This window comes from the organism of the source record quoted next, unplaced genomic scaffold (genome assembly GCF_019419815.1).
Source record: "Pyrus x bretschneideri cultivar Hongxiangsu unplaced genomic scaffold, Pyrus_bretschneideri_v1 Contig42, whole genome shotgun sequence".
Taxonomy (NCBI): Eukaryota; Viridiplantae; Streptophyta; class Magnoliopsida; order Rosales; family Rosaceae; genus Pyrus; species Pyrus x bretschneideri.
The window spans coordinates 2251624-2319710 of NW_025999746.1; the positions used below are offsets into that span (position 1 = coordinate 2251624).

Here is a 68087-nt window from a genome sequence, read left to right on the forward strand (position 1 = left end):
GAAATTAAGGCTGGGCACGGGCTGGACGGGCCCAATTTTAAAAGGACTGGACCGGATCCGGGTTTAAAAGAAACGGGCTGAGCTAGGTCTGTTTGGGCTGGGTAAATGGGTCCTCCCCCTTTTTTTTTTTTTTTTTTGGTGCACTGATTGAACAAGTTCTCCTCCAACTTCCTCGCCGGTCCATCCCCTCCGACCTCCAGTACCTCGTCAACCTCGTCGTCCTCAACCTCTCCTTCAACCAATTACCTGGTCCCATTCCGCCGCAGCTCATCAACTTCTCCGAGCCTGAGCCGTGCGTCGCCAAATTTGCCTAGAGATTGACATCTTCCACGATGTCGATAACCCTAACGTCGGCAACTGCGACACAGTTGGGGATCTTGACCAGAATGTTACCGACTCGCAGTTGTATGATCTGTTCAACCAGGTTGGTCAGGTTGTGTTGGTGAGGGTCTGCAGGGACTTTAGCACTCGCCGATCTCGCTGATTTCTCGGTTATGGTTACGTCAACCATAGTGGTCCTCAGGATACTGCGAGGGCACTGGAAGTTCTGAACTTCACTCCAATGAATAACAAATCAATCAGGATTATGTATTCACACCGGGACTCTAATATTATAAAGAGAGGAACTGGAAACATATTTATCAAGAATCTAGACAAAGTAATTGACCACAAAGCATTGCAGCTTTTTGGTTCTAGTAGGTTACAGCGGAGGCTTTTTTTTAAGGTAGAAGCTTTGAGAGCAGAGGTCCCTTTATTTGTGGATGGGAGAGAGAGAGAGAGAGAGAGATTGTGGTCTTGAAGCTGTGGAAAACCCATATGGGATTAATAACTTGAAGAAGAGAAGAAGAACAAAAAGAAGAAGAAGAAGGAGGTTCGGGGAGAAAGAGGGAGAGAGACTATGGGAGAGAAAGATCGAAATGGAGGAGATTGAGAATCACAAATCCGAAGGGGAGGAATGAGGAGGAGAGGAGAGTCTTCGAGAAGGTGCCAGAAAATAGGAATGGCAAAATGTTACAAACGGGCCGGTCCAGGCATCCATTTTTCTACACTTATGGAATTAGCTCGAACCTAAAATTTCAAAGACCCGGCCCGTCCCGCCCCATTTCTCTTTTTAAAAACTAGGAACCAGCCCATACCCACATTACCCGTCCCGACTCGCGATTCCTATACCCGTTTACCCACCCTATTTGAAATAATACTTCAACATAGAGCCAGTTATTTTGGGTGGTTTAAGCTTGAAGACACAATGTCTGTGTATTAGAATTTCATAGCTTTCCGTATCTTAAGATAAATTTCAATTATGTTATAAAAACGTTTGGAATTTCAAATGTCAAATTTGATTTGAGTGCTCCAAAATTTAAAACTATTGAGTCGAAATAGGTCAAAATTAGTTTCATATTTAACCCTTACCAAAATGAGTCAACTGACTACACTATTTACGTGGAAAATGATATTCTTGTGCAAGGAAATGAGTGATGTTCACTTGAAAGGTAATTGGACACGTGAATTATAAGAAAAAGAATGGTAGTGTCACTTGTGTTTGTGTGTGATAGCGTAGAGCTTGTAGCATCCCTCTTCAAACATTGGGCCTTACTTGGGCTTGGTCTATTCATTTGGCCACCTTACTTGGGCGTAGTCTATTCATTTGGGCCTCTCCATATAATCCAAGCAAAAGTAAATGAATGTTCGAGTCTAACGGTCCCTTCTCTCTCACTTCGTCAGTCTCTCCAAAGCTGAGCGTTTTCAGAAAAGAAACTAAACCACTCAAGACCTTTACCATAGTATTGCAAGAGAGAGAGAGAGAGAGAGAGAGAGAGAGATTCCTGGAAATGGCATTCATTAGGAATCCAAGTTTTGTACCGATAATACTATGAAACTCCAAGGAATATTGTGACAATGTGGGGAACGAAACAAGGAATGGTGTTGTTTGCAGCCCTTGCGGGTTGTGCTGGTGTACTTCGCAGAGTAAGAGGAGGAGCAGAACGGAGTCGAGGTCTCTTTGTCTGGGGCATGGCAGTTGTGGAATTATGGTAGGGATGGAAGAGTGCGAGGTGGTGGTTGTCGATGATGAGAGTTTTCTGAGGGAGGGGGAGGGAGTTGAGGCTGGGGAGGGTGAGAGAGAAGAGGATGGGGGAGAGACGGTGGTGGTGGTGGGTGTTGGAGAGGATGGTGCGGGTGAGATCTTGAGCATTTTGGTCAACAATGAGGAGAAGAGGGAGAGAGAGAGAGAGAGAGAGAAAGAGAGAAAGCAAGTAAATTTTATTTTGGTTTACTTTACTTTATGTTGATATTCTTAATAAGGTTTAGGGGGATTAAGGGTCTTCTTTATCATATAGAAGCAAATAAAAAAATAAGTATTATAAGTGAAGAAGAATACTATTAGATCATAGTGTTACGTGACAATAAAAGATAATTTTTAATATATTAAATCCGTACTAATCTATGTGAGTAAGATAGTCTTCTACATAAATGTACTTAAGGGTGAATAAGAGTCTTTCTTAACAACCATTTAGTAATACGATTTAGTGATAATCCTCTTCACTTATAAGTGAGAGGTCTTAAAATCTTTTTTCGCCAAAGACGAATTTGAACCACATTATTACTAGCCTATTGTAAGTTTAAGCTCATCCCTCCTTATTTTTTTTGTTAAAAAAAAAGTATTTTCTAACAAAAAGAATAAAAGTTTTAATACTAAATAAATAAATAAAATATTCTCTCTGCTAAAAAAGTAAAAAGGAAAAGAAAAAGGAAGCCTTAATGAAAAGGGCTTAGGCCAACAAATATTTAACCAAAAACCATCCCAAAATGTTATTTAACTGAAATGACTCAAAGTTTAATAAAAAAATCATCCAAACTATTATCCACGGATCAAACTTACAAGCCCAACTAGTTACAAATCTACACTTCCGTAAATACCCCTAAATGATTCGATATTGTCCTCACTCTTCACCAATCTCAACCCAGCACGAAACCGCCATAATAACTCCATGTCTTCCTATCAAATCGAATTCTCCCATTTCAAAACAATCAAATTAAAGTTCAAATTAAAGTTGAAAAAGGAAGCATTCATTAGAACAAAGCCCTTGAAACAAGTTCAAAGAAGTTTAATGGTAGAAACCGGCAAAAATTGTCTGGAAAAAAAATACAAAAAAACAAAAACATAAAACTATTTTTGGAGAACCCAAAACATAACACTGTTTCTGAAGAAAAAACAATCATATAGTGTTTGTTTTGTCTGTGCACAAACAAACATTGTATCTGAAAAGAAAAGAACCAAAATCCAGAAACAGTTACTTGAATTCCAGAAACAGTGACTTAGATTCCAAAAATAGTGGCTTAGATTTCAGAAATAGTGACTTAGATTCTAGAAACATTGACTTAGATTCTAGAAACAATCTATATTTTAATTTTTGACTGTTTCTTTTCTTTTATGCATCAATTGATTATATTTAACAAACATGGTGCTTATTTTGCTTTGAATCCAAATACAGTGAATTTCACTATTTATTTTCTAGCTTACATTTAAGAAACAATGTGTCTATTTCATTTGAATCCAGAAACAGTGACTTAGATTTCAGAAACAATGTTGCTTAAAATCCAGAAACAGTTTATTTTTACTGTCTAAAAACAGTGACCCATCATTATTATTGAATAGTATGCAGATCTCAAATTTATTTTCTGAAGAAACAAATGATGAACTCCACTGACGAAAAAAAATTGAAAAACAATACCTCGAATATACTATGAATAATAATGACGATCACATTTCAACGAAATAATAAAAAATATAAATTAAATAGCATAAGGATCTATATTTTTTTTTCAAAGAGAAAGAAGAAGGTTTGCAAAACAACGATGAATTCTATTAACGATGAAAATCTGGAACTCAACTTAAAAAAGTTAGGGTTAAAATTGATAAATCATAATTTATTATAGTTGGGTCATTTTTAGTTGTACTACTTTAATATGGGCCTTTTAGTAATTATTAAACAAAACTTATAACATGATATTTTATTAAAACTAAAACTTTTCAAGCCATTTTCATTAGTTTTCCTAAAAAAAAATGAAAAATAAAATAAAAGTTTTACTAAAAATAATTAACATATAAAATAGTTTAGTTATTGTCACGCCTGGGACCTGGAGTCGGTGGAAAAATTAACCCTACGTCTGGAGTGTGATTAAAAAATAAAACGAAAAGCAAACTTCTCTTAGAAAAATAACTCCAAAAACCCTTAAACGGTGTACAAAAAATAATAAAATAAAAAATCTTAAATCCCTTGTTTAACACAACCTCATCTCATTTAGTTCCTCTCTGGCCAAGTAACTCATCTGTAAAATAAAAGGGTCATTCACACTATAAAAATATGATGTAATATCAAAGTTTTAACCATGTAATGTCATATCACATCGTCCCTTTACGTGTTCATTACATCTTTCATCAAATGTAACTCATTACGTGACTTCTAATGACCTTCCTACTCTAATATCTCCGTGTGCATTTTACATTCATCCCTCGGATTAATGCAACACTAAAGTTATCATGCTCCATGAACATTTCCAATAATTTAGATTTCACTAAATTAATAATTCCAAAAGCATTTCAACAAATTCAACATGCTTGACTTGAAATAGAGATATATTTGTAAATAGATAAATCTCATAATAACTCATAATTTTCGTTTACCAAAAAAAAAAAAATTACAACGCATTACATAAATCACACACCTTAATAATCTAAACTTCGGCAAGACAAGCCAACTAACATTTCCACACACAAACCCTGGCGCTCTCTCTTTTTCTCCGCGTTGTATGCACTGCATGCTTCCTCAAGCTTTGCAGGAACTCACCTATTTATGGTGGTGATACGGCGGCTGAAAGAGTCATCTAATTGGTTCCAAATGGATGACACGTCATAACTTTGGCTCCAATTGGATAACCAAAGGCCTGATCTCAACAGCTCATGCTTAAAATTCATGAGTCACATAGATACATGTACTTGGTCATCATGTGTTGACCAATATACAACCCTAGTCGACACATATATATGTATTTTATATATAAGACAACACAAAATATAATTATAAAATACTGATTTTCACAGTTATTCCGGTCATTAGATTTTATTTTGATTCATATGAATTAGGAAATAATTTATATAAATCAATATTTTTTCTATTCTGATTTCTGACAATTTTATTGAAGAACTTCAACAAAAATCTAATTCTTATTTCATATCATTTTAAATTCTCTCAAACGAGTGCATGCGAGGGTTGAACACTGTCGTGACCTACCCAACGCAAAAAACAAAAAGCGCATTGGCCGATAGCTGCTGACATTACTATGGTGGGCGGGAATGTCTATGTAAAATAATAATATTAATATTGGAAGGTGGACGGGAACGCCCGACTGGAAATTGCATTGGATCGTATAAGTCAATGTGCAGAACTATTGCGGTCATTCCCGTATAAGTCAATGTGCAGAACTATTGCGGTCATTCCCTTGTAATATATATATACTTCAACACTCGCTCCGCTTTCCTCACCAACAATCCTCTCATCTACGTGACCCTCTGTCGTACAGTTCTGCTCGTCTAATCCTCTATTTTCCTCGTTATTTTCGTTTTTTTTAAAATGGCTCAGGAGAAGGAAGCGATTGGCGCAATGGAGTGGAAGATAAAAATGGCTGGCGGGTCATCTGAAAGTTTGGCTCCCACCAAGGCACGATGGTGCCCCCGCATAGCCTGGCTTGCATTAAAGGGTCTGGTTGTAGGATTGGTTATGAAAGTATGGAACTTTCTGAAGAAAGCTTGGGACATGGGACACAATGAGCCTAGAAAGGTGATCCATTGCCTCAAAGTTGGGGTGGCCCTCACAGTTGTCTCACTCTTTTACGCCATGAGACCTCTATATGAAGATGCGGGAGGAAATGCCATATGGGCAGTTATGACAGTTGTGGTTGTCTTTGAAAATACCGTTGGTAAGTTACGACTATTTTTCTCATTTGTTTTTTACCACGATTTAAAGGATGAGTGGGATATTAGCTCCTCAATGAAGGTCGCAAAGCGAAAAGCACCCATTAGTAACTTGTTATGTGCATGCAGGTGCAACATTAAGTAAAAGTATAAATAGAATTTTTGGAACTTTTCTTGCTGGATTTCTTGCCATCGGCATCCATTGTATTGCGCGTAAATCCGGGAAAGATGTTGAGCATTTCATCACTGGATTTTCAATTTTCTTATTAGGTATGTAGTAGTCTTATTAATCTCATTTTACTTTGTAGTAGCTATAAATAGAACACATAAGTTTAATGTGTTACTGTTACTGTTATTCTTTTTTCTTCAGCTTCTGCAGCAACCTTCTCTAGATTTATAGCGTCGGTGAAAGCCCGATTTGATTACGGTGCCATGATCTTCATCCTCACATTCAGCTTAATTTCGGTGTCGGGTTACCGAGTGGATCAGTTATTCGACCTGGCCAAACACAGAATGTCGACCATCATCATTGGAACTTCCTTGTGCATTGTCATAACCATGATCATTTGCCCCATTTGGGCTGGGGAGGAACTCTACATGCTCATCACTCGGAACATGGACACGCTTGCCAATTCCTTAGACGGTACAAAATTTAATCCAATGCCAACAAGTTTAGGACAATTTAATCCCAACTTGTGTAGTTGTCCTAGGACAATTTTGCTGACAGTATAAAATTACCCACTATATTCTTCAGGTTGTGTGGCAGATTATTTCAATAATAGTGGAGGCTTTGCTGGTGACAAAGAATCTGACAATAAATTGCTTGGCTACAAATGTGTTTTGGGTTCAAAGGCAACAGAAGAATCCATGGTATTGCAACAGAAACATATATAATTTCATGGTGTAATTTTCATTTTTGATTCAATAAATTCTCTTGTATCATCGAGATTTTTTTTCTTTAAAAAAAGAAGGAATATGTATATATCTCTAATAGTGCCATTAATTGTCCATTTTATAGGCCAATTTTGCTATATGGGAGCCGGCACACGGCCGATTCAACTTCCGGCATCCGTGGAATCAATACCTTAAAATCGGGGCATTAATGCGTGACTGCGCTTATTGCATTGAGGCGTTCAACGGTTGTGTCAGTTCCAAAAATGAGGTAAATTATGTAGTCTACTAAAAGCGCTTTTATCCTAAACGAATCGAATTTTCTCATTAAATTTCAAGTGCTTTCTAGAAAGATACTTGAACTGCTTCATGCTTCATGAAGAAGAATCTACTAAGTGTTTCTCCACTATGGGACTTCTAAGTGCTCTTATAACCCATAAACGAGTTTTTCTGACTTGTTTGGTTGGACGCTATCAAAAACGTTTTCAATTATTTAAAAATGCTTTTATTAGCGCAAGAATGACGTAAATTGAACCACTTTCATATGAATTAAGCACTTTCAGTTATCTAAAAACGTTTTTATTAGAACAAGAATGACTCAAATCCACTTTCATATGAATTTACAGGTATCTGAGCTCACAAAGACGCATATCAGCAACACTGCCATAAAAGTAAGCTCAGACTCCTCAATGGTGATAAAAGAACTAGCAAGGACTATGAAAACAATGAAGAAATCATCTGCAATAGATCTCCTCGTTGGAGAAATGAACAATTCAGTTTTGAAGCTCCAAGAGGACTTGAAATCTCTGCCTAAATTATTCATTAATCCACAGCCGCCTCTGCAAGAACCCGAAAGTCCTGGAAACAACAACAAAACAAAAGCAGAAGCAGCAGCAGTTGCTCTCATGGACATAATTCCACTTGTGACTTTAACTTCTCTGCTGGTTGAGATTGTTGCCAGGATTGAAGGCATGGTTAGTGCAGTTCAAGAGCTGGCAAAGCTGGCCGAATTCAAGGCAGTGGGCGATCGGAAGGCGAATCAGAATCAGACTACTAACAAAGTTATACCAGATCAAAGTGCCCTCCAAAGGGTTTGAGATAGTTTTGTACATTGATTATTTTTCTTCGCAGATTGCGTTGCCAAAAAGGGAGCAAGAAATATATAGTAATGAGGTGGTGCTGTAAATTATACCAATCTAACAACTCGGAACATTATTCAAAATATTTCAATTAATCAAACTTAAATTTGATCACCGCGTATACATTGATCTGAGATTTTAAAATCCAAATGGCATTTTATTTTAGGAAAATTTTATTTGAACTCAATATCTTTACACCAAAATAATAATTTTTTATAACAAATTAGCAAATTAGCCTTTCGATGAATGAAAAAGAAAAGAAATGAATAGGGTACTTTTATACGCAACTCCACAAGCTACTAAGGTCTAGTTTGGTATTGAGATGATTCTAAAAAAAGTTGGAAACTGTTTTTGTGTTTGGTAAACATTCAGCTTCAGCTTTTTTTCACAATTTTGGGTGAAAAAAAGCCAAAAACAAGAAGCTGCAAAACTCAGTTTTGAAAAACTGGTTTTTTTTCACATCTATTTTACATAAAAGTTTACCAAACACTATAATACTACTTTTTTTTTTTTCAAAAGCACTTTTACAAAAAAGTTTACCAAACACTCTGCTACTTTATTTCACAGCTGCTTATTCTCACAACACTGCAGAAGTAGTTTTTTTTCAAAGTACAGCAATACCAACACCCCACATTTGATGTTTTGCTCCTAAACTTCCAATACTGCCCTTAGTTAAACTCCCAAAAAACTAAAAACCCCAGCAGGTTAGCCACCCCACCTACCCACCAGGGGCCACTCAACGTCGACCACCCACCCCAAATCTTCTAGTGGCCGGTAACATCTCCTCCTTTCTATCTCTTTCATTCGCTCTTTCTATCTGTATTTGGCCAAGCGGAAGGAAGCCATGAACTTTTACCTAGCGTAGCCATCTCAATTCCAAAGCTAAGTCAATAAACTACAAACATGACAATGAAACATTATAAATTGGGGTGAAGATTGGGGACAAAATGACCAGTGGTGACGCATGCACTGGCAAGGCAGATGACAGCCTGATTGGGTGGTGTTTGTAGCGCAGTGAGAGGGTGGTCGTGGTGGAGAGATTTTTCAATGTAACCGGTATACGGGATGGTACACCACGTGTTATTGTACAAATGGTGGGATATATGTGCTAAAAAGTTAAAAACTTAAAAAATGAAATTTCCCACCACTTCGATTAAAACAAGTGGTGTACCACTTGTATTCCCGTCATAATTAAAAATTTCTCGTCATAATGGTTGCCAGCAGTGTGGTGGCTCATTGCTGGGTTTCTGATTTTTTTTTTTTTTTAATGGCTAAAAGTGGGATTTTAAAAGGAAAGATTAGATGCGTGGTGTTTGGAGTAGTTTGGGGTGCCAATAGAATTGCCTAATGAATATGAATAATGCTTGACTGTAAAAGAAAAACAGTAAGTCCTGCATGGTATTCAATCAGAAATGAACATGTGCCCAAACAATTGAAGAAGGCCTAAACAGATAAACGGCCCTTCTTGAATTTCTTCAATATGGGTCATAAACAAGGATGAGTCTTGGGCTTGCATCTTGGACGAATTTGGAAAAAAAAAAAAGCATCTGTTTTCTCTCGGGCACGAACCTTTTCCTCATGGAAAGCTTGAGAACAACTTGATTCGATTTCACAGCAAAGAGGAAAATATTAGGGTTCATACCCTCCTGGAAATGAGGATCTACATGGGTTAGCTTTAAAAATTGACCGACCAATCCAACACCTACCTCTTGCCATAAGTAACTGCAGTTGCTGCAAGATCACAGCTTGGCGTGCCTTGAATTTGTGTTGAGCGGCCTTGAGTTTATTTCAAAAATTTGCAAACGAGGCCTCTAGGTTCGAGACGCAAGTTTCCATAGATTTACTCAAAGCTAGACGCAGCATACAACGAGGAAATGATTGAGATGGACAAACGACTGGCTCGATACTAATGTTAAAACCCAACTCCACTTCTTTATCAATTGCAAAATACCTTCTTGTGTTACACAAAGACTATTACAATCATCAACATAACTCTCTAATTATTACAGCTGCTGCTATTTATAATAACTTCCTAGCTTACTCCTTAAGCTACCCTTTAATAACTTTTAACCACCTTTAACAACCTCAACAATCCAATCTTATCCATTTGGCATCCTAACAATATCCCCCTTAAAAACCTACTAATACAGAAAACAGAAACAAGTACAATTGAATCAAAAGCATATCAGAAATTGACAACTTCTGAAAATTTAAGGTAATTGGAAGATGGTCCATGTGGTAAAAGAATTAGGATTTAGGGCCTGTTTGGGATTGAGGTGCTTAAAAAAAAAGCTACTATGAAAAAAAGCTATGAAAATTTTTGGTGTTTGGTAAACTTTAAAAAGCAGCTTTTTTTCAAAGTTGAGGGTGAAAAAAAGCCCAAAACAGAGAGATGACAAGAAGCTACAATTTGCAGCTTCCAAAAGCAGCTTATTTTCACCCACACACAGGTGAACAGTGTCCAGGTTTAATGAAATAACCATAACCCAAAACTGCCCTCGACTTTCCCTTCACCGACGCTCTCGCCTTTCTCCAGAACTCTCTCACACGCTCTTCACCTCAGAGCTCTCTCTCATAACCCGAACCTCAGGCTCTCTCTCGTTCTCTCGTTCTCTCGTTCTGTCGTTCCAAAAACTAGCGAACTCGTTCTCTCGTTCTCCAGATTTCTCCAGGTAAGCTTCTCATTTATTTGTTTGGATTTTTCAAATTAGGGATGGGGAGATTAGGGAAAGAGGGGTGGGAAGAGCAAAGGGATGAGGGAATGGGTGTCGGGAAAAACAATTGGGGATGGAGGGTGGGGAAAAATTAATTGGGGAAGGGTGATATGGTTTGTGGAAAAAATTAATTGGATATGCCTAATTACTCGTTCAATAAGCAAGTGAAGATTGTCATTGCTACAATGGCTCTTCATAACTACATACGGAGGTATTCTGAACGTGATCGTCATTTGGATGACCACAGGGACTTTTGTGAAGAAAGCGATAGTAGTGATGATGATGATGATGAATATCAAAATTATCAAGTTGAAAGATCACATGAGATAGAGGCATTAAGAAATAGAATAGCAACAAGTTTGATGAATGCATCTAATTAGACTACTTTCAAGTACATTAACAATATTGTACTAATGAATCCTAGCTATTCACTCTAAAATATTTCTATTAAAGTAGTTTGTCATACTAATTAATATTTAAGATAAAGTTTATAAATATTTTTCTTCTAAAAATAAAATATATTTAGTAATTCACTTTTATTTGTTAATAAAATTAAATTAATAGCACATCTAGTAATATACCCTTTTTGGTCATTTCACACAGTCACAGCTGTTTTACAAAAAAGTTTACCAAACACTATGATACTGCTTTTTGTTTCCAAAAGCACTTTTACAAAAAAGTTTACCAAACACTTTACTGGCTTTATTTCACAGTCGCTTATTCTCACAACACAGCCACTTATTCTCACAGCAGCTTTTTTTCAAAGCACAGCAATACCAAACCAGCCCTTAATCCCTTGTGGTATAGTCCATTAATAAATTTAGTCGAAAAGTGATTTTTTTTCGTTAAATGCCTATTAAATGCAGAGATAAAAATGTACTTTGATGTGTGCACCTTCTTCTTCCTTCTTCCTCGTCTTTCTTCTCTGCCTAATCAAGGAAAGTTTAGGCCTTTTTATCAGAGGAAGTCATATGCAGTTTCTAGAGAGAGATGTAGAGACTAACATTATCAGAGTCAGAATCAAGGGACACAAATCCTCTCCGGATCTGAGCCTAGAGTTCAATAGATCCGGGCTATTGAAATTTGGTCCAACGGTTACAATTATTATAACTTTTAGGGAGGTCCCCAGTTTATAGCCGTTTGATCAAATTTCAATGGCCCGAATTTATTAATCCCTAGGCTTAGATTTGGAGAAGATTTGTGTCCAGAATCAAGTGCTTGGGTCCAGAGCTTGACTTGTCAAAGAACATGGAAAAAGTGACTAGAACTTCCCTCTCTTGGGCTACCAAAACAACACCAGATTCCTGCAAAGGACTAAGATCCTCTCTTGATCTTACTCTACTGATCCGATAGATCCTTGAATCTTAGCTGTTCAGGCAAATCGAACGACTACAAATAAAATCCTCTTTTTCACACAAAATGAGGTTGCCTCTTCCCTTTCTAGTTTCTTCTAATCAATTTCGTCTCCACTTTCTCTTTCTGTTCATAGCACTACCGCCATAGTCCCATAACTCTTTTTTTTTTTCTCTCTCTCTCTTTCTAATCTCTTTGTTGTTCCTCTTTGATTGCATTTGACCACCGATAAGTGATTAGAAATATTTTTTTTTCTTAGTTTCAGTGATATGAGACCCAAAAATTTTCCTTGCCTTTCTCCATGTCAATGTTCTGAAAAAAAGGGTAAATTATATTTTACCCTCTTAGGTCTCGGTGCAATTGCAACCTCGTACAACATCTTTAAAATATTTCAATCTCATACATTTACTATTATTTTATTTCAATTTCATACAACCGTTACAAAGTCTATTAAATTAACTGTTAAGTGATGATATGACAAATATGAAATTCTCATTTGTGCTGACATAGCTGCCACTTTTGTGCCACGTGGTTTTAAACACTTAATAAAAAATTTAGAATATTAAAATAATTTAATTAAAGAAAACTATAAAAATAAAAATAAAAAATAAAAAAAACCAATCTTCATCTTCCCCACTTGAGCTCACCCCCTTCTTTCATCTCCCATCACCCTTCCTTTCCTCATTAATTCTGCACCTTCATCTCTAACCCAAAATTCCAAATTCCTTGCTAGGGTTCTCATGGATGCCCTTGTCGATAAGAACTGGGACCCCGATGAACGAATGTGCATCAGTCGAACTAATCGGGACAACGACGAGAGCGCCTCCGTGCATAGAACTCTCGGCTGCCTTCAAGATTTTGATGGAGGTGGATTGTAGAAGTCGCACATCGCCATCATGGTAAAACCTCGAAGTCGTCGTTGCCTGATTGGGACCCACCAGCCCGATTCGCAACTCGAAGGAAAACTCAAATCTGAACCCAGTTCCATCTGCTGCTTGACCAACCTAGATCTGAACTCGCTGCTAACCCATATGTTAGAGACTTGCTTGTTGCGCGAATTGAAGAAAGTCTTCATTGTGTGAGTAATTTATTGCAAATTTTGGGTTAGAGATGTAGGTGTAGAATTAATGGGGAAGGGTTGGGTGATGGGAGATGGAAGAAGGAGTAGGCTCGGTTGAGGAAGATGAAGATTGGGATTTTTGGTTTTTTTTTTTTTTTTTTTCTAGATTTTTTCGTTTTTTCTTTTTACTTTTCTTTAATTAATTATTTTAATATTCTAAATTTGTTATTAAGCGTTTAGCCACGTGATACAAATGTAGCAGTTATGACAGCACAAACGAAGATCTCATATTTTTTATGTCATCACTTAACGGTTGATTTAACAGACCTTGTAACAGTTGTATAAAATTGAAATAAAATAATAGTAAATATATGAGATTGAAATGTTTAAAGATATTGTATGATGTTATAATTGTACCGATACCTTAAGGGGTATAATGTAATTTATCCAAAAAAAATAAATAAATAAAAAACCACAATAATTGTTTTATGTTTTTCCTATTAAGGACTCACTAGAACTAATGATAACAAAATCGAAGAAGAAGGTTGGAGATGGAGGCAATGAACAGAGATAGAAACAAGAGAGAGCATTTAGTGAACAGAAGAAAAAGGTGGTGCTGCATCGTTTTGTGTGTTTTTATGGACGATCAAGATTTGATGGTCCGTTGGATCCGCAAGGAGAGATACGAAGAAATAGAAACAAGGCATACTTCTCAGACCTAGTTTTGCGAAAAGGAGATGGATTGTCGGTTCTTCTATTTTAACATTCTCTTCATGTTCTTTTGTGATGTGCGGTTACGGTTAAGTTATGTCAATATTTTATATTAATTTTTTTATAGAAATAATAAAACAAAAAGTAATAGGAATATAAAATGTTGAAGTGGTTTAACCGTGACCACACAAATTGAAGGGCATGAGAAAAGTTTGGAAATGAGACGGCAAACAATCCACCTCCTTGTGAAAATACAAACTACAGAGAGTAGAGAGATGAGGAAGAAGAAGATACACATGTTAATGTACATTTTTACCTTTGTATTTAAGATACATTTAACGAATAATTACTTTTGAACTAAATTTGTTAATGGACTACACTACAAGAGTTTAAATCATAATTTTTTTAACCATTGGAGCCATTTTTCGATTACCTTATTACCACAATGACTGTTTATTAGATTTAAGCCATTGAAGAATTGAAAACTTGAACTAACGTAACCATAATTGAAAGAAAAAAGAAAAAAATCGACGACCAGCAAAAGAATTTGCACACAATTCTCACAGATCGGTCCTCCCTAAGCAACCACCCTTCTCCAGCTTCCTCACATCAATGCTCTTCTTCGACTTCCTAACACCTTCCCGAATCCGGATAGAGCCTTAGACATCGAGCTTTGGCTCTTGGACCGGTTTGTTGGGTTAGTGGTGTTTCTGCTCATAGTTTCTAATTCAATTGTTCAAACGTATGTCCCGTTTCAATTAGATTTTCAAAATGACGTGCTACTTTTTTTCAGCCACGGAGCATTATTCAAGGAATAGTAGAACTCAAAACCAATTGAAAATCAACACTCACTCCCCCATTTTTCCCCTTGAATCATAACATTTCTCCTTGATGTCATCGACGACCACCATCCACCCCCACTTTTTCTGTCTATTTCTCTTCCCTCTTTTCTCTTTCCCCTTAATTCGAAGAGGAATTGCAATACTTCGTCGGCTTTGCTGTCGATGATGACTTTGCTCGTTCTTCTGTCAACTCCCTTCCATACTAACTTTCTCTCTTTCCTCGTCCGCCCGCCGGTTGGAACCCATATTTTCCATTTTCATACCTTCATTAGTCCTTGTTTATTCCCCAAGCTTCTAACTTTTGACGTTTTCTAAAAGAGTGATGCTAGACCCACCCCAATGTTCTATTTTCCCACCTCATCCACTATAAAAATAAAAATAAATTAAAATTCTATTTTCCCACCCGCTATTATTTCTAAAATAACCTTTATCACACCACCACCCCATCATTATCCTGCTTCCACCCCTAGTCTCTCTGGAACTTCTAGCAAAATGCATTACTTTGGCAACCCAAAACACCAAAATCCAATACCTTAATTAAACTTGTGAAAATCAAGAATTTTAATAGACTAAGATTACCTTCAACTCAACAATGCCCATAGAGAAATCAGTATTAGTGGACGTAAAGTATTCCATGATTCTTTAACATTAACAACTGACAGATACACACTTGCCTCGAGAAAATCAATCAACGGAGGTCCAAGTAGAAAAGAAGATGAGTAACCTTGCAGTTCTTCTCAAATTCCATTTTCTCAATCTTGTTCCACAAGCTATGAATCTCTAGATTATATATTACTGCAACAAATCATTTGCTCTTGTAGCAACTATCAACCAATGAAGTTCGAGGTCAAAAGAAAGAAATTAAAAAATTGATTACCATTGTGATGACGCTTCAATCTCCATGATACCATTCAAAATCAATAGAAAATTGAAATTTAAGCTCCAAACGAGAGACGTGATGTGATGTGGCCGAGAGGAGAGGACAAGTCCTCTTGCCCTTCCTCCATCACAACAACTCTGTTGTGCTCCCCTTGATAGTCCATGCTTCCGGCTGTGGCAGTCGGTGCAGAAGCCAATAAGAGAAATGAAATTGAAGATAGAGAAGAATTGGGGAGCGAGAAATGAGGACGTAGAGAGAGGGGGAGAGAAATGGGGTAGGGGATTAGTAGTCTTTTGATAAAATGATAAACATGTTAATAATACTTTTAAGATTTTTATTAAAATGTGGGTGGGAAAATAGGACAATGGGGTGGGATTATCAGCACTCTTTCTAAAAAAACAAATAATAAGAGTGAAATGCTAATTTAGTCTCTCAACTATCACCTCAGTGAAAATTAGGTACTTAAATTATTGTTTTGGTAAAATATGTCCCTAAATTCATTAAAAATTGCTAATTTCATCCCTACTAATATATTTAAAGCTATTTTATCCAAATTTTCGTCAACTAAAATCAATTGACACACTTTAGAGTGCAATACCGTTATTTCTTCGCCTATAAGCCCTTGACATTTCATATAAGTTGAAAATTTAACGTCTAATTTACCCTCCAAAATTAACTCCATACACAATTTCTTTATGAAAAATTACCCGTCTACCCTCCAATGTGTATCACTTGCAAGTAACGTGACTTAAATTGACGGAAAATTGAATATAGTAGCTTTGAATATAATATTTGTGACATCCCGTCCTGGAATTATCGAAACGTACATGTGATTTGACCGTTTTACCCCTAGTTTGTCTTGTTATGTTATTTGGTTATTTTGTGTGTGTGTGTGGCATGTGTTGGACCACACCCACACCTGCACACACACTGTCTCATTCTCCCTCTTCCTCTGTCACTTTCCCTGTCTCTCTCTCTCCCCCGAGTCCTTATTCTTCTTCTTCCTCTTCCTTAAACTGGTACGGACACACACACACCTGCCATATTTCACACAGATCGAGGAAACCAAGGCTGTAGTTGTGATCGTGAGGTCGAGGGGAGCATTGACGTACCATTTTCAGGTAGGGGAAACCACCATTTTCACGTCGATTCGAGGTTTTCCGATTTGTGCACTATTCATGCAAACTCATTCTTGCGTGTTTCTGTAAATGTTAAGCTTGTAGATGTCCTTGTGAGGTCCCAAAGAGCTTGGGAGTGTATCGTTGGACTGATTTGGACGTCGAAATCACGAACTGTAAGTTTAGCCGGATTTTCATATTTTTAGAAAGTTTGATTCCGTTGTTTTTAGGCTCTAAAACTAGTTCAACGTGGTAGATGAGGTTTAGGGCTTCATTTTGGTCTAAAATACGTGAAAAATGGATGAAAAACGATGGAGAATAGTGGGTTTAAACTTTCCTAGTTTTTCCGGTGGCCGGAGTCCGGCGAGGGTTGATCGGAGAAGAAGGGAGAATATTCCGTTAAGGTTTAACGGAATATTCCTAACGGCAGTGACGACGTCAGTTAGGTTTAATGGAATATTCCGTTGGGTTAATGGAATATTCCTGACGGCGTCACTTGACGCCGTCAGTGTGCCTGGCACGTGGCCGCGCGTGGGGGCGCGTGGGTCCGTGCCTGTTTTGGCGCGTGAGAGCGCGTGGGAGGTCCAAAAATTATTTTTAAAATATGGGTGTGATCGTGAGGTTGTGTAGATCACGTTGGTATATTCATTTGTCCATTTTGAGCAATGTATGAGAAGTTATTTTGAACGGACGGTTATGTGCTTTAAAGTTAACGTTTTTATAGTTAATTCGCATATAGGTGACACGTATCTCGAGGACGAGCGTGCACACTCGAGGCAGGGGGGCTACGACCCTTCCACATACCAGTGAGTGGGTTTTTGTTTTCCGTATATACCTATATACATATTATTTCCCAGAAATTAGTATAAATGCTTCGTTTTATGCCATTCTTTTATATGATTGATGGTTATGCATGATTAGTGGCATATACGTTTAATTATATATTCGATTATGCATATGTCATATATATATTTGTTGGTGCTGTGGAGGCATAGGTAAGTGCCAGGTAAGCGTTATTTAAAGATTGCATTAAATAGCGGTTAGAGATGCTTAGAGAGCTCATAACCTGCTCCCCCGGTGTTAGTGCTCCCGCCCAGAGTAGGGCACAGTCCTTCACGTGTTGTTCACCTCCCGCACCACACGCTCAGCTTGAATCCAAGTTAGGTGCACAGTCTTGTGGTACAGACCACTATAGGTGGTTCCGACTCGTAGGTGACCCGCGATTATTCGCACAGCCTTCACATGATCGTAGCACTAGAGCGTTCATATGTATTACACCCAGGCCTGCCGTACAGACCACTATAGGTGGTTCCGACTCGTGGGCAGGTTTAGTGATTGAGTTTGAGATTTGAGCTCTAGATTCAGCCGTACAGGTCACTTAGGGGATTCCGGCTGCCAGATTATTATGCTATTGATGTGATTTATACCTGAGCACATGCATGATATTATAAGGTTTGTGATGGCATACCTGTGAGCATGATTGGCATACCCTTGAGCATGACTTGGCATATCTACGTATATGTGTTTATTTTCTGGGAAGTATACAGGTTTTACGGCGAGGGGTTAGAATGTATTTTATGAATTGGTTTTCAAAGAATTTGTTTTTGCCCACTCACGCTTTTGTTTTGCGCCCTTCCAGGTTCTAGTAGCTTAGCGGGTTTGGTGGTTTTCCCGGAGGACGTCCCGGTATTCTAACAGACACTCACCTATGTAGGGTCACCTTCGGGTGCACTATTGTTGTATCGTTTCTTTTGGACTGCTGTAGGCTTTAAGCTCTGAATTCAGCGTCTTACTTTCGCTAGCACATACTTCATCACATTATATTTGCTAGTTTTAAATTATTCGTACTTTTATATTACTGTCTTTAGCTTCCACACTGTGCACATGGCTACGTCACTTCCACGTGACGGCCAGCATGCCCTGATCTCGGTTGGGGTGTGTCAATATTAGGGATGTAGTTGGCAAATTTTTATAATTTAAAGTTTGATTTTTCTGAAGAAAAAAAAGTTTTTAGACCTAATTTTTACTAAGGTGATAATTTATGAACTAAATTGGCAGGTGAATCACCTAATAATAATGTTTCTCACACTCTCCCTCTCTCACACACACACACAGAAGGTGGATTCATGGTACTATATTTTTTTTCTACACAAGTTTTAAACCATTAGATTGGCCCAACATCAATGGTTGACACTTAATATAATATGACAATTAATTTGATTTAAAATAAAATAAAATAAAATAAAAACGTACATTCCTTATTAAATCGGTGTAGATCTACATAATGTGGGTTCAAATAAAAATTCTCTATATGTTTTTATCGGACTAATTCTTAATGTGACATCCCACATCGCCCAGGGGAGTGATCCTTATATGTATATTCCCATCTCTACCTAGTACGAGGCCTTTTGGAAGCTCACTGGCTTCGGGTTTTATGGGAACTCAGAAGTTAAGCGAGTAGCATGCGAGAGCACTCCCATGATGGGTGACCCACTGGGAAGTTCTCGTGTAAGTTCCTAGAAACAAAACCGTGAGGGCGTGGTCGGGGCCCAAAGCGGACAATATCGTGGTACGGTGGTGGAACGGGCCCGGGAAGTGGTCCTTCCCAGGCTAGGATGTGACAATTTATTGTGACATTCCACATCGACCAGGGGAGTGATCTTTATATGTATATTCTCATCCCTACCTATCACGAGGCCTTTTGGGAGCTCACTGACTTCGAGTTCCATGGAACTCCGAAGTTAAGTGAGTAGCGTGCGAGAGCACTCCCAGGATGGGTGACCCATTGGGAAGTTCTCGTGTGAGTTCGCAGAAACAAAACCGTGAGGGTGTGCTGGGGGCCCAAAGCGAACAATATTGTGCTACGGTGGTGTCGGGCCTGGGAAATGGTTTCGCCCCGGGCCGGGATGTGACAATTTGGTATCAGAGCCTAACCCTGGCCGTGGTGTGCCGACGAGGACGTCGGGCCCCTAAGGGGGGTGGATTGTGACATCCCACATCGCTCAGGGGAGTGATCTTTATATGTATATTCCCATCTCTACCTAGCACGAGGCCTTTTGGGAGCTAACTGGCTTCGGGTTCCGTCCCTAAGGGGGGTGGATTGTGACATCCCATATCGCCCAGGGGAGTGATCCTTATATGTATATTCCCATCTCTACCTAGCACGAGACCTTTTGGGAGCTCACTGGCTTCGAGTTCCATGGGAATTTCGAAGTTAAGCGAGTAGCGCGCGAGAGAACTCTCATGATGGGTGACCCATTGGGAAGTTCTCGTGTGAGTTCCCAGAAACAAAACCGTGAGGGCGTGGTCGGGGCCCAAAGCGGATAATATCGTGTTACGGTGGTGGAGCGGGCTCGGGAAGTGGGCCCCCCCCGGGTTAGGATGTGACACTTAAGATAACTTAGGTTTGATTTTCAGATGAATTGAATTGGATTCAAGGGTTCCAATTTTAATCCAAAATATCTTCAGAATGAGAATTGTTTTTCAATTCCATTCCAAAGAATTTTAATTTCAACATCCATTCCAATTTGGAAAAATCATAATTTTGGAAAACTTTCGGTTTTATTTCAAAATTCTTTAAATAATAACATTAAACATTGAATATTCGCAACAATTTGAAGGGTCAAAATTAAAAGTTCATACTGAAAACATGAAGAAACTATAGCGGGAATTCAGCGGCTTTAGAAGAGAAGAACAAGCAGAGTGTCACTTTGACATAATTATTTCAACATAAGGCCAGTTACCTTAGGCATTTTAAGCTTGAAAACTCAATTTGTAGGTACTATAATTTTAGAGCTTTCTGAATCTTAAAATAAATTTTAATTTTGTCAGAAAAAAAAAAATTTGGGATTTCAAAATTTAAAATTTTGAATGTCCAATTTGATTTGAGAGTTCCAAAATTGAAAACTATTGACTCGAAATATGTTAAAATCAGAATTCATATTTAACCCTTACCAAAATGAGTCAACTGACTATGAAAAATGATATTCTTGTTAAAGGAAATGTGTGATGTTCATCACCAAAGCTCGCTAATTTATTTTATTTATTTCTGGAAAATTTTCCGATTTTAATTTATACAATTTTTTGTTTTTATTTTGCTTTAATTGCAGCTGCCAGAAGCAATTTTTGCAGTATACATTCCCTCGGTGCAACTCAACTACTGTTCGCAGCAATGCTTCAAGGTGCGTCTGCTAATTTGTACAGATTTATTTTATTTCATTTTGTTGTGATTTTTGTGTGTGATTGTTTTTTATTTGATTTAATTAAGCAGTCACATAATCTCCAGCGTACCGAATTGTTTATGCGGGGGAATGTGGTGCCTTACGCTCTGTTTGGTACACCGTATATAATACTGGATAAGATTATTAATACAAAAACGGGTGTTTGACGCTTTCTCGTATTAAATTGGACCAAACTAATTTAATCCGATCCACTTATTTTATACGGCATATACCCTCTTAGCAAACCAGTCCAAAACGGGCGTATTAATTAGTGCTCTCTTTCTTCTCTCTTGTGCGAACTGGGCACTCTCTCTTGTCGTCCCCGCCGCTTGCTCCATCTCCTTCTCTCGCTGGCTGTGTTCTCCCCGTCTCATCTGGCAAGCTATGTTCTCTCCCTCTCCTCTTGGTGGCTCTATTCCCCCTGTCACCTTTGTTATCTGATAACACCCACAGAGAGACAACTCGCACCACCACCACACAAATTCGGAACGATTTCATTTGGGTTTTAGAACCTTGATTGGGAATCGATAATAGGATTTGAAAATTCGAAAAGGTTTCATATGGGTTTTATGATTCAGAAAGAGTTCTTCTGGATTTAAGATTTCATCTGGGTTTTTAATTTCTTTAATTTCTGGGTTTTAATATTCCATCTGCTTGATGGTGTTTTCAAGCCCCTTTGGGCCAACAACAGCAGGTAAGAAAATGAGGGTGTTTGTGGGGGTGGTGCGACACAGGGATCTGGGATTCTGGGAAAGAGATAGATTTTTTTTTATTTTTTAATTTTTTTTTAGTAATCTGATTTAAACAGGGGACAAATATGAAGTGAAATATCAAAGTTACTTTGAATTTCTCTTATCCGGTTCAGTATCAAACACATTATAAATGATATGATCATTGATCCGATATTGCATCAAATGCTTAATTAATTTAATCAGTACTATCCGGTAGTTATTTATTCTATCCGACAGAAATAGTTAGTACAATTTGAACTGCCAAACAAAGTCTTAGGATCATCCACGCTGGTGCTTTCCGTCTCCAATGTGCTGGCCCTGGTCCTGGACTCGGTCTTGTAGATGATGCAACAAGCCTATTAACACTAGGAACGCCCGCTTTGTTGTGTTTGCCTTCTCATCTGCTTGCAAGCAAATCCCCGCCAGCATGTACAACGATAATTTAGCCAATCACGACAATGGCAATTCAGTTATTTCCCAAATAGTCAGGGGTATTTCTGGTGTTCCACAAAACCTTATAACTGTAGACCTTTTGCTTTCGCTCCCGCGGATGCTGTCATAAACCTCCTCGGTAATTTCTCAGAGAAGAGAACCGACATCCCCAAAGCGCTGTCGTGTCGGTCTCGGCTCTCTCCTCTTTCTTCTCGAACTAGAGAAACCCTAATCTGTTTACAGAGATGGCCGATGCCAACGACAAGTTAGCGTATTTCCAAGCGATCACAGGCCTCGAAGACACCGATTTGTGCGAGGAGATTCTCACCGCCCATGGCTGGGACCTCGAGCTCGCGATCTCCTCCTTCACCACCACTGCGAACCATACGCCTTCGCCGGAAGATCCATCCTATTCCGGAACCACCTCCATAGTCTCCGATTTCGGCGGTGGGAACGGCCTTCGCTCCATTCCCCAATCGTCGCACCAGTCTGGACAGTCGTCAAACGCGGTCGCAGCACCCGGTTTTGCTTGGAGGGTCATCACTCTGCCTATTTCGGTTATTTCTGGTAGTCTAGGGTTGATTTCTCGGGCGGTTGGGCTCGGGTTGTGGGCCGCCGGTGGAGTGCTTTCGTACTCGCTCGGAATGATTGGACTCGGGGTTGGTCGGGACGGCGAGGCCTCTGCCCAATTACTGTCGGTGCCGGCGGTGGGGAATGAAGCAGTGCAGTTTGTAGCGAGGTTTGAGCAAGATTTTGGGACGAGGAGGCCGAATTTTGTCAGCGAGGGGTTTATGGACGCCCTGCAGAGGTCGAGAAACTCTTTCAAGCTGTTGTTCGTCTACTTGCACTCGCCCGATCATCCTGATACGCCGTCGTTTTGTGAGAGGACTCTGTGCTCTGAGATGTTGGTGGCTTATGTTAATGAGAATTTCGTGTCGTGGGGAGGGAGCATTCGGGCAAGTGAAGGCTTCAAGATGAGTAATAGTCTGAAGGCCTCGAGATATCCCTTCTGTGCCGTCGTAATGGCTGCCACGAACCAGAGGATCTTACTGCTTCAGCAGGTATATGATTCTTTGCTTGCCTTATTTCCATATAAGAATAATCGGTCCATAAGAGTATACGGAATTGATAGCCCTGTAGATTGAACTGATTGAGAAGTATTGTAAGTTTAAATATTTATATCATTTGTTGTTAGTAATGGATTGGAAGGTCGTAGGGCGGAAGTCAGAATTATCAGTTACAGTCTTTGTTTAATATTGGGGGATGAAGATGGAGGAATGGAAGTTATGTCATGTATGACGTTGTATCTTCCTAGGGAGTCATACTGAAACTAGAGGTTTCTTGGCATAAAGTTCAAATCTAAGTGGTTATCACCTACCAGCCGCGCACGGTTTATTGAATGACACATTTGACTCATTGTAAGCAACTCCTTTCTGTTTCTTTTCTTGTAAATGAGTTGACCAGCCAGTAGTAGTGATTCATGGGGTTTAACTAGGAAGCTCACGGAGCGGTGTGATTGGTGTTAATGGTCACCGGAAGAAACAAGGTAGACATTTACGTACTGGTGTGGTTTAGCTTGCTGATTATCCGTCTGTTCTGTTTTCCATCCTTAGAGTTCCTACCGCAGCGACTGAACTTAAAACTTTGTGGATTTTCCTTTGTTGCTTTTACCCCGTTAACACTGAAAGCATGTTTATTTTGGTGAGAAAGATGGCACTCCTTTTTTAGATTTGAATGTAGGAAATATTCTATTGGAGGGATAAGAATCTCAACAGGAAAGTTGAATGGATAACTATTAGAAAATTTGTGCCATTTTCTTTCTGAAAATGCTATTGAGTTGAAGCTGTTGATTGATCAATATGGTCTGTGCATGAGATTTTGTGTGTTTGACTCGCGCTTGTCTTGAAAATTGTTGCTAAGTTCTAATTCAATGATGTTGGAGCTTTAGCTTTTATTTTGACTGATCATATTCCTGAGGAAGGTGAATCATATATAGAAATTGTGTCGCAATTTATCTTGGATGGTAACAAAATATTATTGTTTCTGATTCAGATTAGGTGGATGGTAAATTTGTTATTGAGCTATTGAGTTTAATTTAAGCTGTTCTATAGCTTGGTATGAGCATTTTATTTTATGCCCTACGTTTAACATGTTTTCCTCTTTAAGTGATGCATCTTGAACTTGAAGTTGTTATTTCTAGATTATTAGATAATAGTTTGATATTGATTTTCTCTTTCTTTTCCATATTTCCCTATTTTCCGTTTCAACTGTATGGTAACTAAGTATGGATGATGTGTTGTTCATTTTACCGTAACGACTATCTTGTCATGTTTGGCAGGTTGAGGGGCCAAAGTCTCCTGAAGAAATGCTCTCAATACTAAACAGAGTGGTTGAAGAAAGTGCTTCTGTTCTTGGCACAGCAAGGCATGAGGCAGAACAAAGGAGAATCAATGTTCGTTTAAGGGAGGAGCAAGATGCTGCTTATAGAGCAGCACTTGAAGCTGATCAGGTATGTTGATAGTATAACCGAATTTCATGCTCCCTTTACCCTTTCACGTGGCAGGCAAAGGCTTTAGGTTTTAGGAAGCTCTTAGGTTGTTCTATTCCCTTATTGTTATGTTCGTGTGCTTCAGGCGAGGGAAAACCAGAGGAGGGAAGAGCAAGAACGTCTAGAAAGAGAAGCTGCTGAAGCTGAACGGAAGCGCCAGGAAGAAGAAGAGGCTCGTGAAAGAGCAGCACAGGAAGCTGCAGAGAAAGAGGCTGCACTAGCTAGGATGCGGCAGGAGAAAGTCTTGTCACTTGGTGCCGAACCTGAAAAAGGACCTGATGTTACACAGGTAATCCCTTTTGCATTATTACGTAAATTTTCTCTTTTATTTTCTTGTACATTTTGAATGTATAGATGTTTCAGATAACTTCTATTATGTCGACATGTAGAGTTCAGTATGTTTAGACATCATTCATGGAAATTCTAGTCGTATGCACCTTTGATGCTGGGTTGCAGTTCCCATTATTCCTTGTTTTGTCCGAGATAGTAGTTCTTTAACCTAACGTATGCATGGTTATGTTTTTATTTGATAAACCAGGTTGTGGTTCGGTTCCCAACTGGACAACGCAAGGAAAGGAGATTCCACAGCACTGCATTAATCCAAAGTGTCTATGATTTTGTTGATTCTTTGGGTTGTGTCGATGCCGAGAGCTACAGTTTGGTGTCAAACTTCCCTCGAGTTGTATATGGACCAGAGAAGTTGTCTTTATCCTTGAAAGAAGCAGGGTTGCATCCACAGGCCAGCCTTTTTCTGGAGCTGAATTCTTGAGAATATGATGGTTTGTTATCAAAATTTAGTAGAGATGATTCCTGCAAAACTGCAACTAGGGTTTAATTTATTTTTGCATCTCTATACGCAGCAACTATGTCGATTTCATTAGAACGATATGACGAGTTACGATAGATGATACTGACAATATGTGGATGTGTAGTTTGATTTCGTTGCAAATTATTTCAAACGAGCGGCCCCCAAAATTGAAGCTGGAATTGAAATAATGATACTGACTATATAGACTTGAAAATCTAAATGAGCTCTTCCTTTCATTTCTCCATGTGATGTGATTGATGATTACTTTGTGGTGTTGCCTTCTCCCGTCCTTCTCATTCCTGATAGAGTTGTTGAGTTTTGAATTTCCAAGATGAGCGCCTGGCAAATTGCCTCTAGCTTGCTCGGTCCAATTTGCAAGAACCAAGTCTAAACATAATATGTCAGCAGGACTTTGTTTCGTGTTGTGCCAACGGTTCATTGTTCGTAATTTAAATTCATAATCACCAGAACTTTGTTGCTGTAACCGTTCATCGAGCACAACTAACACACCGGGAGCCATCGTCAATGTTGCCCGGACTTGAAACGGAGATTTTAATTGATGTGATTTGAACCAGAGACCTTCGATTGACGTGATAACTGAACTCATGATCAGCTTAACTTTACCTATCTTACGTGGTTAAGGATGTGGTTTTTGTGTGTACCAAACTCCATGAAAATTAACACCCTACTTAATTACACAAATGAAATGCGTACATTGTGCTTTTGCAGCATCATCTAGACGGTCCGATGTAAATATTCCATAGATTGATACGTGGTAAAAAAAAAAAAAAAACTAAAATTACGCTTCCAGATAACGAAAAGTTGCCATATAGTTGGAAAAGGTTTGTGGCTTTGGAGAATACAGTTGGAAATGCCATGCAAGCCAAGCCAAGCCATGTCTAACTTGTTTCTTTGTTGAAAATCCTAACCTCTTATGGTTGATTCTAACTTGTTAGTATGGCCGATGCTTCTAAAATCAAAACACCAAAGTTATTGACACCTCTTCATGTCACGCCTTTCCCCGCCATTTCCCTTTTCTTATCCTTTTTCTTGAATTTGTTCTAAATTTCAACTTATACGCTTAGTTTTAAAAACAATTATTTTAACTATGAATAAGTTATTGATGTATCTGAAATACGATAATGTGATGTTACTACTTCACTCAACTATAATACGTGAATTTCTTTGCTTTTGTAAATATATACGTTCAACTATATCGTCTATCTTATAATACATAAAATAATACTTTATGTATACTGCTAACACGAGTTACGTAATAAACATAGATATGAAAGAATCCTAGTTTTTGTTTTTTTTGTCAATTTTAGAAGAATACAGAGTACATACTTTTTAGAATAAGTAAAAAAATAGAACAAATATAAGAAAAATATGAAGAAAAATAAATATATTTGGCCGAAAATGTAGAATAAGTCAAAAAACAAAACAAAAGAAAATCTAGAAAATGGAATCTAAATTAAATTATTTTACAAGTGGAGCTCCAATTTCCACTCTTCCAGCCTTACAGGACAACGTGATTAATTAAATCAATGATTAATTTACTAATATTTTCTCTGATCAGTAGATTAACTTTTACTAATACGATCCAAGCTGAGTTGTCTTCCCCTAATCAACCTCCCAATTCCTTAATTAAAATAAAAAATAAAAAAAAATAATTAAATTAGTTTCCAAGTAGAAGTCCAAAAGGACAGCGTGTACCATCAAATCAGAGAGAAAAAAGGACTCCGCCAGAACTCATCTTCCAATCCAAAAATCAAAATCCCTAGAAATCCCAATCCAACCCCAAAACAATGTCCCCCCAACCCTACATTTACCCCTCTCCTCCCAATCGCAATCCCTAGGGTTCCATCTCCAATCGCTCTCGCTCTCTCCGCAGCTCGATTTCTGCACTCAAGGGTTTTCTTAGGGTTCTCAGAGTCCCCCAATTTCGCCTCCCCAGCTCGAAATTTTTTAGGCGAAAGTGAAATCCCTGACTTTGGCGATCCGAAAGATGCAGATAGCGCCATGGCTGAGTCTCGGATAGGTTTGACAATGTGGAGGTCCGTCGCGAACCGGAATTCAGGTACGGAATTCGGGGACATGTGGTTTATCGGCTGCCGTTTTCGTCTTCGATCGGCGTTCGACCCGTACTCCGTCGCTTGCGAGGCTTTTTCTGAACACTGTGGTAATCTGATTCCGGTTGGGGGTGTTGTAAGCAAGAAGATTTGATAGGGTTTGCGAAGAATCGTTTTCCGTCTTGCAAAAAAAAAAAAAAAAGTTTGCTTCTTTGGGGAGATTTTTGTTGTGTTTTTAGGGTTATGGATTCCTGTAGTGGTTTTGTTGGTGGAAATTCTGCTTGCGACGATGGTGGCGTTGTGGAGAAAGATCCGACTGGGCAATACTTGCGGGTACGATTTCGAATCCTGTTTGCTCTTTAATTTTGGTATATGAATTGTGTTTTAATGTTAATTTTATCGGTGTTTATCAAATGTGTTTTCGTCATGTTTTCGTTCTTGTTGTTGGATATGGTGATAGAATTCTTACGTAGATTTGTGTTTGTTCATCCAGTATGACGAATTTTTGGGGAGGGGAGCATTCAAGACTGCGTATGCTTCTCTAACCTACCTTGAATTCGTTTCTTTGTAGTGGGTTTCGAGGGTTCTAACAATTTGTCCTTGTAAATTTATTTTTTTACTTATTTGGATGTTGTATAAAATGTAGATACAAGGCATTCGATGAGGAGGAAGGAATAGAAGTAGCCTGGTGCCAAGTGAATATCGAGGAGGTGTTGCAGTCTCCGGAACAGTTGGAGAGATTGTATTCTGAGGTTCATCTGCTGAAGTCATTAAAGCATCAAAACATTGTCAAGTTCCATAATTCTTGGGTGGATGATAAGAACAAGACCATCAACATAATAACAGAGTTGTTCACCTCTGGGAGTTTGAGGCAGTGAGTTTCACCGACTGTTTTTTCATGTTTCATGTTTTTAGTTGGCTTACATTTATCAAATACTAACCGTTTCTGTTGTGGGATCTAGGTACCGAAACAAGCATAAGAATGTTGATATGAAGGCCATTAAGAACTGGGCAAGGCAGATTCTTCGAGGCTTGCATTATCTGCATTCTCACAATCCTCCAATTATTCATAGAGATTTGAAATGCGACAACATATTTGTCAATGGAAATACCGGAGAAATTAAAATCGGAGATCTCGGATTGGCTATTGTCATGCAGCAGCCTACTGCTCATAGTGTTATTGGCACCCCTGAATTCATGGCTCCAGAGCTTTATGACGAGGAATACAATGAATTAGTCGACATCTATTCTTTTGGCTTGTGCATGTTAGAAATGGTGACTTGTGAATACCCTTATAGTGAATGTAAAAATCCTGCACAAATTTATAAGAAGGTTACCTCTGTAAGTTTCTGATCGACAGCTTTATGAATTTCCGTCCAGTTTTTGTTTATCTACTAAATGGTTGCCTAATATTTATCCTGACTTCCTTTGTTGTAGGGTGTAAAGCCTGCTTCACTCAGTAAAGTGGACAATCCTCAAATCAAGGAGTTCATAGAGAAGTGTCTAGTTCCAGCATCTATGAGATTGAGTGCAGTTGAACTCTTGAAAGATCCATTCCTTGCAACTGACAATTTGAAGGAGCCCAATTGTGTTCCTTCACAATTAGAAAAGTTGGTGAACTTGCCACAGCCTGAAGCATGTCCTATGGACGTAGATACTAACTACCAGAAGTCCTCCTTTGGATTTTGTAGGAGAAGTACCAATGAAATATCGAACCCTTCAGTTCTGGAGTTACAGAGTTCCACCGAGAATAATGAGTTCAGGTTAAGAGCGGAGAAAAATTCTGATAGCACCGTCTCTTTAACTTTGCGCATTGCTGATACATGTGGTAAATACATTTTCCTGCAAAAAGGTTTTCTTTTTCCTCCTTATTTTCCTGAACTGCACCTGAATATTATTTTCTTAAACAGGTCGTGTGAGGAATATCCATTTTGAGTTCTATCTTGATTCCGATACTGCAATTTCAATCGCTGGGGAGATGGTTGAGCAACTTGATCTTCCACATGAAGATGTCTCTGTCATAGCTGAGTTAATTGATAACTTGATCATGAAGCTTGTACCTGGCTGGAAACCTTCATCAGAAGGTTCATCATGTGGAACAAATAGTTCATGTGTTGATCATGCTGCACTGCAAAATGTTCTCTCACATGTTGCACATGCGGAGGACCAAGATAACCAATCATCAATGATTTCAGATACTTCGGTTACCTCAGCTGAGTATGGTGTTCCTACTGCCTCAGGGGCCAGTAATGTCAATGTTATGGAGTTGGCTAAATACAGTTCAGATGAGTGCTGTAAAGCTTCAGATGGTTACGGTTCCAGTCCAGATTGTATGGTTAAGGGTGCGGTCAAGGAGAAGAGTTATGAAGCTGATTCTGGTGATTCATTTGTGATGAACGAGGCGTGCACCGACATGTCAAGCATTTGTTCCTTATCTGAGCTGTCTCTAGCCAACAAAGATGGGTACAGTGAGCTAAAGGGGGAGCTTGATGCTATTGACATGCACTATCGTCGATGCCTTGTCGGACTCTTGAGGTTGAGGGAAGAAGAAATTCAGAGTGCAAAGAAGAGGTGGATAGAGAAAAAGAAAATTGCTGTTAATTGATGTCCTATAAATAGTAATCTCATTTGTCTTTTTCTACCTGTAACATTCGTTTTATACTTGTAATTTTTTTTTCGGTTAAGAAACTCGGCGAAGCAAATAATTCCCGAGTTTTTACGTTTGGATTTTGGTACATACATTTGGTTTTATTGTTACTAATGAATATTTTTTAATTTGTTTGTTCCTTTGATGTTGTTAGAGATGTTGAGAATTTACAGTTCTTATGAATCATAAAACGTCTTGATTTTGTGTCAAGTTTTCTGTTAGTTCCGATGACTTGTTTTTTTCTTGAAGTCTAATTTGATCTCAGTTGACTGACTATTTAGATAGTTTTCCCGCCTCTGGTTCATTCTGCCTCATGTTGATCTTTCAGGTCCTTGCAATATCGTTTTTATCTTATATTTGTGGATTATTATCTGCATTGGTTTAGCCCTCTTATTATTTGTTGATAATGTATGATTTTTTTATTTACGTAGAAAATACAATAAACGCATTTGAAGACCTTTACTTGAGATTCATGGCGGCAAACCAACCGCAGGCTCAACATCGTACCTCCGGTACGTCGATCCCCAGAAATCCTATATAATAAATAATCCACCTTTTTATTTTCTTTGATTAATTCTGCCTCTTGGATTTTGAACATTTTATTATTTTTACAATTTTTAAAATCTGGGATTTTTTTGTTGAGCATTTCTTCAAATGAGTTTGTTTTCTTTGCTTTGATTTGTATGTAAAACAAAAGAATTGGTGAAATTTTTTGTATACTATCACAAGATTTGTGCTTACACTTGCTTTCTTTTCTGTTTTCTTTTTTTTTTGGGGTTTGGAAAAAGAGTAAATTTAGATGCTTGGTTACACTTTAGTTTTATTTTAGTAGATGAATGGTTGGGAAGAGTAAACTGCGATTTGATCACCTAAACTATTACCCTAATTGAAATTGACCTTATAAATTATTTTTTTGGTAAATTCATCCCCTGAACTGTTTAAAATAAGCCAATTAACCCATTGTGTCGTTAGATTTCGTTCACTATTATGTCATATTCAATGGAAAATTAATTTTTTTTATCATCAATTCTTACGTGTCAGTTATAACCATCAATAGAATAATTACACGTGAACTCAAAATAATTCAAGAACTTAAAACATAATAAGAAATATAAAGAAACCAAATGTTTGCATAACATGCCATTTCACATTGTCATCACACATTATTATGTGTCCGCATGTCATAATTTATTTTTGGTTATAAGTGACATGTAAGAATTGATGATAAAAAGACTAATTTGCCATTGAATTTGACAGAATAGTGGACATAATCCAACGACAAGGGGTTAATTGGCTTATTTCAAATAGTTCAGAGGGTTAATTTACCAAAAAAACAGTTTGGGAGATCATTTCAACTACACTGATAGTTCAAGACGTTAATTGTGACAACCCATCCTTAAAATTTAGTTTTTATTTATTTTAATCGAGGGAATTGACAAAAATGCCCTAGAGGCAAGGATTTTGACTTTTGTTGACCATCGTCTAGAGGAACGTATGACTTATTCTTTTGGCGTATTTGTGTGATACTTGTCAGTATGAACGCATAGGAGAAAGCAGTTCGCAAGTCCGGATTATAACGGTAAGTTACAGACATTTGAAGTTGTTTCACTAAATTATAGATTTAAAGGAAAATAAACTCCCACCATGTGGGAATTGTAACCAATTAGAAATTAGGGAGGAAGGAGTGGATCAATCAGACAAAAGGGCAAGGGACCAATTAGATGAATAGGAGGGCAACCAATCAAGAGAGAGGATCCCTCTTCCCCGTGCACTCCATGAACCTAGGTATGATCCGGCCAAAATTCCGGCCAATTTCTACCATTTTTAAGTTGAATTTCACACATCCATCACCTGCAATCTACTCCACCACCTTCCCTCCACCATCCCCATCCAAATTTAAGGGTTTTTAGGTCCTAACCCGAGAGGAATTTCATCGGAGCACCGGAGGTGCTCGATGGTAATTCCTCAATTCCGACGAGTTCCATCACCTAAAACTACCCTTAATCAACTTCCCTTGGACCTAGGAACAAGACCTAACCAGTGATAGAGACGTTGCAACACCGAGGAAGGATAATCGAAGTTCATCAATTTTAGGGTTTCGGTGGGTTTAAGTGAAATTAGAGCCTTTCCTGGCCAAATTGGACTTGGTCACAGGTATAAAATTTGCCATACCCTTTGAGATCTTCATTTATGTAAAATTTGAGAATCTTTGGAGATAGTTGAATTTTCTGGCGAATCGGGGCGACCGATCGCCGTGTGCGGCGGCGTGTGAGCCGAGTCACCCCCTGACCTTTCTAAGCTAAGTTTGGCACCCCAATTCCATAGGTGAAGTCCAATTGATGAAATCTCATCGTTTGAGCATAGTTTTGATAAAGATCGCTACTTGAACATTATGTGAATTGACGATCCGACCGTTGGATCGTCACCAAAATTTAATACATTATAGTATGTAATATTTGATGATATTAGAAACTTACAGATTGGGAATCTGATGTACGGATCTTTACATAAAATAAAATGTTGACCGTCACTTGAATTGACAATTGGCGGAGATCCAGCCGTTCGATCGTAATGAAACTTTAGTATGATGTTTTAGAAGTAAAATGTGGATCTTTGAAGGTTACGGATTGGAAATCCGTGGTGCGGATCTTTCGGATTGAGTTACGTAGGGTTGTAGACCCTACTGTTGATCTTTGATCGACGGTTGACTTTTGGTCAATGAGTCTCAAATCCTTCTAGAACGTCATTGGGATGTGTTTTATATAAGGTATGTGTCCTATTGATAAGAGTTCTAAGACGTGACTGAATAATTGTTCTAGGTGAGGATTGTTCGTGACGTCTCGATATTCGTGCTAGGGAGTCGTACTGCGGACCTCAAGTGAGTGGGTCTTTTCCTTTTATCATATGTATATCATTGATAGTTCCACAAAATGCTTTTAAATTGATTTATGCATTTTATGCCATGTCATATATATATTTGTATATTCTAAAATACTATGATATGGTTGAGTTTTAGATTGCATTATGGTATAACCATATGCATATTACCTACATATAATTGTTGTGAATGCTTTGAAGTGCTAAGGTGAACGCGGGACGTACAGGTAAGTTCAGGTGAGTTTATAGTATTATTTGAAATGATTGAGTTAGGGCATGACTATATTAGTGTTTTGGGCAACTCCGACATTGTCGTACAAGTTGCAATGATAGGCAACTTCGACACTGTCGTACAAGTTGCAATGATAGGCAACTCCGACATTGTCGTACATGTTGCAATAATAGGCAGCTCCGACACTGTCGTACATGTTGCAATGATAGGCAACTTCGACACAGTCGTACAAGTTGCAATAATAGTCAGCTCCGACACTGTCGTACATGTTGCAATGATAGGCAACTCCGACCCTGTTGTACATGTTGCAATGATAGGCAACTCCGACACTGTTGTACATGTTACCTATGAGTCGTACATGTCGCATTAGGCAACTTCGACTCATGTGTTATCATGGATTGATTTATGAGTCGTACAGGTTGCATTAGGCAACTCCAACTCATGTGTTATCATGGATTGATTTATGAGTCGTACATGTTGCGTTAGGCAACTCTGACTCGTGGGTTACCATAGATTGATGAGCACTTGATTTATATTGTTGTTGCTGATATGTAGTGATTTGGAATATTCTTGGATTTACATTTGATTTACATTTGATTTCATACTTATATGTAGTATGATTTCCTGGAACCTATACAGGTATTACAACGAGGGGTTATATCGTTTAAAAGGAGTAAGTTACAGTTTATCAAAAAGCTTCAGAAAACAACTCGAAAATCTTCGGGCTTGTTTGGTATCCTATTTGATATTTTTTATAATTTCTCAAAACATTTCTTAAGAATTTTTCTTGAAAAGAATTTTCTTTAAGACTCAAAAACTTGTTTGATATCCAATTTAAAAATTTTAAAGTTTATAACTTAAATTGGACAAAAAGATCCAAAAAGAGGGGTTCGAGAGAGAAAGAGGAGAGAGGAGGAAAGAAAGTAAGAGATGATTGGAGGAAAGAGAAAAAAGTGAGAGGATTGAAGGAGATAGAGAGGAAAAGGAGTAAGAGAAAGAACCGAGAGAACGAAAAAAACGGATTGGAGGAGGGATGGAAATGGTAAAAAAAAGGAAAAAGAGAAGGGGGAGAGACAAAGAAGAAGAAGAGAGATGGATTTGGAATGAGGGGGGCGGAGGGAGAGAAAAGAAAGGAGTGAGTTTAAGTTTAAAAACTCTAAAAACTTACTTTTTGTGTTTTTAGATAATAGACTATATGTTTTAGTTAGTCTTGAATTCAGTTTTTGAAAATAATCATACCAAACAAATTTTTAAGGCCTAAAACTTCAAAATTGTTTTTTAGTTTAAAAACTTGAATTCAAGTAAAGTATCAAATATGCTATTCGTTTTCTCTCAATTCTTCACCTGACCCTTTTCGGAAAACTTCCCAAATGATAAGTCTACAAGTCATTTTCTTACAGCTCAGTTACTCTAGAAAAAGAGGGCAAAGAAGGAAAAAAGAAGAAGAGAACTCTTTCTACAAACAGAGAACCCGAGAATCTTAACTAATTCAAAAAATCATATAAATTCAACAAGTACACATAACTATTTCATAAGATATATATATAGACACACACATGCCGCTTACTTCTAAAATCTTTATATCAAAACCACAAATGCAAATGATTGTGTATTAGCATTGGAGTGGATTTTGATTTTGTTTTTGGTCTAATTCCATACCAAATTTCAAAAATCAAATAAACTAGAGAAATTCAAAAACACAAATTAAAAACAGAAACGAAACCACAGAATGCAAATTTTTTAAAACGAAAACCGGATAGAGAGAGAAAAGGAAAGAGAGAGATTAAACGGCCAAGGATTGCCGTTAGGGGCAAAATTAGAAACTAAATAGGTTACTTTGTGCCAGTTTTATTAGGCTGATTTGATTTGGATTTTGTCGGAACTATGAAATAAAGTTGTTAAGATATTTTTTGGTTAAGATTTAAAATTTAAAACTATTTTAATTATTTTTCCTAGAATAAAAAGGTAATATTTAGTACCTCAAACATAAAAGGTGAATTTTTGCGTGCAGGATGTTGTTGTGTTAGGAAAGGAGAATCCAAATCTGATTCTCCTTTCCTTTATGAATTGTTTTGGAGATTATATTTCCTGATTTTGTATTTATTATTCTTGTATCAATAGGGAATGTTACTTGTACTCCAAGTTTATGACTTGTATATATATTGTACTCTACACATCAATAAAATCATTCACTTGAAACTTTCTAATTGAGAAGAACTGTCGTGAAGGAACAATGGGAAGGATTTTTATGCAGTACAAACCCCTCGTTGAAGATCTCAAGTTCACACTCGATTGTTTACGACCGCGGGACATCCGAGAGATAGGAGAACTCAACGTGGAATTGGGTCTCCCAAAAGATGAAATAGAACGTCTCCAACAACAAATAGAGGAGGGTTCAAAGCTGGTTGACAAGTTATCCAAGCTTAGCATGTGGAACTACAACATCTTGTGCAGTTTCTGCAAATGCTCGAAGCCCAGCTACACCGATCGACTTATTGAATTGAATAGCTCTCTTAGGGAGCTGTTTGAATTGCTCAAGTTGCAGGAAGCCCGGGAGATGAAGGCGATCTTGCTTTTGAATAGGAAGATACATAAAAGACAACTGAAATTGGCAACAAGGCAGTCGAAATTACTGAAAAGAGAAAGGGAGATACTGAGAGCGCTGCTGGAAGCAAAGGGTGTGCAAGAGCTTTCAGGAAGCAATACACAAACAATGGTACAGGAGCAAATTGGAGGCAGTGGTTTGAAGCTTTTGAATAGGAAGATACATAAAAGACAACTGAAATTGGCAACAAGGCAGTCGAAATTACCGAAAAGAGACAGGGACATACTGACAGCGCTGCCGGAAGCAAAGGGTGTGCAAGAGCTTTCAGTAAGCAATACACAAACAGTGGTACAGGAGCAAATTGGAGGCAGTGGTTTGAAGCAAGCGGCCCCAATAAACGGAGGAGGGGCTGCTCTAGAAGCAGTGTTTGAGGTACTATTTAGTGCCGTTATACAAACTAAGGAAAAGACGAGGGTGTTTAAACGCATCCTGGGACATCTCGAATCCACGCTGTACAACATAAAACCATTGATAGAAGAGATAGCAGAATATAACCAGGTATTGCATCTTACAGAGGAAGAACTAGAAACTTTTAGAGTAGAGATGGAGAAGGGTGTAGAGCTCGTTCACAAGTGCTCCAAGATTAGTCTTTGGGCAAGCAACAAAAAGTATGAATATACCAACAAACTCTTTGGATTGAATGACCCTCTTCAAAGATTGCTAAACAGAGCGAAAGTGCAACTAGCAAGGGATGCGAGAGAACGTTTGGTTTCGGTAACAAATATGGAGACGGTACATAGGCTATTGTTTTGTTTTTCTTATAAATTTAGGATTAGTTTGTTATAAATAACAAGTCAGTTAAGATGTAACTTTTTCGAGTTATGTAGTCTCCTAGCAATTCGGTATTTCTTTTTTTAATAAAGTTTTATATTCAGTTAGTTTCTTTCTTACTTATGAGAGTAGGATTTAATTGTTTGCAAGGTTTTGTCGTTTCCTAGTAAAAACAGCTTTTCGTTATGTGTAAAAAAAAAAAAAAAAACAAAAATTTCTGAATTGAATTTAAAGTCCGCTGCAGCCAGACCCGTCGAGTACACGCACCTGATCCTGCCCACAACCCTGCCTGAACATCCCGCGCCGTCACGCCGCCTCCAACCCAACCCAAATCCACGCCCACTATTTCGTACAAGTACAGAGGGAAAAAAAAAAAAAAAAGAAAAGAAAAGAAAAGGAAAAAAATTGTTTGGAGGCTTTGATGCCTACACAAGTTGATGGCCTGTTTGGGATTGATTGTAATGATCAGTGCTTGGACTTGTGACCACTGAAGTGATAATGTTTGTTTTTGTCCATTCATTGCTGCAATTTATTTATGGAAATCTCATTCGTTTAGTGATGCGGATCACTCATATGCTTTCTTTCCATACTCTCAACATCAACATGTTTGAAAAGGAATCAGTTTGCCAGCCAGTAAAGTCAAGTCCAGTTTGCCAGTTCACCTGCATGTGTTGAGTCTATCTGCCTACATGTCTGCCTGAGCTTGCATCCACATCTGCTTGTTTGCAAACTCATGTTTTTACCACCATGAGTTTGACCGGGACATCAGAAAATAATAGTACATAGTTTATGGTTTGAGTTTTTTTATAAATAGCATACTCATTATCAATCTAGAATAACTCAATCAAAATGTAGCCTTTTCGTTTTTATACTCAGTGCACAGTCTAATATTCAACTAGAGAGTGTGGTATATACAATATGATCAAACCGAAAGTCGGCGTTCAGTACTTGAACTTCCATTGGCCTACAGTTCGTTTGAATGTGTTGAGTGTACAGGGAGCAGGGAAGATGACGAAATCAAGGAAATTATAGGAGGGCGCCAAGAAAGTTGAAGGGAGTGGTGTTGTACAAAATCAAATTGAAATTCAAGCTTCAAACATGGTTTCAATGGTATGTCTAAATTCTCTTCATTCTTTATTCGTTTAAGTTAACTGTGCATTTGGAAACCTCGTTTTGGACACTATTTCTGATGCCACATTGTTCATGAACAGGAAGAGTCAGAAGTCGAATTTAAGCCACAACAAGGCTTTTCTTTTGTTGAATTTTTCAGGTTGACGGGCCGAGGGCCCACTCCAACAACATCAATACTATCCCCACTTTAACCACTTGCACAATCCTCAGGTGTGGGGTTTTATCACAAAAGGCTTCGGTGTTAGTTAGAGAGGAGTATTTCTACGGAAATTGCTTTATCTTTGGCCCTCTGGCCGATGTGGGAGAACAATGAGTTCCAACACTCCCCCGCATGTGAGACCCCATTTTATGGGTCACACGTGGAGATCCACATTGGCAACCACCTGGAGCCATGTTGGGACTCACCCATCACGCGGGGCCAATGGGAACCAACCCAATCACGTGGCATCTTTGGCCTACATGGAGCCATGTTAAGACTCACCCATCGCGTGGGGCCAAATGAGGACCCACCCAATCACGTGGCAGTACAGGCCCGTCCCTTGGCTCTGATACCATATAGAATTTTTTAGGTTAACGGGCCGAGAGCCCATTCCAACTACACTGATAGTGTCCCTACTTAACCACCTGCACAATCTTCAGGTGTGGGGTTTTATCACAAAAGGTCTTGATGTTAATTAGAGAGGGGTATTTCTATTTAAATTGCTTTCTCTTTGACCCTCTGACCGATGTGGCACAACAATGAGTTCCAACATCCTTGGAATTTGGTACATGACACGCGAATACGCAGGGTAGCTGACCTGATACTTCACCAAAGTTTTCTCATTGTTCAGTAGGATAAGGAAAAAGTTGGAGAGAATACGCACGGAAACATGCGAAAGGTAGTGAAAATTCATGTAGCTACTACAAGTGCACATATTCGTTTTTTGAAGTTGCTACTAGAGGAACCAAAACTTTTCATGAAATTTTATACATCAAATGATGTGACAAGTGACGTGAAAGTTATTGTTCATTGACAATGTCACGTACCCAAAATAAGATACTCTTCTATTGACATGGCATCATAAATTTCTGATTAAGTTTTTTATGGCAACAGAAATCTCTGACATTCATGGTGTAAAACTATACACCTACAAAGAGTTGAAGATCGCAACTGAAGATTTTCATTTAGACAATAAATTTGGGGAAGGAAGTCTTGGGCCTGTCTATAAGGTAAGTTCGGGTTTACTTTTTTAATGTGTGTGTTTGTATACCAGTGCTGCTGAATTTGGTATTTAATTGTATCATTCTCTCTCCCTGGACATTGTTAATGAATTGCTACGGTAAGTAATCAGGGACTTCTTGAGGATGGTAGAATGGCTGCTGTAAAAGCTCTCTTAGCTGAATCGACAGTAGGGTTGAAGGAGTTTTTGAATAAGATTATGCGATCTAAAAAATTATGCACAGTGAGGCTGTATGGCTTTGGTTCCGAAGGAAACCTAAGAATTTTGGCCTACGAATACCTCGAGAACAATAGTCTTGCACAAATTCTTCTTAGTAAGTACATCGCATATAGCCTTGACAAGATCGGTTGATACGGCAAGAGCAGTGTAATGATATTTGATTGGCGTGCCAGTGCTGTAGATGTGTCGCTACTAACCATAGGTGATGGTGTTTTTGAAGTCAAGCAACTACTGCAAACATTCATCTGGATGAGGCCGCGGCTTATGGTGCCGCCATACAAGCTGCAGTCTTGAGTGGGAATGGAAATGAGAAGCTTCTGAACTTCACTCTCTTGGATGTCACCTACCCAGTTGATGTTAGATTTGCCATTTATGAAGGTGAGCGCAAAAGCAAATAATAATGGGTGATTTTAGGCTCCTGACATTCCTCCATCTCCCAGAGGCGTTCCTATATTCAATATTCGGTCTCATGATACCGACGCCAATGGTATTCTTACTGTATCTGTTGAGGACATGCTGACTGGCCAGAAGAAGGAGATTACCCTAACCAAGGACACAACTTCTGGCCTCGTGCAGATTAGGGTTGAATAATGTAAGAAATATAGTGGCATGTTTTTTTCTTTTATTTGGTTGAAGAAGATTCGACCTTGAGACATGTTTCAACACTGGAAAGTCATGTTAAAGGTTGAAATGTTTTTTTGAACAAAAAATATTATCTACACTAAGAGGGAGAGGGTGGCCTTAGCCTTACAATGAGTTAGCAATAATGTTCATAATGAGTTAAAAATAATGTGGTTCAAATACACATTTGGCGAGAATCGAACCTAAAACCCTTCACTTACAAGTGAAAAAAAATACAACTAGACCATAATACTAATTAATGTTAAAAGTTGAAATGTTAATATGTTATAATTAATTTGCTTGGACAATATGTAATTTTTTTTTTTTTTGTCTTTTGTTTTCTTAATTTTCTTTTCTTGCTCCTATAGTATTTTCAAAGGAGAATTTATCAATCAATTTCATAAATGTCATTTTTTATAAATTATTTCAAATATAACAGAAAAACCACTTAAATAGACCTGAATACCTTTATAATTAAAACCAAATAAACATAAGAGACAACACCCTATTAGATCAGAATTAAGAAAAAATGAGAGGCACATTTTGTGATGTCAACCCAACTGTAAATCTGGAAACAAAAAGAAGTCCTCAAATGAAATTGAGAAACTCCATGTCACCAAGAAGAGAAGAAAAGAGGAGTACAAGAAACAACGCGAGCAAAAATGTCACGACTATAGTAGTACTACCAACAAAAATTCTGATGCCAATGAAAATTTTGAGTCCAAAGCTGAGACGGAACAGAAAAGTAGAGGGTCTAGGCTTGGAGGAGTTTGAGTTGCTGCGGACAAAACCAGACCATAGGGAAGTGGTACAGGATACAAGGATGTTCGGGGCTTCCATCTTTCCATTTCAAAACATTGAGTTCCTAGCTCCCCAAATTATTGCCCAACTCAACATCAAAAAGTGGTCGAAATTTGGGGATAATCTGTAAAACACGGACACGGATACTGACACACCCTGATCCAAAAATTGGGGCGTGCTAGCCGTCACACCCCAATTTTTGGATTGAGGTGTGTCAGTTTGGTATCAGAGCTTAGGTTTGGCTGTTCTGATAGAGCACCCTCCATGTAGGATTTTCTAGTTCACTTGTGTAGTGTTTGTTTATTCTGGACTGCACCTAGGATACTCGAACTTTTACTTTGCCTTTTTCCTTCTATGTTTGTCACTATCACTCACTGATCTTTTTATTGTAATTATTTTGTTGACTTTATTTCCTCGTATTTTCACTCTTTTACTTCCGCATTGCGCACTTGGCTACGTCACCTTCACGTGACGACTAGCACACCTCAATTTTTGGATCGGGGTGTGTCAGATACTGTGATACGAAAAATCTCTAAAAAGTAGGATATGGAACGCGATAGATACGGCAATTAAATTTATATAATAATAAACAAAGATAAAAATATAATTTAGAACATATTTTGATAGCACAAGATCATTCAAATTCAAGTTCATTTGATTTATTGGAGAAGAAAAGTTGGAAATCTAATTCTCCTGGTATATATAAAAGAAGGATGACAGTTGTATTCATAGTTTCAATTAGAGGTTGCTTTTCATAATTCATATTCACTGATTTCAAATAAAGCTTTGTCTCTTATTAATTTTTTTTTTAATTTTTTTTTTTTTGAAAGTGTAAAAGTATTCTAAGAGCATGATACTTGTATCCCAAATGTGGGATACGTGTATCCGTCCAGTCAAAGTGTATCCATTAACCATGATATGTATCCAACAAGTATCCAAGAGTATCCATCAAGTATCCTTTCCGAAAAGTATCGAATACGGGATATGCAACCAAAGTAAAGTATCCGGGTATCATAGGGGATGATAGTTTCTCAAATAAAGATGTAGATCAGATCTATTCAATTGTTTTGGTTTTTATGTGTAAATGGGTTTTGAATTTTGAGGGCATTTAGGTCTATTCATATGAATTTTCTGTTATATTTGAAAGATTTTATAGAAAGTGACATTTATGATAGTGAGTGTTAAATTTTGGCTATTATTGATAAATTTTCTTTTTAGAGACGTTGAAAAACTTTACAGTCTTTTCTTAAACCTCCGAGTCTTGATATATCGTGGAACTCGAACTTTGGCATTGTGAGAGGGTTGTCATAGTTAATATGAAATTGGGGGATGGGCAGTGGGATCCCAAAGGATATAGGACTAGTCGTTTTTTGGGTCTGAGGCTGGACGTTTCTAGCTATGTCCTACATCATTCCACTCCGAAGAGCTAATATTGTCCTCCATTTTATGTTTTAACTTTAACAGTCGAAAATTTTAAACTATCTATTAATTAAATTCTTTTTTACCAACCAAAAAGGGGGTGGCAAGCCAATTTGAACTTATATCACAAAATCAAAACATGGATAATGACATAATTTTGCACAAATCAAAAAAAAAAAAAAATTTCAAACCCCACTTACATGGCTTCACTAATTAAAAAAAAAAACACATTATTCTCTTTCTCTCACATTTCTCTCCAACTTCTCTTTTCCATATATTTTTTTTCTTTTTCAATTTTTTATATTTACACATAAATGGTGTGTGGGCTTCATCTAGTATATATTATATCAGCTGTCGCTCCGTTACAATTAGGTGGATGAAGTAGAGTCATATACAAACTCTACACAGAAATTTTGGTAAATATAAAAATACGCAGCATATATAGAATTGTGTTCGTTTTTAGTAAAGCTTCGGATTTTGGATAATTTTATGTTTACTATTTCCTTATCCCATAAATTCAATTTACTAATTCCCAATTCCTAATAGGATTTGGACTAAGGCTTAAAAGGATTTCGGAACTTCAGTTCCTAGTAGGAAGGCTAGTAGAATTTGGTTTTGTTGCCGATATAAAGCCTTATACCTTAGGATTGCTGTTTTTCTTACTTTGCTTGATATCCACTAAAACTTTAGAGAGAGACAGAGACTTTTTGGTGCTAGACCGTCGTAGAAAATGGCACTGGATTTAGTTGGAGTGGCTGCGATAGAAGCACTTTCTAGAGAAGTGTATGATGTCGTTTCAAAATCCATGGGCACGACTACTATGCACTGTAAACCCTTCCTTTTAGATCTCAAGGTGACGATACAATGTTTACAACCACGACTTATCCAACAGATAGAAGATCATAACGTGGAATTGGATCTCGAAAACGATGAATTACAAATTTTACAAAGACAAATGGAGGAAGTTAGAGAGCTCATTAGGAAGCTACCGAAAGCTCGTACGTGGAACCGGTACATCTGGTGCACAAAGCCTTGTTATTCCAATCAAAATGTTGAGTTGGATCATTCTCTTAGAGAATCGTTGAACTGACTGAAATGTCAAGAAAATAGGGCTGATAATGAAGACTCGCTTTTGGCTAAGAAGACCGCTGTCAAGCTCGATGAACTGAGAAAACAGCAGTTAGAAAGGGACTTGGGAGTAGAGTTTCCGCCAGGTGATACAGTGACGGATAAGCACGAGCGAATTGAACGGAATGGTGTACAACAGGCTGCTCTTGCGGAAGCGTTAGAAGTGCTCCAACTCGCTGTTATGCTAGTGCAACGCTCTGTTATACAAGCGTAGGACAAGACAGAGATGTTTAAGCGCATCCTCATATACCTCGAATACACCCTAGTAAACTTAAAACGATTTTGGACCAGGCTTCCAAATGAGCAACTAAAGAATCTGCAAATTGAAATGGAAAAGGGCATAGAGCTCGTTTGCAGTTGCTCCGCGGTTCATTCTCAAAACAAAAGGTATGAATATGCCGACAAACTTTCTAGATTGGATGTGTATTTTCAAAGGCTGTTATATGAACCTAGAAAACAGTATGCAAGAGAAACCAGGGAGGGCTGGGATTGGATAATTAAGATTGAGAAGAAGATGAAGGGTTGTTGAAGGGATTGTAAGTGAACGGAATTCAAAGACTCGCGGTTAAGTTCTTGAACCTCCAATGGAGGACTGAATGTGCAAAGTAGGGCTTATCAAGCTTTCAGTTAAGAGTTTTTCAGTGGTATCCCAAGCAGACTTTTATAATTTAATTTAGATTCAAACTATTGCTGCCCAATCTAACGGTGTAAAGAGAAGCTAACGGTGTTGCTCATAGACTGGCAAGGCTTGGCTTGACTGCTGCAAATGATTTAATTTGGTTTGAACCCCCAAGACTTGATACTTGATGTATTATTTGAGGATAGTCAACTATGTATTGTTGGTGCAAGACATTATTTTTTTTTTTTTTTTTTTTTACCAAGTAGAAATCTCCGTCAAGGTTTTATCAAGACCTAAATATAAATGCATCCTATTCTCTTTCATGTACTTATTCATCTTTCAACAATGAATATCGTACATTTACATATGAAAAAATAAAAAGACTATTACAGCTCAAGCTGTATGTATGAAGTAGAGATACTAATGCCTGAATTATTTTCCTGATTTCTTCAACATGGAAAGTGTAACTTGTTTCAATTAATCTTGTATTTTAAATTGTTCAAGATCCAATGCGCAGTCCGCGCAAACGGACAATCCAGTCCAATCTTGCTAAGTTTTAATGATGTGACGAATTGAATTGAATTACTAAAAAAACAAATATGAATGAAACATATGACGGATTTACTTGTGAGAATCCAATCCAATCTAGTTGGTTTGATGCTTTTTAATTGGGTGCATTTTTGCTCATCATCACATTAATACGAGCATTAACACTATATTAATTATAGTTGTTATAAATAAGAAAAAGTGAGATAGAAAATTACTTGAAATCAAAGTGAAACATGAATCATATTCACACTATTTAATTTTGTAACTATATCAGATAATGAATGTAGGTAAATAGAGTCGAGGGAGATTGATATTATCATTTTCACTTTTGATCTTGTATGTTTTTATGAGGATACAAACATACCCTTATATATAGAGGTTTTGATCCGATACCACTTTACATGCATGAAGAAAACTTTTCACCTCCCTAAGACTTTTTCACCTAAATTTTTTAATTGTTGTCACCAAAGTTCACTTTGATGGCAAGTTGGTTTACTTTTTCGAACATTCATATGTGTGATATTCACACTATATTTTACCACAACCGTTACATTTTAAAACCATGTTTGTTGAGTTTTGACTGAGAATTTAGCTTTTTTTCAGACAAATTCAAAAAGTCAAACTTGTAATTGAAGCTAACAGCGTTAAACGCCTATTATGTGGTGTTAGGGAGGACATACCCAACAAGATTGGATTCCTGTTAAGTCTTTGCCGCTGTTCATTTTTCTAATCGGAGCTTCTTCGGGGAAACAAGAAGGGCGCTTTAGTAACTGCTCGCGTGGCCATGCCGTTTGGATTTTTAGCAAAAAAATTGTCTGAAAGTGCTCTGAGGGCTTCTACTACACGCCAACCGACGCCTTGAGCTGCACGCCGTCATGTGCAATTCAGTTTCATCTATGATGCCACGTAATTCTTGCCCAAGGTTATAATTTTTCTTTTAATCAAAACAATAATGTTACATCAACTTCAACATTGCTATCATGAAAAAAGATATTATTATGAATATATTAACGGAAAAGATAAAGATACAATAAGTCTGAGGAAACATGCAACCAAACCCTAACAAGAAGTAGAAAATTATTAGAAAACAAAAATCAATTACAAGAACTTCTAAGAGAAATGATAATTTCCTAAAAGATTATGAGCAAAAGCCGGAACTGCACATTGCAGACAAGAATCCCACCAATGAACCCCAACATGACCAACACCATAATTTGCTAAACAACCTGCAACCTAATTTCCATCGTGATAAATGTGAGAAAACCAAACATGGAAGAGAGGATGGTACAACAATTTGCCCAACAAAGCACCTAAGAAGAGCCATTAGGAAGAAAATGCATTACTAAACAAGAATCACACTCAATCCAAAAAGAATGTCAACCCCTCTCAAAAGCCATATAAACAACATGAATAATAGCTTTAAGCCACCTCCGAGACGTAGCAATCCAAAAGATCTTGCAAAGCATCCAAGACTATGACCCAATTGGTCACTGAAAGTACCACCAAAACCAGCCATACCCGGAGAACCACGGGCCGCACTGTCAGTGTTAACTTTAACTCGAAAAGAACAAGGAGAAATCCAAATAACTTCATGAATTCTAGGTGCCCTTGAAGGCCTTCCATGCACTCCAAGCGCTCTAAGAATGCAAAGCTCATCAACTGAGTTTAACATAAAACCCATTCCCTAAGAATTCAGCTCACAAACTTGCTAGCGAATGCCACTAACCAACTAATCAACTGTAATTTTTTTTTTCTTCAAAATGGATTAAATTTCGAGCTTGCCAAAGTACATAAAAACCTGCCCCAATCATACCCACCATAATAATTGAAGTTGTGTACCAAAATGACGCTGCAAAGGATAAGAAAAAAATGATGTGATATCGGAGAATAATGTAGAAACCTGAAATAAGGCTAAAACCCTACGCCAAATTTCCAAAGAAAATAAGCACTCGAAAAATAAATGTTGAGCTGACTCAATAGCCTTACAACAAAAATAGAAAATATATGCAAAAGGTAATCCCAGGTGAAGCAATAAATTATGAGTTAAAAGATAATCCCAGGTGAAGCAATAAATTATTGAGTTAGTCACAATATCATACCCCATCTTTAAAAAATTTCATTGTCATACCTCATTTACGAATTTTTTACAATTTCATATCTTCTGTCAGTTTATCTGTCAATTCTTATGTTAAATAGTGACATGGCTTGAGACGGGGCCCACTCTCTATTAAAAAATTAAGTAAATATTAAAAACTTTTTTTTTACATAGGGGACCCACCCCTTATCCCCTCACCTTTTCTTCCGACTCCCGTCTTCCCTAAACCCAGATCCCACCCCGCTTCTAGTTTTCATCATCTTCCCTTCCCTTCACTTCGGCAAACCCTTCCCTTTTAGCTAATGGACACTGAACTTGGGTTTCTTGGGCCGGGTCGACCCGATCCCCGTGCCGCAACGAATCTCTGCCGTTTTTGTTGACGGAACTTGATTTTAAGGCGGCTAGTGAATATGGCCCGGCTCTTACGGGTCTTACCTTTAGCTGCGACGGCAAGAACTCTATAGGCAGCCTCGCGAATAGCTCGGCCGCATCCTGGAGTAGAAGTGGAAGCGGACTAGTTGGCGGCGGCGATGGAGAAGTCAGGTGTCGAGTTAATGGAGGCTTGGGTAAGGGCATGTAGGAGCTTGGAGGAGTAGAGGTACTGCTGGTGTTACAATCCGTCCACAAATATTACGCTTTTTCTAATTTTAAAATGTGAATTTATGAAAATGCCCTTCAAGGCGAAAACGTTGATTTTTGTTGACCACCTTATCGTATCATGTAAGATCCATTTTCTTGGCGTATACTCTTAGTACTCGTTGCTACAAACGAGTGCGAATTCGAATTTAGAGTTAAAACGAAGATTTTACGGAATTCGAAATATATGGGCATTTTAGTAATTTTATAATTGAAGATATTTCTTCATTAGGACCTTCCATAGGCTGTCATATGGCAGATCCCCTCCCCATTTCTAGGGTAACCTTCATCTCCAAGTTATGTCTCTCTATCTCTCTCGAAAATTCTATCTCTAGAACTCTCTCCCTCTTCTTTTTTTTTCCCCGGGATGCATTATTTCTCGCTCTTCAACTCTCATCTTTTCTTCCCTTAGCTCACATATTTCATCTCTCAGCTATCTCTCTTTTTCTTAGTGAACAAACACCACGCGGTGACCAGATCACTACCACTGTGGGTCACTTTCGGCGACCTCACCACCCTCGAGATTTCTCCATCATGAACCCAGACTTGACTGAGACCCCTCATTCCTTCTCCTTCCCTGCACAATGGTACCACCATTGTTTCCAATGGTTTTCCAACGAGTACACCATGATCCCGGCTATGGTAAGCCTCAAGGACACCATCATTCTTTTACTTTTGAATTTTTGATGCATTACTGGGCCTACATGCATGAATGGGCTAAGTTTGAATGCAGAAATGGCACGAGGGAATTCCCTAGATTCCGACAAGGGAACACGAGACTTGCTGGCCGTTTTTCGGCCAACTCCGGTAGCGATAGGCCATGAGATAAGTATGGTTCGATTCCTTGCTTCACGAGCTTCATTTTGGTATATTATATGGTGACTTTTAGTTGAGATTTGAGCTCCATCGGAGCTTGGGAAATTCCTGTCGAAATCCGACCTTCTTCTTATTTAAGGTCTGGTGACCCGCAAGTGTAACGGGCCAAACCTGGCCCGAGGAAGCCTAGCCCCAACTAAACCGGCCTAAACCTTTGGAGCTTATAATCAGACCCAATCCAAAACTAAGCCCAAGCCCTAAACCCAATACCCAACCCAAGCCCTTTTAACCTTAGAACATGGCCCATGTCCATAACCTATTATCCTAGGCCTAACCCACCTAAACTTAACCCCAAGCCCAAATCAATATTGGGCCCACCCATTTAACCAAAATGAACCGAGCCAACCCACTAACTGTTGACCCAACCCGAACCGACGTTGACCTGATGACCCTTGACTTTTTCGTCAACGTTAACCGTTGACTTTTTGGGTTTCGTCCGAGATCTATGCTAGACTAATTTCGATGTCCCGATTCCAAATTCGCTCTCTGTTTTCTCAAATTCAATCATTTTAATAGAGTTTTACTAAATGGCCTCTATATGTGCGTTTAGGTGCATCGGTGAAGGTGATAAAATATCAGTGAGTGGACCCCTTTTTAACTTGTTTTTATAAAATATTAGCCTAGCATGCATTCCATATTTCATGATTTGAATATGATTTATAATATGCCTTATTGACTTTTATAATTATGGTTTACAAAATAGTTTGATTTATCGAAATTATGTTTTATTAAAGGTATTGAGCTATTGGATTTGCATATATGGATTTCTATGGTTTTCAAATACGATTTATATTACGGTTTTATGAACATGAATTATTTTATGGATTTCATGAATACGATTTATCTTGGATTTATGAGATGAGACTTTGAGCTAGTGAGCTTCGATGTTTGACACAAGATTTTGAGATATGTTTTTGGTACTTACCTAGTGGACTATCATACGGCACATCCACACAACACATGTATGTTGATGTTTATGGCCATAGGACACAGATGATGGAGGATTGAGGTATGATATATTATATACCCCTAGTTTCACTGTTGAAAGCAATGTCGAATAGCTTCACTAGCCACGGCTAGTGTCGGTATGGATGTATGCTATTTTATACAGCTTCATCTTCGGGTGATGGACATGTTATTCAGCTTCACCTTCATGTGATGGACAAGTTATTCAGCTTCACCTTCGGGTGAGGGACAAGTATTGCCTTCAGGCGACTATGATACCCCTAGTTAAGTACAGCACGGATGTTTTTCATGGCATGCTAGGGTGTTTATAAAACCTACTATGTAGTATTATATATGTGTTTTCAAAACAGGGGGTTATTATGTTCAAAACTAAAATGGTTTTCTTATTATTAGTACTATTATTATAAACATTGGTCCACTCACCTTTTCTGTTTTACGCCCCCTTAAGAGTTAGAATCGAGGCATTCGATCTCGGTATCAGGGCACTTTAGCTTAGGTATCCTCGAATCTTCTCAGCGTAGGTATCATTCCTTTATTCGTATCTTTTCCTAGTAATTCCTTTATATTGTTCTGGTTAAGTTGTATGCTCTGAACACGTTCCTATTTTGGCATAATCGTTCTAATTACTTATTCTTTATTTGCATGCATGTTTAAAATGTCTTCGTCACCCTCAGGTGTCGACCAATACGTGTCTACTCTGGTATGTGGGGATATCGGGGTTGGGGCATGTCAATTTGGTATCAAAGCTAGGTTTGTTTAGAGCATACTTAGGATCTTCTTCTACTCTGGTAGTGTGTTGGCCTTGATTTCATTTGGATGTCATGGCTTCCATTTGTTGATGTCTTTCGGCACGGTTATGCAATCCTCGTCCTGCCTGAATAGTTACATCCTATTGAAGAATAAGAAACTCATGTCGGGATTGTGCCTTAAGTTGACGTAAGTGATTGAGGAATGACATTCAACATCAGAGTGAAGTGAGTTAGAGGAAATCTTAGTGGGATGAAGTATAGTGGGATAAAGTCGAGTTGGGATCAGTTAAAGATCGGAAGTTGTGATGGTACTCTACAACATGCGTTCATTTGGAATGGCAGGCAAAGTTATACATGTTGGGAGATTACTCAAAATACCCGAAGTTCGTGTTGGAGAAAAATTAAGAAAGCATCAGTTATAATTCGAATTAGTTTTCCTCGGGTTTATTGTTTTCATTGAGGGAATTTGTGTGGACCTTCCAAAAAATCTTCTCGGTGATTGTCTTAGTGATAACATCTTTGTCTACTCTGACCACAAGGTTAGCTATTAGACATCTACATGCAGCTTTATGCAAATTTCTCAATTGTTAACCTCGCTTGGACTTCGTACCTTTCTTGGGAGGCATTATTCTTACCAAATCCAAGGTTGTGATAGTCGGTAATCGATGATCCTCTCAAGGGTTGTGAATTACAAAATATCATTGATCTTGTCGATTCTTATCAACATTTGTCATCGATTCGTTGACCATAAACCAAACTCTCATCTTCAGTTAGGAAACGAGTCAATTTTGTTCGAGATGTTGCCTCACCCTACCATTCTCACACCTTTCGATGACACCAATAAATGCCGAATCCAGCGGTGATGTTTACTGAATGGTTTGTCGTGCACGGTTGCAGCATGATCGTGTGACGCTAATTTCTTTCGACATCAGCATTGTATGAAGTGAACCATCATGTCTTTTACTTAGGGTTAACAATTACCATCTGTACTTGGAAAACTTAATAACACCCTCCGTGGAGACTTTGGTAATGATTCGATGTTTGTTGACCATCTCATTCGGTGTACTATCCATCAATCCGTGAGGAATATACCTAGAACCATTTGGTCGAATTCCTCATTCACTTGAATCTTCCAGACTTTTTGACATTTTGGTCCACGTTAACTTTGTTCGTAATCCTAGTTTCAGCTTCTGGTACTAAAATATGTCTTAGTCAATATCGAGTTACCCTACTATTCTTCGTATCATTTCTGAAGTGGACAGACTGTCTAGGAGAACCACTCAGACGTCGAAGTTTTTAGTTAAGATCATTAGCCTTCTTAACATGATTTCTTACTAAATCTGTAAGGAATTCAAGAGGGATCGACTCGGCTGAAGTATGCGCCTAGTTCATATCAATTCGGATAGGAACGTTATGAGCATAACCTTTTCACAAGCTTACTAGACTTACCAGGAAGAGTTCCAAGTGGTTGTGAGGTTTTGAGCTGTCTTTTAGTAAGGGATTGGTGAAAGTAATAATGCAAGTGGTCAGTGGATTGCATCACCAATCACTAACTACACGGAGAAATGAACAATCACCTCTTATTATCTTGCTACAATTCATAGGCATCATATCGTACTCTAGTAGTTCTTTTCTAACAATATACATATATATATATATATATATATATATAAGTTCATTTGCCTAAATATTTTAAGGGTGTCTCCCACCCAACTCTAAAACACCTTTTATATGCATCTACTGAGATTAAATTCCATCTTGGGTTCCGAGCCTGGTAATTTTGCGACCAATTCTATGAATAGTTTGAAGCGGTAAACATTATTCGAAGGAAGCAGTCAGAATTATGGTTCTTCTAATATAGGTCTCAAATTTTATACCTTTCAATCAGGATAACGATCATCGTGGTTAGTCACGAAAGAAATGTTTTACAACATGTGTTCGCTTCTACGCATATTTCAACTACTTCACTCTAGGACCTTAATGTTCATGTTCACGTGGATGTCGAAGCACTTCTAGTAGCTCTGATTGGTGCGTTCTAGGATAGTACGACAAAGTAATTGAGGCGTGAATTGGGAAGCAAAAATGGTATTATGGCATTCTCAGGATTCAGGAACTTCTCTTTTGCTTACCGAGACAAAGATGAGTTATCGGCATTACAGACTGCAGACTGTAGTATCAATAGCTTAATTGTTGGGTTCACTAAGCAAGTGGGTAAGTTGACCTATCGACAACATGAGCTATTAGTTTGCTATGATTAGGACTCGACTCAAGACACACTCATTCTCGGAGTACGTGACATGACTAATGTTTGGGCAAGGCTCATTTTCATTCTTGGTTTTGTTTTTCCAAGCAAATATTTTCAAACTACATTATTTTATTTACATATGTGTATTTTTATTATTTCAAATTTTGGGTGAGTTATTTCCACTCTTGATTTTAAACTAAGTACAAGTATTTGAACAATATATATATATATATATATATATCAATTTTTGTAGTTGTCTTATTATACGCATATATTTTTGCTCTTACGTTATTACATAATTATTTGTATTTTCAACTTTATGTTTTATGTGGGTGTTGTACTACTATATTATTGAGGAAGGAATAAGGTATGAGCTTGGAGGCATGAAAGAAGAATCATTGCAATCCAATCACGATGAAATGGCATTCTTCTTTATGCAGCCACTCTAACCTGATTTCTCCCTTGTATATATATACATTTTTCTCCCTATTTTCGAGTATCGTACATATAACAAGTTATTTTAAATTTCGGGGATGAAATTTTCTTAAGGCGGTAGATTGTAATGACATGTCCCCAAATATTACGATTTTTATAATTTTAAAATGTGAATTTACGAAAATGCCTTTTAAGGCGAAAACATTGATTTTGTTGACCACCTTGTCATGCCATGTAAGATTCCTTTTTAGCGTATACTCGTAGTACTCGTCACTACGAACGCGTGGGTGCAAGCAGATTCAAATTTGGAGTTAGAATGAAGATTTTACGGAATTCGAAACATATGGGCATTTTAGTAATTTTATAATTGAAGATATTTCTTCATTAGGATCTCCCCTAGGTTGCCATGTGGCTGATCCCCTCCCTATTTCTAGGGTAACCTTCCTCTCTGCATTCTCTCTCTCTCTATCTCTCTCAGAAATTGTCTCTCCAGAATTATCACCCTCTTTTTTTTTCCCGAAATACACTCTCTCTTGCTCCCCAGCTCTTACCTCTTCTTCCCTCAGCTCATATCTCTCATCTCTCAGTTATCTCTCTTTTTCTCAATGAACAAACACACACACATACACACAAAAAAACACCACAGGGTGACTGGATCATCACCATTGTGGGTCACTTTCCGATGACCTCACCACCCTCGAGTCCTCTCCATCATGAACCGAAACCTGACTGAGACCCCTTCTTCCCTCTCCTTCCCTGTACAGTGGTACCACACTTGTTTCCAATGGTTTTTCGACGAGTACACCACGATCTCGACTATGGTAAGCCTCGAGGACACCATCCTTCTCTTACTTTTGAATTTCTGATGCGTTACTGAGCCGACATGCATGAATGGGTTAAGTTTGAATGCAGAAATGGCATAGGAGAATTCCCCAGATTTCAGCAAGGGAACCCGAGACTTGCTGACCTTTTTCAGCCAACTTCGGGGGCGATAGGCCATGAGATAAGTATGGTTCGATTCCTTGCTTCACGGGCTTCATTTTGGTATATTATATGGTGATATTTAGTTGAGATTTAAGCTCCATCGGAGCTCAGGAAATTCAGGCCGAAATCTGGCCTTCTTCTTCTTTAGGGTCTGGTGACCCGCGAGTGTAACGGGCCAGACCCAGCCTGAGGCAGCCCAGCCCTAACTAAACCGACCCTAACATTTGGGCCTTATAATCATACCCAATCCAAAACTAAGCCTAAGCCTTAAACCTAATACCCATCCCAAACCCTTTTAGCCCTAGAACCGAGCCCATGTCCATAACCCATTATCCTAGGCCTAACCCACCTAAACTTAACCCAAGCCCAAATCAATATTGGGCTAACCCATTTGACCCAAATGAATCGGGCCAACCCACTAACCGTTGACCCAACCCAACCCGACGTTGACCCGGTGACCCTTGACTTTCTGGTCAACGTTGACAATTGATTGTTGATTTCGGGTTGACTTTTCGGGTTTGGTCCGAGACTCCTCCTAGACTAATTTCAATGTCCCAAATACAAATCCATGCTCCATTTTCTCAAATTCGATCATTTTAATAGAGTTTTACTAAATGGCCTCTATATGTGCGTTTAGGTGCATCGGTGAAGGTGATCTCATTCATGCTAGTTCGAGCGGCTCTCGGGGAATAAAGTAGCAGTGAGTGGACCCCTTCTTAACTTACTTGTTTTTATAAATATTAGCCTAACATGCATTCCATATTTCATGATTTGAATATGATTTATAATATGCTTTATGGACTTTGATAATTATGGTTTACAAAATAGTTTGATTTATCGAAATTACGTTTTATTAAAGGTATATTGAACTATTGGATTTGCCTATATGGATTTCTATGGTTTTCGAATACGATTTATATTATGGTTTTATGAACATGAATTATTTTATGGATTTCATGAATACGATTTATCTTGGATTTATGAGATAAGACTTTGAGCTAGTGAGCTCCAATGTTTGATACAAGATTTTGAGATATGTTTTTGGTACTTGTTTAGTGGGTTATCATACGACATATCCACACAACACGGGTATATTGATGTCTATGGCCGTAGGACATTAATGACGGAGGAGTGAGATATGATATATTATATACCCCCAGCTTCACTGCTGAAAGTAGTGTCGGACAACTTCACTAGCCGCAGCTAGTGTCTATATGGATGTATGCTACTTTATATAGCTTCACCTTCGGGAGATGGACAGGTACTACCTTCGGGGGACTATGATACCCCTAGTTGAGTACAGAACAAATGTTTTTTCATGGCATGCTAGGGTTTTTATAAAACCTACTATGTAGTATTATATATGTGTTTTCAAAACAGGGGGTTATTATGTTCAAAAATAAAATGGTTTTATTATGTTCAAAAATAAAATGGTTTTCTTATTATTTGTACTATTATTATAAACTTTGGTCCACTCATCCTTTCTGTTTTGTGCCCCCTTCAGGAGTTAGAATCGAGGCATTCAATCCCAGCGTCAGGGCACTTCGGCTTAGGTATCCTTGAATCTTCTGAACGTAGGTATCATTCCTTTATTCGTATCTTATTCATATCTTTTCCTAGTAATTCCTTCATATTGTTCTGGTTAAGTTGTATGCTCTTAACACGTTCCTACTTTAACATAATCATTCTAATTACTTATTTTTTATTTGCATGCATGTTTAAAATGGTTTCGTCACCCTTGGGTGTCGACCAACACTTGTTTTTCCTGATATGTGGGGATATCGGGGTTGGGCATGTCAGCTAAGCCTCAGACTTCCACTTGGTGTGGCTGTGGGCGGGTTCTTGTTGGTGGAGGTGGTCTTGCTTGGGTTGGATTTTCTTCTTCTTTTACTTTCTAGAAGAATCCCAAGCTCGATCAGAGGTGGCTATGGGATTCGAAATCAGAGTCGATGTCATGGGGTTTGATTCTCTCTTTAATTGGGGAGGGGGGGTTCGGAATCAAACAGAGGAATGGGAATTGGAATGTTCTTGGATGGGGATTTGCATTATGTTTTAAAATAGAATTTTCATATATTTAGGTCCCTACTTTTTATGATATGAATGACACTTGGTAAATAATGATTTTAACCTTTTCAGATTCCTTCCCAAATCTAGAGCGGGAAGTAATGGCGCCTAATGAATTGTCAGACTTAAAATCTTTTAAGACTAATACAATTCCAGACTATCCCAATTCACTTTCCTCTTTCTTCTCCTCTCGGCTCTCGCACGGTCGCACCACCGTGACCCAAACACCTTGAATCCACGGATCTCATCTCTCCAGTCTCTCTCTCTCTCTCTAGCGTGACGACGCCCAAATCCACGCCGAACTCTCTCTGAGTCTCAATTGCCCTCAATAGAGACCCGATCGGACTCAGTGCGAGGTACAACATGTCGAACCGAAATTGTCACCTGCGACCCGTCGCAAGCAAGGGTTTCCCAAAACCCCAAAGGGTCTTTGTCCCCAAGAATGCAGACCACAACAATCCAATCCCTCGAGAGCCCAATCTGAATCCCAATCCCATGCTCTCCACCTCTCTCCGACAATCGTTCCCCAAGCAGCAATCCAATGCTGAAACTTACACCGCTGCAGAGCTCAGGGTGGCAATTTCGTAAATTACTTGCCCCAGGATGAGGCGGTGGTGGCTGGGCTCGGCGTCGACGAAGGTGGATTGAAGGCCTTGGAGTTGCGAAGAGTGGTGGATCTTCTTAACAGCGAGCTCTCTGGCTTGCTGAAGTTAAACCTAAGGTTTCAGCGACAAGGTAAAATTATTGCTATGTCATTTACATCTTGACTTGCAAAAGCTGGAAACTTGACACTGAATAATCAATTTCTTGATAATATTTTCACTGTTCTTGTGTTGCTGCTGCCCCATTCTCGTCAGTGGCTAGTGATAAATCGTTGCATGAATTTCTGGATAGTTTTCTACAGTTGAGGAGTAGGTGGTATGATTTCCCTCATCGTGGTACCAAGGAATTGGTGGCGGGGGCATCGTTGGGGAGTTCGAATTGAGCCACCGTGTGTTTATCACTACACCACAAACCCTCTTTAATAGCATTCATTTGTAGCATTTTTTTTCTTAAAAATGCTATCAAATAGTATTTTATGCCTTTACTAGCATTTTCTATAGCGTTTGCATATTTTATGCCTATAATAGTATTCTATTATATGGTTATTAGTAGTGAGTCGGTGACGTCCCCATTTAGATTTCTGGGTATTTACTTTGATGCAGAGGGGATGAAGGCATAAAGCTTGTAACTGAAGCAATATGTTATGTCAGAATTTTCAATGACTTGGGAATTGGAAGCAATGTTGATGGGTGTGTGATAACTAAGGTTTGTTGTTTCAATGGGAAAAACAGAGTATTAATTTGGTATTGATATAAATTTTTTTGTACATTTTTGTTGGCTCAGGAGACACAGGGAATGCCTGAGGAACGGCTTGGTGCCCACCCCTCGTACCTATGTCAGTGTGAAGGCTATAAGTTTACCAAGAAGACCGGTAAGAAACACATTTCTTTCACTTAGCTTTCTAATCATTCAACTACAAATTGTCGCTTGTCTTGCATATCATAAACTTGGCATCATTCATCTTCTACTGTCATACATGAGAAATTTCATGCCTCCATGAGTTGGTTTGCAACTGTTATGTGATGTGAGCACACCTGAAACGTTTTCCGAATCTGTTGTTTTTTCTTTTGTGCAGAGGTTCTCTTCACAAACATCACTCTGTTGACTGAAAAGGTGGAAGTGATAGGAGGCGAGGAAGAATGAAACCACCACTTCACAAGGAGCATGTGAATGTTCATTTAGTATTCAGTTTCCAAGGTAAAACCTATGTGACTTGATCCCAACTTGTTATGGGCTTTCTCCATCCATGTGGATTTATCTCGTTATATAGATTTAGCAATCGCTACTTTTTGTTGTGAACTCTTTAAAAATTATTATGATCATCGTCATCATTAATATTCACCTGTTTATGTTTCTTTGCTCTCGGATCTGCTAGGTTTTTCTAACTGGATGATCTAACAGGATTTGAGAATTAGCTCAGCACTTCTTGAAGAATTGCTTTGATTTTTGTTGGTATGGTGCATTTTGTGATCAAAATTGGATGCTCTATGGACATGGAGGATGTGCTTGGGAGATTGCTTTTTTGGTAGGATGCAGCTTTGTAGTCATCATTAGTTTCCTCTGTCAACTTTAGGATGTACATCAATTGCAAGAGGAACAAAACAATTCAAATTTTTTGTTTGTGTGAAAACTTCCAATTGAACTGTAATTGACAATTTCTACTAATTAGTCCAAGTATTTTGAGTTTAATGTGTTTATGATCACTGTTGCTATCTTTTTATTGTATTCTTTACAACATTAATTTAGATGTTATGAAGTGAGGTTCATCTAAAATGAATTGTTATAATAAATGTAAATTACGGATGCAAAATTAGCAATAATTGTTGATGGTAGTCTTTTTTTACAATATGCGACGTATGCCGTAATTGCCTTCACAATATTATCACACTCAATAAACGTCGTATTAGATATAAATTACGGCACATATGTATGCTGTAGTTGTTTTTGCAATATTACAACACTCCCTTAACACCATATCTAATACCAATTAAGGCATGCAAGGCACGCCTTGAAATGCATTTACGGCGTGTTTTGCTTAAATTATTCACGACTAGTAGGGTACGTCGTATTTGACAAAACATTTTTTACGACGGGGGCTTTTACTGCTTGGGGGTTCATGCCGTGAATAACCATTTACGGTGTTCTTTGTGCGCCGCAAAAGACCAATTCTATTGTAGGCCAAGAAACAGGAAAATGGGCCTGAGAATTTATACTCTCTGTCCAAATAAAATTGCGCGTCCAGTTGCGAACTTGTAATAAAACAATCTTAGGCCAAGCATAAATAGAAAAATTGTGAGATAACATGCTAACAATAGTTGAAATAATACGTAGAAAGAGAATGACCACGCCACTCAGATATAAAATTATGAATCTTGTCTGCCAAAATTTGGAAATAAGCGGAACGGAATGGCAAGAAACAGAATTGCATTATGTTCCAGGCATTCAAGCCGTTTACTAACATTTTCGGAATAAAAAACAAGATGGGGTCCACTTAAAATTAGGAATTGGATCCCTAAATCTCTCGGAATTGAATCCCCTAAATGGAGGTGGTATTTGGGTTCCGAGGAGAAGGCTCTTCTGGGAATCCAACTTTTATACCCAAACTACCCCCATATCTTCTACCTCCCCCTTCGTACATGTGACTCTCCTTGCCCAGTCTGCCGACTCCCTTGCACATTCACCAGCTTAATCACGATTCTGGATGATTTTATGCCACGATGGGCTTCGAAGACTGAGTTGGTGGAATGGGTTGTCATTAGTGAACAATGGTTTTGAAACTCGTTCGGTGCCGCATATGTCAATTGAACGACACTCTTAACACCTGGAATTGAAGATGCAGTGGTGGTGGATCCACTGCTATGGTGGTTGTTGGGAATATTCCAATGGCTGTGTGGTTGAAGAGAGATGGAGGGAGATGGAAAAATAAGAGGGGGAAGTTGAAGATAGTTGGGGTATGAGGGTGGTGCGGACTTTACGAAAAAGAAGAAAAATGAAGAGTTACTTGGGGATTAGGAACGGAGCAAGGAGATTTGATGGGTGGAATTTAATTTAATTAATTAGTATGAAAATAATTTATTTATGTAAGGGCAATTTAGTAATCATTGTTGTTTTAATTCCGATTAAAGTGAATTACTAAATAACTTATATAGATTCAACATCATTTATATTTCGATTCCAAACAGTTTTAGTAAACAACTTCAATAGGAATCTGATTCCGATTCCACCTCATTTCAATTCATCCTCAATCAAATTCCTCTTTAATTCAATTTCTTTCAATATGATTACGAATTAATAAACGCACCCTTAGGTTGTCCAACAAAAACTGGAACCCCAAGATAAATAAAGGGAAGCCTTCCATTAGGAATTCTCAACCACTTAGAGACCGACGATGAACATCTTACTTACCTAGATGAACATGAGACTTTGCTTTATTCACCAATATCCAGAATTCAAGCCAATGCATTAAAGTTTTGACGTGTCAAGGCATACATGGCATACGCCACGTGTTGTACAAATTATACATGTGGCGTGTGACTCAACAAAATAGGGAGAAATACCCTTGAAGGATTAAACAAGTTTTTCTTCTCATTTTGGGCAATGACAAGGCAAGTACATTTCAATCCATTGAGGATCAAAACAAGTTTTTCTTCTCATGTTGGGCAATGACAAGGCAAGCAAACTTCAATCCATTACGGATCAAAGCAAGGTTTTCTCATTTGGGCAATGACAAAGCATACACATTTCAAGTTTAAAATGGTGTTAAGTGGGAAATTAAGCCATAAGTTACACCACTTCAAGTTTAAAATGGTATTAAGTGGGAAATTAGGCCATAAGTTACACCACTTCAAGTTTAAAATGGTATTAAGTGGGAAATTAGGCCATAAATTACACCACTTCAAGTTTTAAATGGTATTAAGTGGGAAATTAGGCAATAAGTTACACCACTTCAATTTCAATATTGCATTAAGTGGGAAAATTAGGCAATGGTGCTTGGAAAAGAAAAAAATATTTTGTGGTGGTGATTCATTCTCAAAGCCTATAAATAGGCTTCTCCATCAAGGTATCAAGCATCAACCAATTCACAAATACATTTCTCTACTCCCAAAATGGAAGAGAATACTCCCCACACATCCAAAATCCTTGAAGCTTTGAAACTCTAAAGCTCTCAAGCATCCAACCCCCAAATTCCCAAGAATCCCGAAGAATGGAGAAAGCACTCTTCATTCTTCGTCAAATCCTCCTTCAAGATCAAGCCCCGACGGCCCTTGAAGAACTTCCACCAATTCAAGATCAAGCCCCGACGGCCCTTGAAGAAAGTGTTCATCATTCATCCGTTCATCCTAAGATCAAGCCCCAACGGCCCTTTGGATCAACAACATCAACAAATCCACACATCCAACCGTTCTTCAAGATTAAGCCCAAAAGCCCTTGAAGATCCGCTCATCCATCAACCTTCAAGATCAAGCCCAAAAGCCCTTGAAGAAATCCACACATCTATTCTTCAAGATCAAGCACAAAGGCCATTGAAGAAAACCAACTGTTCATTCAAGATCAAGCCTCGACAGCCCTTGAAGAAAACCAACTGTTCTTCAAGATCAAGCCCAAAAGCCCTTGAAGATCCGCTCATCCATCAACATTCAAGATCAAGCCCTGAAGGCCCTTGAAGAAACTTCCATCAACCTTCAAGATCAAAGCCACGAAGGCCCTTGAAGAAACTTACAACTGTTCATCCAAGATCAAGCCTCGACGGCCCTTGGATCAACAAATCTACATCTTACGAAGATAGAATCAGAGGACCAAATTTGAGAGAGATCGTAACCCCAAAATCATCAAACACAAAATATTACTTTGTACACGTTATTCTCGTGTTTCTTGTTTCAAGGAATTTTTCGTGTTCACAAATTTGGCACGCCCGGTGGGACATCTCTACCTCTCATCTCTATCCTCAAATCATCGAAAAACGCAAATGGCATCAAGAAAGGATCAAGCTGTTCCTGCAATCAAAGCAAAGAACAGGAACATCATCGCCGCAAGTGGTGATATTTCGGGCACCATAACCCGAAGTGAGGCAAGAGCTCTTTTTGCCGCGGCTTCCGCCCCTGCATTAACTCTGTCAAAGGAACAAGAGCACCTGAGGCACGAGCCTGTGATCACCCTAGCCTCGCTAAGGGCATCAAGAGGGGAAAGCCTGAGGAAATACTCAGAGTCCCTACTCTCCGACGCTGATTCAAGCGGCAGTACAACCATGCAAGTCATGACCACTGGAGTAACTTCAATCGAGGAGCAACTAGCTAAGATGAATGAAGCAATCGCAAAGCTCACACGGACTGCAGAGGAGAAAAACTTGCAAACCGCCGGACTCATCAACCGTCTGGAGGCACAGCATGGCGTCAAAATGAAACCAAGCTCTCTTCCATCTAAGAAGACCGAAGAAGGCTTTAACCCAAATGCCTACGAACTCATGTCAAAGGCTAGGCATGACTTTGCTTCCTCTTCAAATCTTGGAAAGAAGGTTTCAAACACCGTCAATGACAAAGAACGTAACCTCACCAAAACTCAAAAGAAGTTGAAGGAGCATGGTTACGGAGTTGACAACAACAAAGCCGGACTTGGCTTCACACCAAATGCACCTGTGAAGATTTCAAGCAAAGTGAAGAAAGCTAGCGCTCAACACATCAGCGTGAGCATTGAACAAGACCAAAAAGAGCCTAAACCCGCCCCTCGAACGTCGGTCTTCGATAGGATGAGCCATTCAAGCTCCAGAATTTCAGTGCTTAATCGCATTGGTAGTCAAGGCCGAACCTCTGTCTTCAAGAGGCTTAGCACGCCAACATCCCAAAGCTCTGTTTTTGAAAGGTTGTTAAAGCCTAAGAAACAAAGCAACACAGCTATCTCTCCTCTGCGACGATCAGCTTCGGAAAGATTTGAAGATAATGAGAAGCCTTTTGGAAAGAGGAAGACAACACCAAAGGAAGAAAAGTTCGATGGGCTAGCAGAAAAAGGTGACGTTCGAAGCTTGATTCCTTCAAGGATGAAGCGCCAAGCAATCCTAGAGGTCGATACAAAAGGACCACTGAAGGTAAGGAGGCGCATCATCGTCCACACTGGCAAATCTTCATGCCAACAAACCCAAGAGGACGGCACTGAAGATGAAATCCCTAAGAAAGATGTCACTTCTGGCTCTTTCGACTCAAAGTCTTCACCTCGACTGTTGGGGGCATGCTCCAAGTTAAGTGAAATTGAAGGATGGACTCATGTCGCTTCGAAGAAACTGCACGAGAAACATATGTCTTCTCCACAAGTGCACCAATCAGAAAGGGGGGAAAGCAGCTTTCGCCAACCTCCAAAGCAATGTGAAAATGTTGAAGATAAGAAAATTTCAACACAAAGATCGTTCATGCGGGATCTTTTCTTCCTCGAAGACTTATTCAATTTCTCGACCAAGGCTCCTTGCTATGAAGATTGTGAGGAATGCCTTTCGAAGATCGCTTCGAAGAAATTGGACAAGCAGCAACCATCTTGTCCACAAGTTTATCAGTCGAAAAGGGGGCAAAACAGCTCTTGTCAACCTCCAGAACAATGTGAAAGTGTTGGAGATAATGAAATTTCGACACAAAGATCGTCCATCCCCATCACAATGTGCGACCTCTTCCCAGAAGACTTCTTTAATTACTCGGTCAAGGCTCCTTCCTATGAAGATTGCGAGGAACGCCTCTCCCAGACCGCTTGACAAATCCACAGCAAACAACACTAAACGCTCCTGGTCCGCATGAGCATAAAAGGCGACAACCAAAGCTCCTCGTTCGCACGAGCCTAAAAGGCGACAACCAAAGCTCCTCGTTCGCACGAGCCTAAAAGGTGACAACCAAACGCTCCTTGCCTGCACGAGCTGAAACTGCAAACGGCACCAAACGCTCCTTGCCGATCATCCAATCCCAGCTGATTGGAAAATCTCAGACGACTTGCCTGACGAGGAGGTGTTCTACATCGACATCTTCCCAACATGGACGATGTTCTTCGACGGATCCGCATGAGCAGACGGAGCGGGGGCATGAGTAGTATTCATGTCGCCACAAAGGCAAATACTACCTTACTCATTCCAACTGAATGAGCTATGCTCCAACAATGTTGCTGAGTACCAAGCATTGATTATCGGGCTCCAAATGACGATCAACATGGAAATCACAGCTCTTGAGGTATATGGCGATTCCAAGCTCATAATCAATCAACTTTGAACTGAATATGAGGTGAGGAAAGATGATCTCGTCCCATACTTCCGGCTAGCGACCCAACTGCTACAAAAGTTCGAAGCTGTGACACTGGAACATGTGCCAAGAAAGGAAAATCAAATGGCAGACGCTCTCGCCAATCTAGCCTCGAGTATGACACTAGGAAAAGATGAAGTTGCAGACGTGCCAGTTTTCCAAAGATGGGAGATTCCGCTTGTTAATGAAATGTCACTAGATGATACAAATGTCATCTCAGTACTTCCAGTCGATGCTGAAGAGTGGAGACAGCCGCTGATCAACTACTTAGAGCACAGAAAGCTTCTAGATGATCTCAGACACCGTTCCGAAATACGTCAACGAGCACCTCGCTTCCTTTACTACAAAGGAACACTCTATCGATGCTATTTTGAAGGAGTGTTCCTGAGATGCCTAGGTGAGGAAGAAGTTAATCTAGCCATGGAAGAAGCACATTCAGGTGTGTGTGGGGCACATCAGTCTGGACCAAAGCTACATTTCCGGCTTAAAAGAATGGGTTACTACTGGCCGAGCATGGTGAAGGACTGCCTGGAACACGCCAAAAGGTGCCAAGCCTGCCAATTCCACGCCAACTTCATACATCAACCGCCTGAACCATTACACCCTACAGTTGCTTCATGGCCGTTCGACGCATGGGGATTGGACGTTGTAGGACTAATTACGCCAAAGTCATCTGCAGGGGAAGCTTACATCCTAGCTGCAACAGATTACTTCTCCAAGTGGGCTGAAACCATCCCTTTAAGGGAAGTAAAAAAGGAAACTGTTGTTCGTTTCATCAAGGAGCATATCATCCACCGATATGGGGTGCCTCGCTACATTATCACTGACAACGGAAAGCAGTTCTCCAACCGACTCGTGGACGAGCTTTGCGACAAATACAAGTTCAAGCAGCACAAGTCTTCCATGTATCACGCTCCTGGCCCGCAAGAGCATAAACTGTGTACGGCAAAATCATCAAAAAAAAAAAAAAAACCATCACTCATTTGAACTACGTCATGACTTGATCCCTCCTCAACCAAGGGTACGTAGGCAACTTGAAACTTCAAAACTTCAAGTACAGTCACATCATCAAAATAAAAAAAAAAAAGGGAAAAAACACATCTTGGTGATGTATATGTTTTATCTGTATTTAACACAATACACTGAATAAAATAAAGCATGCACATTGATCTCCGAGAAATTACAAGTGTGTACAAAAAAAAAAAAAAAAAAAAAAAAAGATGAAGCTTTTACAAAGGATGTGTACGTGAAGCCCCACTACATGGCAACACTCTCGGAGCAGGAGGCATCGGAGCAGGAGGCATCGGAGCAGAAGGCATCGGAGCAAGAGGCATCGGAGATAGAGCATTCGAGGCCTCAATACTTGGCGGAACGCTGGATGACCCAGGAAAAAGGTGCCTCTGGAAGAAAGACGCAAGCCTTTGACGGTCACTTTGCATTCGACCTTGAGATTCTTGCATCTCATCAAGCTTCCTCTTCATGCCCGACGAATAGTTATTTGCAAGCACATGCAAACTTCTATTCTCGTACTTAAGCTGTTTAATCTCCTGCTTAAGATCTTCCACCTCTGCCATCAATGATTCCACTTGACGAGACCGAGCAAGCAGGCGTTGGCCCATGTTGGACACAGAGCTCGCACACTGAACACTGAGAGCGAGGGACTCTTGAACGGCCAACTCATCGGACCGTCCTGAAAGCAGCCTACTATCTGTTGGTGTGAGGAGGTTCCTAGCAACTATTGTAGCTGTTGTTGCATTCTGCATCACTGAGTCTTCACCTGTAAGAGGACCGTTAGAAGATAAGAAAGACGGGCACCATACATTACCTTGACGCGGCGCAACCGGATCACTGCTGAGACTCAATTCTAAGCTAAGGTTCGATGGGTTAGCCATTTTTTTCAAAGGTGTTAAAAGAGATGGGTGGATGGAGTTAAAACTCAAAAGGCCGGAGATGATTTTCAGGAATGAGCAACCTTCAAAGTGTGCATGTTAGAGGTGATCAATACCTCTATAAAAAGGAAGAGGCGCTTGCTCAGAAATCGAAGGGCCGCTTATTCAAAAGTGAAGAGACATCGCTCTGCAAATCTCAAAAACTGGACTTTCCGGCATAAGTTGGCGACGCTTTCTCTGCTTTTCAGAAAACGCGTGCAGCTTTGTCAAAAGAGGCGCTCGTTCAGAAATCGAAGAGGCGTCGTTCAGAAATCAAAGAGGCGTATTCAAAGATCGAAGAGTCGTCACTATTTCAAAAAAGCCGGATTTGCGGGATCAAAACGTTTGTCGACAAGGGTAAAAGAACAGTACCACCACTTGCTATTGGGAAATCCCTATATATGTCGACCTTCATCTTTTATGGCAAGGCAGACCTGCAAACAAACAAAAAAAAAAAAAAAAATGCCCAACTCTTCCTCACCTCCGAGAGTGCACTCCCAGCCCTGCTCTCAAGTACTCATCTTCAACTATTGATGTACCCCCAAAGAAGATACCAGATGCCTGGAATACAGATGAGGCAGGAGGAAACGGTAAATCGAAGCATGTGGAGACAAGCACAACAAATATATGTGTTGATTCATTCGCTGCTTCTTCAAAAGCAAAAGTATCTCATATCATCAAGGGCGAAAGCAAAGGTATCTCATATCATGCTTTTTCCCTGTCTTTTCCTTTGCCCTTGTTCTCACCTGCCAAGACAAGGACAGAGAGAGCAATATGTCGGAACCTCCACTCAAACTTGCGCTGCCACCAAGAAGTGATGGTCCATTCAAATGCAAGGTTTGCATTCTACTCCTGTATCAGAAGACAAATACTACAAGAAAAGATGTCAAACCTGCATAAGGAAATACCACTTCTGCAAAGAGGAGCAAGTAAGGCAAGTGAAAATGATACATTGAAGCATATGGAGACAAGCTACAACTGCATATGCTGAGCTATCCTCTAACCCTCTTCAATACGAATTGGAGAGATTGAACAAAGAAACAGAAAAAAGGAGTAAGCTCAGACCTTCGGGGGAGACCAAAAGAATCCTGCTACCCAGTTCAAGAGTAGCACAAAGGAAAATCAACGAGTGGAGGAGACCAAAAGAATCCTACACCCAATTCAAGATCAAGCCTCGATGGCCCTTGAAGAAATCACAAGCCCGATTCGAAATCAAGTGTTCTCCACCCTTGAATCAAAATCAACTCCAGATAAAAGGAGTAAGTTCAGACCTTCGGGGAAGACCAAAAGAATCCTCCAGCCCAATTCAAGATCAAGCCTCGATGGCCCTTGAAGAAATCACAAGCCCGATTCGAAATCAAGTGTTCTCCACCCTTGAATCAAATTCAACTCCAGATAAAAGGAGTAAGTTCAGGCCTTCGGGGGAGACCAAAAGAATCTTCCAGCCCAGTTCAAGACTAAGCCTGTGGAAAATCAACGATTGGAGGAAACCAGAAAATCTTCCAGTCGAACTCAAGATCAAGCCTCAATGGCCCTTGAAGAAATTTCCAGCCCAATTCAAGATCAAGCCTCGACGGCTCTTGGGTTGACATCTACATTAAGGGACTTCAAAACGCATCTTCTACACGTGTCAAGCACATGTCTACGACGCGCCTTGAAGTGGGGGCATTTGTAGACATCGAAATTTCAGTAAAACAAATGTTCACCAATGCATTAAAGTTTTGACGTGTCAAGGCATACATGGCATACGCCACGTGTTGTACAAATTATACATGTGGCGTGTGACTCAACAAAATAGGGAGAAATACCCTTGAAGGATTAAACAAGTTTTTCTTCTCATTTTGGGCAATGACAAGGCAAGTACATTTCAATCCATTGAGGATCAAAACAAGTTTTTCTTCTCATGTTGGGCAATGACAAGGCAAGCAAACTTCAATCCATTACGGATCAAAGCAAGGTTTTCTCATTTGGGCAATGACAAAGCATACACATTTCAAGTTTAAAATGGTGTTAAGTGGGAAATTAAGCCATAAGTTACACCACTTCAAGTTTAAAATGGTATTAAGTGGGAAATTAGGCCATAAGTTACACCACTTCAAGTTTAAAATGGTATTAAGTGGGAAATTAGGCCATAAATTACACCACTTCAAGTTTTAAATGGTATTAAGTGGGAAATTAGGCAATAAGTTACACCACTTCAATTTCAATATTGCATTAAGTGGGAAAATTAGGCAATGGTGCTTGGAAAAGAAAAAAATATTTTGTGGTGGTGATTCATTCTCAAAGCCTATAAATAGGCTTCTCCATCAAGGTATCAAGCATCAACCAATTCACAAATACATTTCTCTACTCCCAAAATGGAAGAGAATACTCCCCACACATCCAAAATCCTTGAAGCTTTGAAACTCTAAAGCTCTCAAGCATCCAACCCCCAAATTCCCAAGAATCCCGAAGAATGGAGAAAGCACTCTTCATTCTTCGTCAAATCCTCCTTCAAGATCAAGCCCCGACGGCCCTTGAAGAACTTCCACCAATTCAAGATCAAGCCCCGACGGCCCTTGAAGAAAGTGTTCATCATTCATCCGTTCATCCTAAGATCAAGCCCCAACGGCCCTTTGGATCAACAACATCAACAAATCCACACATCCAACCGTTCTTCAAGATTAAGCCCAAAAGCCCTTGAAGATCCGCTCATCCATCAACCTTCAAGATCAAGCCCAAAAGCTCTTGAAGAAATCCACACAACCATTATTCAAGATCAAGCCCCGACGGCCCTTGAAGAAAGTGTTCATCATTCATCATCCGTTCATCTTAAGATCAAGCCCCAATGGCCCTTTGGATCAACAACCTCAACAAACCTATACATCCAATCGTTCTTCAAGATTAAGCCCAAAAGCCCTTGAAGATCCGCT

At 38.9% G+C, this 68087-nt stretch overlaps 4 protein-coding genes and 1 pseudogene across 5 annotated transcripts; 4 read left to right on the forward strand and 1 right to left on the reverse strand.

The window, feature by feature from the left end:
* The first annotated feature begins 5533 nt into the window (after positions 1 to 5533).
* Positions 5534 to 8005, forward strand: LOC103950140 (aluminum-activated malate transporter 10-like). The gene is made up of 6 exons (XM_009361297.3): positions 5534 to 5976; positions 6101 to 6241; positions 6342 to 6614; positions 6726 to 6841; positions 6990 to 7133; positions 7489 to 8005. Exons 1-6 carry the CDS (start codon positions 5631 to 5633, stop codon positions 7957 to 7959), a joined length of 1491 nt encoding a protein of 496 aa, XP_009359572.3. The 5' UTR covers positions 5534 to 5630; the 3' UTR covers positions 7960 to 8005.
* A 13175-nt stretch (positions 8006 to 21180) lies between these two features.
* LOC103950139 (plant UBX domain-containing protein 10) lies at positions 21181 to 25654 on the forward strand. The gene is made up of 4 exons (XM_009361296.3): positions 21181 to 23123; positions 24401 to 24571; positions 24696 to 24899; positions 25149 to 25654. Exons 1-4 carry the CDS (start codon positions 22308 to 22310, stop codon positions 25377 to 25379), a joined length of 1422 nt encoding a protein of 473 aa, XP_009359571.2. The 5' UTR covers positions 21181 to 22307; the 3' UTR covers positions 25380 to 25654.
* Positions 25655 to 27499: 1845 nt separating this feature from the next.
* Positions 27500 to 30277, forward strand: LOC103950138 (serine/threonine-protein kinase WNK8-like). 2 transcript variants are annotated; one of them, XM_048566668.1, is made up of 6 exons: positions 27500 to 27823; positions 27984 to 28021; positions 28137 to 28364; positions 28453 to 28831; positions 28928 to 29318; positions 29401 to 30277. In XM_048566668.1, exons 1-6 carry the CDS (start codon positions 27734 to 27736, stop codon positions 30093 to 30095), a joined length of 1821 nt encoding a protein of 606 aa, XP_048422625.1. In that variant the 5' UTR covers positions 27500 to 27733; the 3' UTR covers positions 30096 to 30277. The 2 variants fall into 2 exon arrangements, with proteins under 2 accessions (XP_048422625.1, XP_048422626.1); XM_048566669.1 differs by lacking the exon at positions 27984 to 28021.
* A 16419-nt stretch (positions 30278 to 46696) lies between these two features.
* On the reverse strand, positions 46697 to 55333 carry LOC125469362 (annotated as a pseudogene).
* A 185-nt stretch (positions 55334 to 55518) lies between these two features.
* Positions 55519 to 57671, forward strand: LOC108867474 (proteasome subunit beta type-7-B-like). Its single transcript, XM_048566545.1, has 4 exons — positions 55519 to 56370; positions 56585 to 56671; positions 56766 to 56853; positions 57058 to 57671. Exons 1-4 carry the CDS (start codon positions 56300 to 56302, stop codon positions 57085 to 57087), a joined length of 276 nt encoding a protein of 91 aa, XP_048422502.1. The 5' UTR covers positions 55519 to 56299; the 3' UTR covers positions 57088 to 57671.
* The last annotated feature ends 10416 nt before the right edge of the window (positions 57672 to 68087 follow it).

Coding starts and splice junctions, on each gene's coding strand:
- LOC103950140 (XM_009361297.3), top strand. CDS start 5,631: ATGGCTCAGGAGAAGGAAGCGATTGGCGCAATGGAGTGGAAGATAAAA. Junction 5,977..6,100: donor TGTCTTTGAAAATACCGTTG/GTAAGTTACGAC, acceptor ATGTGCATGCAG/GTGCAACATTAAGTAAAAGT. Junction 7,134..7,488: donor GTGTCAGTTCCAAAAATGAG/GTAAATTATGTA, acceptor ATGAATTTACAG/GTATCTGAGCTCACAAAGAC.
- LOC103950139 (XM_009361296.3), top strand. CDS start 22,308: ATGGCCGATGCCAACGACAAGTTAGCGTATTTCCAAGCGATCACAGGC. Junction 23,124..24,400: donor GGATCTTACTGCTTCAGCAG/GTATATGATTCT, acceptor CATGTTTGGCAG/GTTGAGGGGCCAAAGTCTCC. Junction 24,900..25,148: donor AAGGACCTGATGTTACACAG/GTAATCCCTTTT, acceptor TTGATAAACCAG/GTTGTGGTTCGGTTCCCAAC.
- LOC103950138 (XM_048566668.1), top strand. CDS start 27,734: ATGGATTCCTGTAGTGGTTTTGTTGGTGGAAATTCTGCTTGCGACGAT. Junction 28,832..28,927: donor TTTATAAGAAGGTTACCTCT/GTAAGTTTCTGA, acceptor CCTTTGTTGTAG/GGTGTAAAGCCTGCTTCACT. Junction 29,319..29,400: donor GCGCATTGCTGATACATGTG/GTAAATACATTT, acceptor TTTCTTAAACAG/GTCGTGTGAGGAATATCCAT.
- LOC108867474 (XM_048566545.1), top strand. CDS start 56,300: ATGATTTCCCTCATCGTGGTACCAAGGAATTGGTGGCGGGGGCATCGT. Junction 56,371..56,584: donor GGAGTTCGAATTGAGCCACC/GTGTGTTTATCA, acceptor ACTTTGATGCAG/AGGGGATGAAGGCATAAAGC. Junction 56,854..57,057: donor TAAGTTTACCAAGAAGACCG/GTAAGAAACACA, acceptor TCTTTTGTGCAG/AGGTTCTCTTCACAAACATC.